The sequence below is a fragment of the Triticum aestivum genome, chromosome 4B, assembly GCF_018294505.1.
Source record: "Triticum aestivum cultivar Chinese Spring chromosome 4B, IWGSC CS RefSeq v2.1, whole genome shotgun sequence".
NCBI classification, from domain to species: domain Eukaryota; kingdom Viridiplantae; phylum Streptophyta; class Magnoliopsida; order Poales; family Poaceae; genus Triticum; species Triticum aestivum.
Genome location: NC_057804.1, coordinates 5743730 through 5814360, shown reverse-complemented (window position 1 = coordinate 5814360; position 70631 = coordinate 5743730). Strand labels below are relative to the sequence as shown.

The following is a 70631-nucleotide window of genomic DNA, read 5'->3' as shown; positions in this document are numbered from 1 at the left end:
TATCGACCTCACTTAGAGCAGTCGCGCTGACCGCCGGTTTCCTCACCGCCCCCTGTGCTACGCCGACGCGCTCCCGCCAGAGAAGACGCCCGTATCACCGACATATATACCCGCAAGCAAGAAGTACCTTTTTTTTCCTCTGAGAATGGAGATGCAAGCCTTTTTGGGAGAACAAGTTATATTATATGTTCGCTGCTGCGATGGAGAATGCTGTGCGTTGTGTGGAAGGCCACTTGAAATTTGAATTTCGTATGGGGGCGGCGCACTGTAGTAGCTGATCCTTTCTTGGAGCGGAGGTTGATGGAATGGACCAAAACGCAAAAAGGAAGCAAAAATTGATAAATCCGACGTAAATAAGCGCGTCTTAAGGGGTGTGATCGCAAAACGGCACGGAGCGGTGGTCTACTCATACCCTCCCCGTGCTCCACTTCTGCCTCGTCATCTCATTTCCAGAGAGAGAGGGGGGGTTCGAGAGTCTTCCAGAGAGTGGATCCAGAGAGTGCTAGGGTTTTCTCTCCCGGCGGCGAGGGCGGAGGAGATGTCGATGGCGAGGGCGGCGAGGGCGGCGGCGAGGGCCCCGGGCAGGGCGGCGGCGCGGTTCGTGCAGACCAGGCTCCGCTCCTCCGGCAAGGTGCTCAGCGAGGAGGAGAGGGCCGCCGAGAACGTCTACATCAAGGTATACCGCCCCCGTCCCCCGTCCCCTTCCCTCCCGCTCCGGCGCGAGATGGTTCCTCGTGGACCCCGTCTCGTCTCGTCGGCCCCGCGCGGGTTGGGCTAGGGTTCCCGGCATCGTCATGATCTCCATCGTCACCGGCATGACACCATGATCTCCATCATCTTGATCTATATCAATGTGTCGTCACATGGTCGTCTCGCCAACTATTGCTCTTGCAACTATTGCTATCGCATAGCGATGAAGTAAAACAATTATTTGGCACTTGCATCTTATGCAATAAAGAGACAACCATAAGGCTTCTGCCAGTTGCCGATAACTTCAACAAAACATGATCATCTCATACAATAACTTATATCTCATCATGTCTTGACCATATCACATCACAACAAGCCCTGCAAAAACAAGTTAGACGTCCTCTACTTTGTTGTTGCAAGTTTTACGTGGCTGCTACGGGCTTATCAAGAACCGTTCTTACCTACGCATCAAAAACCACAACGACTTTTCGTCAAGTATGTGTTGTTTTAACCTTCAACAAGGACCGTGCGTAGCTACACTCAATTCAACTAAAGTTGGAGAAACTGACACCCGCCAGTCACCTGTGTGCAAAGCACGTCGGTAGAACTAGTCTCGCGTAAGCGTACGCGTAATGTCGGTCCGGGCCGCTTCATCCAACAATACCGCCGAATCAAAGTATGACATGCTGATAAGCAGTATGACTATTATCGTCCACAACTCACTTGTGTTCTACTCGTGCATATAACATCTACGCATAAACCTGGCTCTGGTACCATTGTTGGGGAACGTGGTAATTTCAAAAAAATTCCTACGAACACGCAAGATCATGGTGATGCATAGTAACGAGAGGGGAGAGTGTTGTCCACGTACCATCGTAGATCGAAAGCGGAAGCGTTATGACAACGCGGTTGATGTAGTCGTACGTCTTTACGATCGACCGATCCTAGTACCGAACGTACGGCACCTCCGCGATCTGCACACGTTCAGCTCAGTGACGTCCCATGAACTCCGATCCAGCAAAGTGTCGAGGGAGAGTTTCGTCAGCACGACAGCGTGATGACCGTGATGATGATACTACCGACGCAGGACTTCGCCCAAGCACTGCACCGATATGACCGAGGTTGATTATGGTGCAGGGGGCATCGCACACGGCTAAGAGATCAATGATCAACTTGTGTGTTCTAGGATGCCCCCTTGCCCCTGTATATAACAGAGGGAGGGAGGAGGAGGCCGGCCCTCGTAGGGTGCGTCCAAAGTGTGGAGTCCTACTAGGACTCCCTAGTCCTAATAGGACTCCACCTCCCACATGGAGTAGGAAAAGGGGAAGGGAGAAGGAGAAGGAAGGAAGGGCCCCCCCTCCCTAGTCAAATTCGAACCAGTCCATGGGGAGGGGTGTGGCCACCCTTGAGGCCTTTTCTCTCCTTTCCCGTATGGCCCTTTAAGGCCCAATACGAATTCCCGTAACTCTCCGGTACCCCAAAAAATACCCAAATCACTCGGAACCTTTCCGATGTCCGAATATAGCCTTCCAATATATTGATCTTTACGGCTCGATCATTTCGAGACTCCTTGCCATGTCCCCAATCTCATCCGGGACTCCGAACAAACTTCGGTCATCAAATCACATAACTCATAATATAAATTGTCACCGAATGTTAAGTGTGCGGACCCTATGGGTTCGAGAACTATGTAGACATGACCGAGACACATCTTCGGTAAATAACCAATAGCGGAACCTGGATGCTCATATTGGCTCCTACATATTCTACGAAGATCTTTATCGGTCAAACCGCATAACAACATACGTTGTTCCCTTTGTCATCGGTATGTTACTTGACCAAGATTCGATCGTCGGTATCACCATACCTAGTTCAATCTCGTTACCAGCAAGTCTCTTTACTTGTTCCGTAATGCATCATCCCGCAACTAACTCATTAGTCACATTGCTTGCAAGGCTTATAGTGATGTGCATTACCAAGAGGGCCCAGAGATACCTCTCCGACAATCAGAGTGACAAATCCTAATCTCAATCTATGCCAACTCAACAAGTACCATCGGAGAAACCTGTAGAGCACCTTTATAATCACCCAGTTACGTTGTGATGTTTGGTAGCACACAAAGTGTTCCTTCGATATTCGGGAGTTGCATAATCTCATAGTCATAGGAACATGTATAAGTCATGAAGAAAGCAATATCAATATACTAAACGATCAAGTGCTAAGCTAACGGAATGGGTCAAGTCAATCACATCATTCTCCAATGATGTGACCCCGTTAATCAAATGACAACTCATGTCTATGGCTAGGAAACATAACCATCTTTGATTCAACGAGCTAGTCAAGTAGAGGCATACTAGTGACACTCTGTTTGTCTATGTATTCACACATCTACTAAGTTTCCGGTTAATACAATTCTAGCATGAATAATAAACATTTATCATGAAATAAGGAAATAAATAATAATTTTATTATTGCCTCTAGGGCATATTTCCTTCAATCTCTAGTTAGAACAACGTCCTGAAAGAGTTGTCACAGGAGAACTTGAATTTTAAGGGGGTTTTGGATTTCCAAATCCACTTATAGCTACAATCAGCTATGTTCCTCTCCAAATACTCATAGACTGATTTAGTTGTAAACCTTTTTATTTCCCAGGGTCCAGATCACTTGGTTTGGATCCTCGGAGAGCAACCAAGATTCTACCATAGGTTGTAGTTCTTTCCATTGTTCTATCAAAGGAGAGTGAAGTTGCCTTCTAAAGAAATCACCATCCACCCCCCTTTTTAAACCCAACCATCGTAATCTCTTGATCATTACAAATATTGTAGAGAACTTGATATTTAGAACATAGAGGCGGATTATTATTCAGGGAATCAATCCACATTCTAGCAATATTGCTGGAATTCAGGACCACTCCTCTCCTAGCCAAGTAGTGATCCTTGACTTTCAGGATAGCTTCCCAAATAGGAGAATCGCCAAAATTACATTTCGTTGTGCTTACAGTATATGTTCTAAGGTACTTGGCTTGTATCACCTCTTGCCACAAGCCCTGTTGTATCTCAAGCTTCCACCACCATTTCTCTAAGGTTATAGCATCTTTTCTAAGATACTTGGGTTTAGTTCATCCAATCTCGTGGTGTATCAACTATGTAATGATCATACTGCACATCAACACAATCAAGGGAGGCGTAGGGTTTTACCTCCTCGAGAGGGCTCGAACCTGGGTAAACGTTGTCCCTACGTTCCTTGTTGTCCATCGATCCTAGACCCACAGCTCGGGACCCCCTACCCAAGATCCGCCCGTTTCGACACCGACACTACATATAATAAAACAAAAGTTCCTGCCATGCTTCATTAGTAGCCATAAAGGATATGGTTCGCAAACAACATGTTACATTCTTGAGGTTCAAGAGTTACACACTATGGCTGCATAATCTTCACCTCTACTCTTATATAGATCCCGCCACCAATGACAAATGGACTTGCCTCACCGGTTAACTGAGCCTAAGAGCACTGGAACAAGTTGTAATTACCACATAATTTTTCACTATCAAATGTGGTGTGATTTTGCCCTTGGTAATGTAATCCTCAAAGAGCTTTTGCCTCATGGAAAATGCAATCTCAACATTTATTGATGGCCAGGTGAAAGGGTGAATAGCTAGAAACAAGCCAAGAGAAGTAGGGGACTTGGTAGCAGCATCAAATCTAGTAATTGCTTTCACAGTTAACCAAAACTATCAAATGGAAATATCTCTAAGTCAATAATATTCTTGCCAGGTACAGTCATCTGAAGATAGTCATGAAGACTAAGGTCCAAGTACACAACAACCCCAGGGAATGGATCAAGGTTGACAAACTTGACAGGCCTCACAAGATAAGTTCTGCTCTCATAATTCCATTATGGTTCTAGAGTATACGAGTTAATCGTCTTGTACTGCAGGGCACTTATAACTCTTTCGACTGTTGAAAGCATATTAGTAAGGTGAAAACCTGCAAACAGTCGTAAAGCTGGGACTAACATGTGCATAAATCTAATCAAACTCACCAGGTTTGAAGTGAAGACAATCCTGATCTCATTATAATCCCGGTATTTTCCTGAAATTTTTCGCATCTTACAAGTCCTAGTAATTAAGAGTCTACGAGCATTACCTGATTAGACTACGACTGTTTAATGGTCACTTGGACTCTCAAATGGAATCGACCATCGATAACATAAATGATGTCATCGTTAATCAATTGAGCCCATGGGATTAAGAGTAAGGTTCCCTATCCGAATGACATGCCACTTGCAAAACTCATATTTAACATTTCCAACAAGTACTAAGAGTGGTTATAATTTAAATTTATACTGAAACATTTTTACTTATTTACAATATATTTTATCAAACACATGGTCTTGACTAGAATGTTTATCATTTCCTAGTTAGTATAATTGACAACATAATGAAATTCTAAATTTAATCAACATACAAAGTTGTTGACTTTAAAATATTTATTTTCTCAATCACATGAGAAATAGTCTCTTTGCGTGTGCCCCTCTGTCTCTATGTGTGTATGTTGCACCCATTTAATATTATTAATTAATTTGGTAGAGAGCTCTAAAGTGTGTGATGTAGCAAAATATCTTGTTAGGGGGTTTCTAGTGTTTGACTGGATATAAGCAATTAGACGGATCTGCACGTATAAAGTGTTTACGAGGGGATTGTCAATTATTATTGACTTTAAAAAATAAAAATATAATAACAAGGTGGTACTAAGTACATCTAAGATATGTAACACCTTGGAGTCAAGACATGGTATTATATATTTTTAAACGTCGCATCCAAGTATCATGTCGAAGCGATCAATGACACACAGCAACAAAAGGACCAACCAACCACTGTCCTAGGCAGCACATTACCTACAATAAAGGTTATATGAAAACATGTTAATTGCTATTTACTGTGCGTGTCATGCCACCATGAGTTGTTCTTATTCTTGGTATTCCCTTAAACATTGTCACCTTTCCACCCGCCAAAAAAAAGTTGTCCAACCATGTGCTGTCAAAACAGAGAAGACATGTATGGAAATAATCTTCTTGAAGGAGCTACGCTCGTGTCGTTTGTTCGATGAAGAAGAGCAACTATCTAAAGAAGAAGAAGAAGAAGAATCAGAGGCGATCGAGGAGCCCAAAGATGAGGTTTTGTTTTTTACACAAGCATTGTGCTCCCAAGACTAATGGGGGGGGGGGGGGGTCAAGAGTTTGGACCCAAGCACCCATGGGACATATTGCACACTATGTCACTAGGAGGCCTAATTACATGGAATATATAGGAAATTGGGTAAGTACCCGCGCGAGGGGGTGGGTGAGGGAGTCCTGGATTAAAGGGTCCTCGGACGGCCGGACTATGTAGCGTGGGCCGGACTTTTGGGCCGTGAAGATACAAGATAGAAGACTCTCTCCCGTGTCCGGATGGGACTCTTCTTGGTGTGGAAGGCAATTTTGGCTCCCGGATATGAAGATTCCTTTCTCTGTAACCGACTTTGTACAACCCTAATCCCTTCCGATGTCTATATAAACCGGAGGGCTTAGTCCGTAGAGGCAATCATAATCATACAGGCTAGACTTCTGGGTTTTAGCCATCACGATCTCGTGGTAGATCAACTCTTGTAATACTCATATTCATCAAGATCAATCAAGCAGGAAGTAGGGTATTACCTCCATAGATAGGGCCCGAACCTGGGTAAACATCGTGTCCCCTGCCTCCTCTTACCATCAATCCTAGACGCACAGTTCGGGACCCCCTACCCGAGATCCGCCGATTTTGACACCGACAGTGGGGGCGGCGTTCTATGAGCATTGCCACAATATATAACATCCTTATGACCGTAACACAACTCACAAGAGGACAACCTCATCGGCATGGACCAAGTCTTGCTCACCTAAGACCGTCGGACCATGAGTTTTGGAGGATTGTAGGATTGCATCCACACAAGGAGATGCTCCTCCTCCACATCGACCACCAGCTTAGCTTACCATCCCAGCACCTCGAGGACGCAATACCCACGCAAAGAACCCATTGACCTCACCCCTCGCCGACCGTCCGCTCCCCCACCTCCCCGTGCCACGCCGGCACGCTCCCACCAGGGAAGACCCCTCATCGCCGACGTATACACCCGCAAGCAAGGTGTAAGCTTTTTTTTCTCCCTGCGAACGAAGATGCAGGCATTTTGGTACAACATGATACTACTATCTTTTTATGTACTTGTCGTCAGTTGTGAATTGTGATGGATAACGACGTGCGCTGCTGCGGGAGGCCATTTGAAATTTGAATTTCGTATCGGGGGTGACGAGTCTGGCGGAGCCTTTCTTGGGGCGGAGGTTGATGGAATGGACCAAAACGCAAAAAGGAAGCAGAAAACTGGTAAAGCCGGCGTAAATACGCGCGTCTTAAGGGGTGTGATCGCAAAATGGCACGGAGCGGTGGTCTACTCGTACCCACCCCGTGCTCCGCTTCCGCCTCGTCATCTCATTTCCAGAGAGAGGGAGAGAGAGGGTTCGAGAGTCTTCCAGAGAGCGGATCCATCCAGAGAGTGCTAGGGTTTTCTCTCCGGGCGGCGGCGATGTCGATGGCGGCGGCGGCGAGGGCGGCGGCGCGGGCCCCGGGCAGGGCGGCGGCGCGGTTCGTGCAGACCAGGCTCCGCTCCTCCGGCAAGGTGCTCAGCGAGGAGGAGAGGGCCGCCGAGAACGTCTACATCAAGGTATATCGCCCCCGCCCCCGTCCCCTTCCCCTTCCCCGCGCCTCCGCCTCCCTCCTCCCGCTCCGGCGCGAGATGGCTCCTCGTGGACGCGACGCGGCGCGGCCCCGTCTCGTCTGGCCTGCCCCGCGCGTCTTGTGCTAGGGTTCCCGGCGCGATCCGCGCGCCCGCCGGGGGATTTCCGCCGGTCGCGTGGTCGTTTTCATGTCGCGTAGTTGGTTGGCGATTTACGTACCCCGCGTTGGTTGGCGATTTGAAGCGCAGGGTCCAACGCCGCGCCAGCCAGCACCGGCTGTTTGGTTGGTGGTGCTGAGACCTGCGCGGGTTGGGGACGGTGATTTGAGGCGCCCCTGGTCGGGTGACAGAGCGTTCTCGGTTATGTCTCGGATTCATGGTTGGTTATGATGTCCGTTGACGCAGTATAGCTCGTCTGTTCCTGTGGATTTGGCCTTTGGGGGATCTTTGGCCACTGAAATTACTTTTATGTGTTAATCGAATTGGGTGGTTGCTCTGCTGTGTTAAGTTTCAGGTGGTTTGCTAGTGGGGATTGATTTGGGCAAGTGCAAATCGTACTAGTATGCACCGGCAACAACCTGTCAATATTAGCCTTTTTGTGATTATTATGTGAGTCTTGTAAGTGCGGGTTAGTTGCTTAGTTATGCCCATGGACATGATAGCTGCTCTGCTGGTGTAGTGGGGGAATTGGGGGTCTCTGCTAACCTACCTCTCAACTTATTTTATTTGCTCATCATGCTATTTTACTATTGGAGCTTCATTATATGATTGCTGTGGTGTCAAGTTATAGGGTGTTTGGAATTGGGGATTGATCACTGGTTGCACACATGCAAGTGCAATAATACTAGCACGCACTGGCAACTACAGTATGTGCCAATCTTGGCCTTCTGTGATTACGTGAACCTTCCGATGTAGGCTGGTTGCTCAGTTATGCCCACTGACACAATAGCTGTTCTGATGAGGATCTTTGCAAACTTGCCTCTGAACTGATTTTATATGTTCCATCATGCTTTTTCACTATTGAAGCTTCAGTTGGATGGTTGTTGTGATATGGGGTTTAGTTCTCTTGGAACTGGGGATTGATATTTGGATATACTGATAGGGATTGCAAATAACTATCAGTAGGCACTGGCTACCTGTAGGCACCGTGATATGTGTTGGTGCTATGTTTTTGAGGTTAAGTGAATCTTTTAATTCTCGTCACTGCATGACCTGTTCCCTGAACCTTTTTTCTTTCTTTCATTTTGTGGTCCAGTTGGGCTATAATTTTTGCCGTGGCTGTTGTGAACTCATCAGTTATGTTTATTGTTTTTATTGTTCATCGTGAGAATGTGTAATTGGATGATTATGTTATAGGTTAGGTTCGCGGTGAGTAGAAAAATTCTGCCACTATGCTAGTTGCTTGTTTTGTGTGTTTTCTGTTTAGTCTCCTGAGAACCATTGTTATTTCATTATTTCTGCAGAACACCAATAGAAACCATATGCTTGATACAACACCTCATTGTTTCAAATAATGCTTGTCTTACCTTGTTAGTAGTTAAATTGTTTATACTAAGCAGTGACATTGTTCGGAAAGTACGATGTCCATATTATATTATTATATAGTTATATACTCCCTCCGTTCCAAAATAGATGACCCAACTTTGTACTAAACTTAGTATAAAGTTGAGTCATCTATTTTGGAACGGAGGGAGTATATGCCATTGTATATCCTGTGTTGAGTTGACAAATGAAGCACTGGACTTATCAGAAGTAAAATTCAGCTAGGAATCCTTGATAACAGTTGTACGGGTAGACATAATTGTTACTTCTTTCTGCAGCACATTAATTAACCGTTGCTTGATGCACCCATTGCTTCAGATAATGCTTGTCTTACATATATAATCATAATCATTGAATTGGATCTCTTACCTTATTAGCTGCTTTCAGTTGCAGTCTTGAACAATAAAATGTTTATCTCAGTCCCTAGGATTCCTAGTTGTAGTCTTTCAGCTGTGATCATTATTGCTCATATATGTGTATATATCACTTTCTATATGGTGTTATGCCCTGTTATCTCTGTTAAGTTGACGAATGAAGCACTAGGCTCATCCATAGTACAAGTTCAACTATGAACACTTGAAATTAGTCAGGACATCCAGAGGCACCAGTTTTTCCGGTTTTAAACTCTGAATCTGATATAAGCCATACTGTTGGGACAAGTGGTCTTCTGTTTATGTGTTGGTGCTTTGTTAATATAAAGCTATAGTGTTGGCATAAGTGGGTGGTCTTTTGTATATGTGCTGATGCTTTGTTAATATAAAGCCACAATGTTGGCATAAGTGGTCTTCTGTGTATATGCTGATGCTTTGCTAATACTTAATAACATGCCTGATGACCTATTTCTGGCCTGTTTATGCAGAAAATGGAGCAAGAGAAGCGGGAGAAGCTCGCACGCAAGGTATGTGAACACACAATTGCTTGAACCTCTCAACTGGGCATTGGTTGTTGATGTTCTACTTCCATGATTCTTGTCTGCTCATGTTGCCATGTACAGCAAATTAGCATCCTTCTCTACAAAATTATATATGCCTAATGGATATGTATGTTTTAGCTTCCTAAGTTGAAATGCATTGCCATTTGTATGTGTTCCGTGTGGTTCATGGATCTGACTAGAGATTTAAAGGCTTGTGATGTCGTGCACAATTTATTAGCATCCTTATTAACAAAGTTATATATGTCCAATGGATACATGTGATTTAGCTTTCTAAGTTAAGATACACTACTGTATATGCTCTGTGTTGGTTGTGAAACTGACAAGAGATGTAAATAAGTCTTTTGATGTTGTGTACGGCAAATTAGCATACTTGCTGGCAAAGTTATATATGTGCAATGGGTCTATGTGTTAGCTTTCTAAGTTGAGATGCACTAGTTGTGTCTGTGTCATGAAGCTGACAAGAGATATGAATTCCTGCGTTGCTTTGCACAGCAAACTAGTATCCTTTTGGATTCTGCACAAAATTATATATCCAGTGGGTGTGTTTGATTTTGAAACTGTGCACTAGTGTATATATTCTGTGTGGTTGGTGAAACTTGCTGACAAGGGCATTAAATTCCAGCAGGGTCCCAGCACTGGAGAGCAAGCTCCGTCCACCCCAAGCGCTGGAGCGGGTGACGTGAACACCGCAGGCGCCGGTTCAACCACGTCGGCATCCGCAGCAGGCACGTCGACCGACAAGAACAGGAACTACGCCGTGCTGGCTGGCACCCTGGCCGGCCTGAGCGCCCTGGGCTGGTACCTCCTGTCGAAGCCCAAGAAGACGGAGGAGGTCGTCGACTGATCTGCCCGTCTCCGTCCCGCCCTGGTTTTTACTTCCTTACTGCACATGGACCTGCGCGATGATGATGATGATAATAAGTTTCCGACGTCGCCGAACAGCCTTGCCTTTGCCTTTTTAGCCGCTTCCACAGAATCCGATACTTGAGATGATGACGATGATGATGATGATCTGTAGCGCTAGATGTTTTGCTACCTGTTGTTGGTTTGACGGTGGTGGTTAACGAGAGAGGCGTCTTGGATGATGTGGTTTGGTCCTTTTGAAAGTATGCAATGCATGGTTTTTTCTGGTGAATTTCGTTGGAGTTGCTTACTTTGTTTGTTGCCTTTGCCAAATTATGCATGCAATGCATGGTTTCAAATGAGTGTGCTTGCAGTTTGGAGCAAGTCTTCACCGGGAATAAATAAATCAAAATACCAGACAAATATTCTGAAATGAAGGTTTTTTTTTGGTGTCACATCAAAGGTACAGCTCGGGAGTAGCTACGTAGCTTGGTTTTCAACTAGTGGTTGGGGCGCCACCTGGGGCGCAACTTGAGAGGAAGATACGCACATGTTTTTCTTTTAAAAAAAATACATAGAGTTCTTGCCTTTGTCTAAGAAAACATCCCAAAAAAAATCCTCACCTTCATCTTAAAAAAATTAAAAAGAAAAAATTTACCACCGCAGCCTACCAGCGAGTGCCGCTTTGCATAACCCTTCATATAAAAAATACCAGAGGTCCTTGGCTCCATCTAAAAAACATTTAAAAAATAATCCACACCTTCATCTAAAAAATTCTAAAAGATTTTTCACCGCGGCCAACTAGCTTGCGCCACGTGACATAGCTGGTTGGCCGCCCTTCACGTGTAGCTTAATTGTTTTAATTAGCCACCGTTTCTTCCGAACAAACGTTGACATTTCATTGATTAATTAAGTAATAAAGTCATACAAGGTCTTTCGGATATAATCTAGACATCCAGAGCAGTGTGCAAAACATAAAACATAGAATTCTTACAATAGTTGGCCAAAACATGGGCCACTAAATTGCATTATCGACGAACATGCTTGAAGACCGAAGATGTGAAAGCCAGGGCCACTTGTTTGATATCCATGAGACAGTCAGAGGTGAAAGTCACATGTGTGAAATGTTCATCTCTAGCAAGAATGACCGCACGGCGAAGCGCTAAGGCTTCCGCCATCTCTGGCTCGAAATCTCCAAAAATGGGCTCGGAACACGCGAGGTACACTGTCCCTCATGATCCAGCGCCACGGCACCCAAGCTAGCCTTGCTGAGATTAGCAAAGTCTCACGCCACATCTATAGCTATATCTAATCTAATAATAATAAAGTCATTAGTGCTTCTGCCCGTTCATCCTCAAATTATCCTTGAAGTTGCCAATTACCAACTATGCCACCCATAAGTGAGGAAAATGATTCACTTTTTCTTCTGAAGTCGCCATCGGATTCGTTTCTTATATCATGATACTCTCATATGCCACAATGGCTAAAACCACAGCCTCCCATGCTGGACACCCGGGTTCTTCATTTTTTTATGTGCTTTTTCTTTCTTTAGCAAGCGCCCTTCCCGCACATGTTCATGAGCCAGCCCATGTGCGAGCAGTGACACCCCCCGTTGTTTTCATTTCATTCTTTGCCTTTTATTTTCTCATTTCTGTATTTGTTTTTCTTTCTTAAAATTAGTTCAGAATTTTTAAAATTTCAAACAATGCGAGTTTTAAAACAAATAGAAATCATAAAATGTCTGTGATTTAAAAAAATGTTCCCATATTTAGCAAAATTCATGATTTCTAAAATAATGTTCATGAAGTAAAAAATGCTCATTACTTTTAAAATTACTGTGTATTCAAAACATATTAGGAAATTGGAACAAAATGTCCATGAAATTTTAGAAAATGTTCAAAGAAAAAATCAAACAGATCCGCAAATAACGAACAAAACAAACCATCACTTACGGAGAGGTTTTTTAGGGACTTGTAGAGTCGTTTTGTTATTTTCTTTAGTCATTGTGTGTCGGGTAAAAAAAAAAGCTTTATGTGTTTTGTACAGCGTGCGCTGAGCCCCAAAAAAACTGACACAACTTCATATGGGTTAGTTTGCCTTCATACACATTTATGTTTACTCTGGTACCACGGTTTTACTGCTCTGAAAAGCACCGCGATGCTAGGTCATGGAAAGACACACCATGACACTTCAGTTTTTGAAATGATTTTTTAAAAGCCCCTTATCTCAGCATGACATGATTCGGACGTAGTTTATGAAATGATATTTTAAAAGTACCTATCTCTTATTGGCTTCTTTTTATCTCTACCACATGTGCATAATTTTTTCCCCATCCTAATTCATAGACATAAGAGAGAGGGAATCATCGGTCATGTATGCATCTTATTCTACATGCAGCATGCAAGTTCAATGAGATGGAGGGTGCTACACTTCTTCAGGAGTCGAATTTGTGGAAATATTTCATTGGACAATTTCGTATGCACAAAACTCATGCCATCCACGCATAATCTACCTTGATTGATGAGATTTCAAAGCCCTCTGAATGAAAAGTGAGGGAGTACTAAGACTGATCGTAGTGGGGAGTATCATATACTAGTATCATGCATATGATACTAGTGTTTGATACAGCATCCGTCCCAAAATAAGTGTCTCTACTTTGTACTAACTCTAGTATAAAGTTGTATTAAGTTTGAGACACTTATTTTGGGACGGAGGGAGTACTACATATGTAGTGCATATTATCATATGTTGGTATCGATAGTTCATTCATTATCATGCAGACTCATATAGTAACACATTATTTAATATGATACTTTATTATGATATGATACTCAACCCTCTTTTTCTTCATTTAACTCATGCCACCTCATCGAAATTGCTTACTCCCTCCGTCTCAGTTCATTAGGCATCTAACGAAAAAAATCAGATAATCAAGACGCGAAATAGTACTAGTACGAGTTGCATGCATATTAGTTAGACTCCGTCTATTAATTGGAGCGATAATACGCACGGAGTTAAAGGACGAACTATTACGGACCCCCCTTGCGTGTTCTTTACTAATTGGCCCCCTGATTTTTAGGGGTGGGCCTGCCTTATTAGACCAAATTTCAACCAATCAACAATAATCACCCCGTTAAACCCCCGTAACTAGCCCGTGAGTCTAGCATCTCTCTAATTGGATGACCAATGCATGTAATTTCTGCGGCGCCCTATTGGGATTTCAAGAGGTGTTCTTATTAATAGCACGTTTTTAGTTTAGAAGAATGATGTGATTGACTTCATCCGTGATGCTATTTTTTTTCTAGTCCAATGTCTTCGCGCGTAGGTTGCGGTGCACCTTCTAAGAGCATCTCTAGCCGACCCCGCAAAATGCGAACCCGCATATTTGTTTTGCAGTTCGCGGAAAAGGGCCGGCGCGGCCGAGGATAGACTCAGACCCCGCAAAACGGACCCGTAAATACGCATATTCACAGAATATGCGTTTTTACGGATCGGCTATGCGGGGTCTGCTCAGACAGCGCCACGCTGACCCGCAAACCGAAAACCCCAATAAGCTAAAATGAGTTCAAATTCTGACAAATGAGTTCAAATTCAAACGCTAAAACATAGAACATAGTTCGCGCGCGAAATAAAACATAGTTTTGATAGGACAAACGCAAAAGGACTTGCAAAAGCGACGACCACGCCCGACATCATCTTGGTCGATTTTCACTCCGTGCCATCGAGTCCATGGAGATCATCGGAGCCACCGAATCCACCTCCGGCGCTTGTGCCAACGACGACAGCGAAATCATCGGCTGGTGCACTGAACGCATTGGTGACATTGGCTCCAAACACCCCACCGAATCCACCTCCCGCACTATAACACGCACTGGCCGACGCAGCCATTCTCCTCTTCAAGATTTCTCTTCTTGCCATATCATGCCATTCTTTGGTGAGGTCGTCCATGTCATTGCGGTTCATTGACATGATCTTGTTCTCTTCGGCGAGCAACATGGACGTGGCTTTGTTCTCAGCGGCATGTACTCTTCTCTTCTCAATGGCCACTTTGTGCAGCCCCTCTTCCTTGAGCAACTCCCATTTCTCATGCTTTCTCCCGTGCCTTCTTCTCGGCCAGTTCTTTCTTGATCTCCAACGACTTCAAAAGCATCATCTCATTTGATTGCACCATGGCATCAATCTTCTCCCTCAAACTCGCCGCTTCGTGCTCTCTCTTGGTCTTCTCCCTAGTCTTCTTGTCGCCATCGGGCTTGTTCAAGTTCCTTGGGCCATCATCATCCTCATCTTCATCCATGTTTGTAAGTGAACCTCTCTTCGGTGGGGACTCTTTCTCTATCAACGCCCACTTGTCGCAATTCTTGAGCAACTCCCAACAATGATCTAGTTCGAAGAATTTGACCTTCCGAAGCTTCCATGTCTTTGTACCTATGTTGGCCAATTTTGTCCTACACAATTTGAACAATGCAATGTTTCATATGATGCAATCATTTTGAATGATGCAATGTTATTTGTACAACTTGAACAAAGGTAAAATGAACTCACATAATCGGACTCCACGGTTTCACTTGGAGGTGCATTGCGTACTTGCTCCAAGCAAGCTGCCCAACGGCTGCAAATGGGCTCGATCACGTCCCAACACCCTTGGTGTTGGGGAACGCAGTAATTTCAAAAAATTTCCTACGCACACGCAAGATCATGGTGATGCATAGCAACGAGAGGGGAGAGTGTTGTCCACGTACCCTCGTAGACCGTAAGCGGAAGCGTTATGACAACGCGGTTGATGTAGTCATACATCTTCACGATCCGACCGATCCAAGCACCGAACGTACGGCACCTCCGTGTTCAGCACACGTTCAGCTCGATGACGTTCCCCGGGCTCCAATCCAGCAAAGCGTCGGGGATGATTTCCGTCAGCACGACGGCGTGGTGACGGTGATGATGTTCTACCGGCGCAAGGCTTTGCCTAAACTCCGCGATGATATGACCGAGGTGGAATATGGTGGAGGGGGGCACCGCACACGGCTAAGGAACAATCCGTAGATCAACTTGTGTCTCTTAGGGGTGCCCCCCTCCCCCGTATATAAAGGGGGAGAGGAGGAGGGGGCCGGCCAAGGGGAGAGGCGCGCCCTAGGGGGGGCAATCCTACTCCAAGTAGGTTTGGCCCCCTTTCCTATTAGGAGTAGGAGAGGGAAGGAAGAGAGGGGATGGAAGAAGGAAAGGGGGGGCCGGCCCCCCTCCCAATTCGGATTGGGCTTGGGGGGGGGGGCGCCCCCTCCTTTGCTCCTTCTCCCTCCTTTCCACTAAGGCCCAATAAGGCCCATATACTTACCGGGGGGTTCCGGTAACCTCCCGGAGCTCCGGTATAGTCCCAATCTCATCTGGAACCTTTCCGATATCCAAATATATCCGTCCAATATATCAATCTTTATGTCTCAACCATTTCGAGACTCCTCGTCATGTCCGTGATCACATCCGGGACTCTGAACAAACTTCGGTACATCAAAACTTATAAACTCATAATAAAAATGTCATCGTAACGTTAAGCGTGCGGACCCTACGGGTTCAAGAACTATGTAGACATGACCTAGAACTGTTTCCGATCAATAACCAATAGTGGAACCTGGATGTTCATATTGGTTCCTACATATTCTACGAAGATCTTTATCGGTCAAACCGCATAACAACATACGTTGTTCCCTTTGTCATCGATATGTTACTTGCCCGAGATTCGATCGTCGGTATCCAATACCTAGTTCAATCTCGTTACCGGCAAGTCTCTTTACTCGTTCCGTAATACATCATTTCATAACTAACTCATTAGTTACAATGCTTGCAAGGCTTAAGTGACGTGTATTACCGAGAGGGCCCAGAGATACCTCTCCGACAATCGGAGTGACAAAACCTAATCTCGAATTATGCCAACTCAACATGTACCTTTGGAGACACCTGTAGAGTACCTTTATAATCACCCAGTTATGTTGTGACGTTTGGTAGCACACAAAGTGTTCCTCCGGTAAACGGGAGTTGCATAATCTCATAGTTGTAGGAACTTTGCATAAGTCATGAAGAAAGCAATAGCAACATACTAAACGATCAAGTGCTAGGCTAACAGAATGGGTCAAGTCAATCACATCATTCTCCTAATGATGTGATCTCGTTAATCAAATGACAACACATGTCTATGGTTAGGAAACATAACCATATTTGATTAATGAGCTAGTCAAGTAGAGGCATACTAGTGACATTATGTTTGTCTATGTATTCACACATGCATCATGTTTCCGGATAATACAATTCTAGCATGAATGATAAACATTTATCATGATATGAGGAAATAAATAATAACTTTATTATTGCCTCTAGGGCATATTTCCTTTAGTCTCCCACTTGCACTAGAGTCAATAATCTAGATTACATAGTAATGATTCTAACACCCATGGAGTCTTGGTGCTGATCATGTTTTGCTCGTGAGAGATGCTTAGTCAACGGGTCTGCAACATTCAGATCCGTATGTATCTTGCAAATTTCTATGTCTCCCACTTGGACTTGGTCCCGGATGGAATTGAAGCGTCTCTTGATGTGCTTGGTCCTCTTGTGAAATCTGGATTCCTTTGCCAAGGCAATTGCACCAGTATTGTCACAGAAGATCTTCATTGGTCCCGATGCACTAGGTATAACACCTAGATCGGAAATGAACTCCTTCATCCAGACTCCTTCATTTGCTGCTTCCGAAGCAGCTATGTACTCCGCTTCACATGTAGATCCCGCCACGACGCTTTGTTTAGAACTACACCAACTTACAGCTCCACCGTTTAATAAAAATACGTATCCGGTTTGCGATTTAGAATCGTCCGGATCAGTGTCAAAGCTTGCATCGACGTAACCATTTACGACTAGCTCTTTGTCACCTCCATATACGAGAAACATATCCTTAGTCCTTTTCAGGTATTTCAGGATGTTCTTGACCGCTGTCCAGTGATCCACTCCTGGATTACTTTGGTACCTTCCTGCCTAACTAATAGCAAGACACACATCAGGTCTGGTACACAACATTGCATACATGATAGAGCCTATGGCTGAAGCATAGGGAACTCCTTTTATTTTCTCTCTATCTTCTGCAGTGGTCGGGCATTGAGTCTGACTCAATTTTATACCTTGTAATACAGGCAAGAACCCTTTCTTTGCCTGATCCATATTGAACCTTTTCAACACTTTATCAAGGTACGTGCATTGTGAAAGTCCAATCAAGCGTCTTGATCTATCTTTATAGATCTTAATGCCCAATATGTAAGCAGCTTCACCGAGGTCTTTCATTGAAAAACTTTTATTCAAGTATCTTTTTATGCTATGCAGAAATTCTATACCATTTCCAATCAACAATATGTCGTCCACATATAATATTAGAAATGCTACAGAGCTCCCACTCACTTTCTTGTAAATACAGGCTTCTCCAAAAGTCTGTATAAAACATATGCCTTGATCACACTATCAAAGCGTTTATTCCAACTCCGAGAGGCTTGCACCAGACCATAGATTGATCGCTGGAGCTTGCACACTTTGTTAGCTCCTTTAGGATCGACAAAACCTTCCGGTTGCATCATATACAACTCTTCTTCCAGAAATCCATTCAGGAATGCAGTTTTGACATCCATCTGCCAAATTTTATAATCATAAAATGCGGAAATCGCTAACATAATTCGGACAGAGTTAAGCATCGCTACGGGTGAGAAGGTCTCATCGTAGTCAACCCCTTGAACTTGTCGAAAACCTTTCGCAACAAGTCGAGCTTTATAGACAGTTACATTACCGTTACCGTCAGTCTTCTTCTTAAAGATCCATTTATTCTCAATGGCTTGCCGATCATCGGGCAAGTCAACCAAAGTCCATACTTTGTTCTCATACATGGATCCCATCTCAGATTCCATGGCTTCTAGCCATTTTGCGGAATCTGGGCTCATCATCGCTTCCTCATAGTTCGTAGGTTCATCATGGTCAAGTAACATGACTTTCAGAATAGGATTACTGTACCACTCTGGTGCGGATGTTACTCTGGTAGACCTACGAGGTTCAGTAGAAACTTGATCTGAAGTTTCATGATCAATATCATTAACTTCCTCACTAATTGGTGTAGGTGTCACAGGAACCGATTTCTGTGATGAACTACTTTCCAATAAGGGAGCTGGTATAGTTACCTCATCAAGTTCTACTTTCCTCCCACTCACTTCTTTCGAGAGAAACTCCTTCTCTAGAAAGGATCCATTCTTAGCAACGAATGTTTTGCCTTCGGATCTGTGATAGAAGGTGTACCCAATAGTCTCTTTTGGGTATCCTATGAAGACACATTTCTCCGATTTAGGTTCGAGCTTATCTGGTTGAAGTTTCTTCACATAAGCATCGCAGCCCCAAACTTTAAGAAACGATAACTTTGGTTTCTTGCCAAACCACAGTTCATAAGGCGTCGTCTCAACGGATTTTGATGGTGCCCTATTCAACGTGAATGCGACCGTCTCTAAAGCATAACCCCAGAACGATAGCGGTAAATCGGTAAGAGACATCATAGATCACACCATATCTAGTAAAGTACGATTACGACGCTCGGACACACCATTTCGTTGTGGTGTTCCGGGTGGCGTGAGTTGCGAAACTATTCCACATTGTTTCAAATGTAAACCAAACTCGAAACTCAAATATTCTCCTCCACGATCAGATCGTAGAAACTTTATTTTCTTGTTACGATGATTTTCCACTTCACTCTGAAATTCTTTGAACTTTTCAAATGTTTCAGACTTGTGTTTCATTAAGTAGATATACCCATATCTTCTCAAATCATCTGTGAAGGTGAGAAAATAACGATATCCGCCACGAGCTTCAATATTCATCGGACCACATACATCTGTATGTATGATTTCCAACAAATCTGTTGCTCTCTCCATAGTACTGGAGAACGGTGTTTTAGTCATCTTGCCCATGAGGCACGGTTCGCAAGTACCAAGTGATTCATAATCAAGTGATTCATAATCAAGTGATTCATAATCAAGTGATTCCAAAAGTCCATCGGTATGGAGCTTTCTTCATGCGCTTTACACCGATATGACCTAAACGGCAGTGCCACAAATAAGTTGCACTATCATTATCAACTCTGCATCTTTTGGCTTCGACATTATGAATATGTGTATCACTACTATCGAGATTCAATAAAAATAGACCACTCTTCAAGGGTGCATGACCATAAAAGATATTACTCATATCAATAGAACAACCATTATTCTCTGATTTAAATGAATAACCGTCTCGTATCAAACAAGATCCAGATATAATGTTCATGCTCAACGCTGGCACCAAATAACAATTATTCAGGTCTAAAACTAATCCCGAAGGTAGATGTAGAGGTAGCGTGCCGACCGCGATCACATCGACTTTGAAACCGTTTCCCACGCGCATCGTGACCTCGTCCTTGGCCAGTGCTCGCTTATTCCATAGTCCCTGTTTCGAGTTGCAAATATTAGCAACAGAACCAGTATCAAATACCCAGGTGCTACTACGAGCTCTAGTAAGGTACACATCAATAACATGTATATCACATATACCTTTGTTCACCTTGCCATCCTTCTTATCCGCCAAATACTTGGGGCAGTTCCGCTTCCAGTGACCAGTTTGCTTGCAGTAGAAGCACTCAGTTTCAGGCTTAGGTCCAGACTTGGATTTCTTATCTTGAGCAGCAACTTGCTTGCTGTTCTTCTTGAAGTTCCCCTTCTTCTTCCCTTTGCCCTTTTTCTTGAAACTAGTGGTCTTGTTTACCATCAACACTTGATGCTCCTTCTTGATTTCTACCTCCGTAGACTTTAGCATTGCGAAGAGCTCGGGAATTGTCTTGTTCATCCCTTGCATATTATAGTTCATCACGAAGCTCTTGTAGCTTGGTGGCAGTGATTGGAGAATTCTGTCAATGACGCTATCATCCGAAACTCCCAGTTTAATCAAGTGATTATTATACTCAGACATTTTGAGTATATGCTCACTGACAGAACTATTCTTCTCCACCTTGCAGCTGTAGAACTTATTGGAGACTTCATATCTCTCAATCCGGGCATTTGCTTGAAATATCTGATCAAGGGAATATTCCTATCGGAAGAACAATCAGAAAATAAGGAGATAGTCAGTTGGCACTTTTCACACAAGAACCGCTTTTCGTATTAAGCACGGGAGTCGTAAGGAAAGACCTCTGCGTAGCTATCAGAACGAATTAATGAACGAAATAAACGAATTCCGGTGAAACCAAGGCGAATTTCTGAGCCAGCAGTGGGAAAAAGATGCCAAGTATTGAGATGCAACATTATGAATGGTGCGATCCGAAGTCTTACTATTTACTCAAAATTGACTCAAATGGTTGACTGAACTTCACAGAGGACTAAAGCCGGGAACTTAAACTAATGGTTTTACGTCGTTGAAGACCCGGTTCTAAGCCGTAAAGCATGGCACACTGAACTATAGAGTAGTCATCAGCTTTGCTCTGCCAGACGTTCACAACATCTGGTGTTTCTCCTGCAGCAGGCCTGGCACCCAGCGGTGCTTCCAGGACGTAATTCTTCTGTGCAGCAATGAGGAGAATCCTCAAGTTACGGACCCAATCCGTGTAATTGCTACCATCATCTTTCAACTTTGCTTTCTCAAGGAACGCATTAAAATTCAACGGAACAACAACACGAGCCATCTATCTACAACAAACATAGACAAGCAAAATACTATCAGGTACTAAGTTCATGATAAATTTTAGTTCAATTAATCATATTACTTAAGAACTCCCACTTAGATAGACATCTCTCTAGTCATCTAAGTGATCACGTGATCCAAATCAACTAAACCATAACCGATCATTACGTGAGATGGAGTAGTTTTCAATGGTGAACATCACTATGTTGATCATATCTACTATATGATTCACGCTTGACCTTTCGGTCTCCGTGTTCCGAGGCCATATCTGCATATGCTAGGCTCGTCAAGTTTAACCTGAGTATTCTGCGTGTGCAAAACTAGCTTGCACCCGTTGTAGATGGACGTAGAGCTTATCACACCTGATCATCACGTGGTGTCTGGGCACGACGAACTTTGGCAACGGTGCATACTCAGGGAGAACACTTCTTGATAATTTTTTTAGTGAGAGATCATCTTAAAATGCTACCGTCAATCAAAGCAAAATAAGATGTATAAAGGATAAACATCACATGCAATCAATATAAGTGATATGATACGGCCATCATCATCTTGTGCTTGTGATCTCCATCTCCGAAGCACCGTCGTGATCACCATCGTCACCGGCGCGACACCTTGATCTCCATCATAGCATCGTTGTCGTTTATGCCATCCATTGCTTCTACGACTATCGCTACCGCTTAGTGATAAAGTAAAGCAATTACAGGGCATTTGCATTTCATACAATAAAGAGACAACCATATGGCTCCTGCCAGTTGCCGATAACTTCGGTTACAAAACATGATCATCTCATACAATAAAATATAGCATCACGTCTTGACCATATCACATCACAACATGCCCTGCAAAAACAAGTTAGACGTCCTCTACTTTGTTGTTGCAAGTTTTACGTGACTGCTACGGGCTTAGCAAGAACCGTTCTTACCTACGCATCAAAACCACAACGATAGTTCGTCAAGTTAATGATGTTTTAACCTTCACAAGGACCGGCGTAGCCACACTCGGTTCAACTAAAGTTGGAGAAACTGACACCCGCTAGCCACCTGTGTGCAAAGCACGTCGGTAGAACCAGTCTCACATAAGCGTACGCCTAATGTCGATCCGGGCCGCTTCATCCAACAATACCGCCGAACCAAAGTATGACATGCTGGTAAGCAGTATGACTTCTATCGCCCATAACTCACTTGTGTTCTACTCGTGCATATAACATCAACGCATAAAACCTGGCTCTGATGCCACTGTTGGGGAACACAGTAATTTCAAAAAAATTCCTACACACACGCAAGATCATGGTGATGCATAGAAACGAGAGGGGAGAGTGTTGTCCACGTACCCTCGTAGTCCGTAAGTGGAAGCGTTATGACAACGCGGTTGATGTAGTCGTACGTCTTCACGATCCGACCAATCCAAGCACCGAACGTACGGCACCTCCGTGTTCAGCACATGTTCAGCTCGATGACGTTCCCCGGGCTCCAATCCAGCAAAGCGTCCGGGATGAGTTCCGTCAGCACGACGGCGTGGTGACGGTGATGATTTTCTACCGGCGCAGGGCTTCGCCTAAACTCCGCGATGATATGACCGAGGTGGAATATGGTGGAGGGGGCACCGCACACGACTAAGGAACAATCCGTAGATCAACTTGTGTCTCTTAGGGGTGCCCCCTCCCCCGTATATAAAGGGGGAGAGGAGGAGGGGGCCGGCCAAGGGGAGAGGCGCGCCCTAGGGGGGGCAATCCTACTCCAAGTAGGTTTGGCCCCCCTTTCCTATTAGGAGTAGGAGAGGGAAGGAAGAGAGGGGAGGGAAGAAGGGAAGGGGGGCCGCCCCCCTCCCAATTCGGATTGGGCTTGGGGGGGGGGCGCCCCCTCCTTTGCTCCTTCTCCCTCCTTTCCACTAAGGCCCAATAAGGCCCATATACTTACCGGGGGGTTCCGGTAACCTCCCGGAGCTCCGGTATAGTCCCAATCTCATCCGGAACCTTTCTGGTATCCAAATATATCCGTCCAATATATCAATCTTTATGTCTTGACCATTTAGAGACTCCTCGTCATGTCCGTGATCACATCCGGGACTCCGAACAAACTTCGGTACATCAAAACTTATAAACTCATAATAAAACTGTCATCGTAACGTTAAGCGTGCGGACCCTACGGGTTCGAGAACTATGTAGACATGACTTAGAACTGTTTCCGATCAATAACCAATAGTGGAACCTGGATGTTCATATTGGTACCTACATATTCTACGAAGATCTTTATCGGTCAAACCGCATAACAACATACGTTGTTCCCTTTGTCATCGATATATTACTTGCCCGAGATTCGATCGTCGGTATCCAATACCTAGTTCAATCTCGTTACCGGCAAGTCTCTTTACTCGTCCCGCAATACATCATTTCATAACTAACTCATTAGTTACAATGCTTGCAAGGCTTAAGTGACGTGTATTACCGAGAGGGCCCAGAGATACCTCTCCGACAATCAGAGTGACAAAACCTAATCTCGAATTATGCCAACTCAACATGTACCTTTGGAGACACCTGTAGAGTACCTTTATAATCACCCAGTTACGTTATGACGTTTGGTAGCACACAAAGTGTTCCTCCGGTAAACGAGAGTTGCATAATCTCATAGTTGTAGGAACTTTGTATAAGTCATGAAGAAAGCAATAGCAACATACTAAACGATCAAGTGCTAGGCTAACAGAATTGGTCAAGTCAATCACATCATTCTCCTAATGATGTGATCTCGTTAATCAAATGACAACACATGTCTATGGTTAGGAAACATAACCATCTTTGATTAATGAGCTAGTCAAGTAGAGACATACTAGTGACATTATGTTTGTCTATGTATTCACACATGCATCATGTTTCCGGATAATACAATTCTAGCATGAATGATAAACATTTACCATGATATGAGGAAATAAATAATAACTTTATTATTGCCTCTAGGGCATATTTCCTTCACTTGGAGAGACCGAAAGGTGCGTGGAGTCCTATTGGGATACTTTGCCATCATGCGGAAGTATTAATCTTCGATCCTTTGCCAATACCTCTTGGCGGTTTGAGAAGTACCCGTGCATGCATCAAGAGATACCACACTCCATGCCTTGATCAAGATTTGGTCTTCCAAGATCGTGCAGTTCTTTGATCTTTGGCCTTTTCCACTCTTTACTTGCGATTTCTCATACGCCAACTCATCAATCTCCTCCAATTCATCTTCACCTCCATGATCATCCACGCCGCCCTCTGTTTCATTGTACTCAAATGCGGCGAATAGGGCCTCATCGATGTCAACGGCGTTGGTGTCCAACAAGTTCACGAACTCGGCGTTCGAACCACCGCCATAGCGAACGACAACAAGTCACGAACTAATCGCGAAAGCAAAGATTATTTCCATGACCGAAGAGTAAACGGATGACCGAGCCATACCTTGCGCCCATTTCGTCGAACACATCGGCTACGGTGGGAGCAGCACCGTTGAGCGGGATCGCAGGGGAACCCATTTCATCGCCGGAGGGAGTGGATGAAGTAGCTGACCGCCTTGTAGCCAGAATCTTCCTCCGCTTTGCACCCGGGACCTTGGCGACCTTTGCCGCCGCTGGCCGGGATCGCGCAGCCGCGTTGGCGCCCGGAGTGCGGGCCCTGCCGACGGGGGCAGCCGGGTTCCCGCCCTGCACGAGCACGCTGCCCTGACGCTTGCGGGCAGCCGCGGTGGCGCCTTGGGCGACGGCGGGGCCAACATGGCCGGCGACGAGATCTGCCCAAGGGGATTGATCGTGCGCGACCTTGGCGGAGACAGGGGATGGCAAGGTGTCATCCATGACGGCAACTGAACGCCGGGAAGGATGAACGGGAGCGGGAGGTGGCGGGAGCAATGGTGGTCGGGGGTGGGAGGAGCGGGAATGGCCGCTCAGAAATGTCCCTCCCGCCAAATCCCGCTGCAGATAGGGGTCGAGCTCGGGTTGTGCTCCCGCCCCGTGAAACTAGAGGTCGGAGGAGATCTTTTGCCGCGTCCCGCAAAAAATTTTCCGGGTCGGACGCGGATGCGGTGTCTGTTCGAGCGGGATTTTCCGCGCTTGCCCGTATTTTGGCGGTTATTTTGCGGGTCAGAGCCTTTTGCGGGGTCTGCTAGAGTTGCTCTAAGATGGCTAATGCTCCTAGACGGAGGGAGTATATGACATGCATGATACTCTTTATAATCACGGGCAACATTACAAGAGAAACATCAGAGTCAGCACTAAATTGTGTGTCAACAAACACATTAAATCCTCATAAATCGATCCAAGTAGCCACGATCGAGTATGATACACATGCATGCACAAGTCGGAGGAGACGTACGTGGAGGCCGCGCATCCACGCAAACCAACTACTCCCGTCTGTTTTGCTGCATATAAAATTCATTCAGGTGCCTGCCTGATGAGTGATCAGCTCAACTTTCCTTTCCATCTCTGCTTCATTCGTTGTGCGGCCGCGCGAGAGTTTGCTAACGAAATGGTGTGTCATAGAAATAGTCCCATGAACGGCAGGCGTGGAGGACTCATGGCAGGTGCTCGTTTTGTGCAGGTGCAGGGGCCGAGCCCGGTGGTGAAGCTGGGGGCGTGGGGCAGCGACGGCGGGGCCGCCCACGACATCGACGTCACCGCGGCGCCGCCGCACCGGCTGGAGAGCATCGCCCTCCGCTGGGGCAAGGTCATCGACTCCCTCGCCTTCACCTACACCGACAAGGACGGGCAGCCGCACGCCGCCGGGCCCTGGGGCGGCGCCGGAGGCGTGTCGGAAGACCTGGTGGGCCTTTTCTTTCAAATTCAAATTCAAATTTAATTGTTTATTTATCTCTTATTCCAAAACTCCTCAGAATATTGTTTTTTGCGGAATTCCCGGAAAATCCTTGATATATATACTTGTATGCACAGATCACCCTGGCCCCCTCGGAGTACGTGACGGAGGTCGGCTGGACCGTGGGCCCGTTCAAGCTCAAGGAGATAAAGGCCTGCGTCACCTCGCTCAAGTTCGTGACCAACCTGGGGACCACCTACGGCCCCTTCGGCAACGGGGACGGCACGCACCACAGCCTGCCCGTGCTCGACGCCGGCAGCGTCGTCGGCATGTTCTGCCGCGCCGACGACTACCTCCATGCCATCGGCTTCTACGTCCGACCCTTGGCCATCGTCAAATCCACCACGGCCTCGCCAGCCAAGCCTCAAGGGGAGAGTTTGCCTGCCCTAGCCACCGAGGGATAGGAAAGGGAAATATAAAATAAAAGGCCATTTGAATGTTTGCGATGTCGAGTATATGAATTACATTACATGCACATGATGTGCATGTATCTATCTCTGCGCTAGCTCCTCATGTCATTACACTATCACTTCCTGTGTAAAGAAATGTAAGATCCTATGGAATCACAGAGAGATATTTTGCTGTTGATTGCTGCAATTATACCGGATCATAGCCAACTGTTTTGATGCAAAATAATAATAATAAAATATCTATCATTGTCACGGCTCTTAATTCATACACCATGAGAAGTTTCAACCACACCAACTAATACCCAGGGAAATTAGATATACTCAACTCAGAGCAGGCAGCCTGGCTGTCTAAGCAATAAGCATCTTCTTCTTTCTTTTTTTGTGAGAGAAATTTTCGATCTATCCATAATCAATCATGCCCAGTACAACAAATACCAGAGATAATACAAATTACAATCAGGTCCATGGACCACCTAGCGATGGCTACAAACAGTGACCTAATAAATTTTCAAGCATAAGAGAATTGATAGACCCTCCTCCTGCACCCAGAGCAGGCCTGTCCAAGCAGTAAGCATCTTTTCGCCTCTGCTGCCGCCTTTTCGCGTCGCTCTTCCGCGTAGAAATTATCCCATGCACGGCGACTTCTTCCACAAATCTCGGTCACTGTCCAAGCCGGCATCTCCGTGTCAATCCAAGGATAGTACATGCACAGAGGTGGGGGAGACCACAACAAGAACAAGAATGTTAATACATAATCAACCAAAAACCAATAGTATGTCAATTCATGATGGTTAAAGCACATCGGAGGCTTGTCATACGGTGAACTAGCTATGGGTGGATCTTCCTCATAATTGACGCACATGAAAAACTTCACGCCCAACCATTGTTAAAAATCCGTCACCTTGCAAATATCGCCACACCAACACCGCAGGATTGCCATCCCCGGAGGGCAAACTCGCATTCTTCATTTTCCTCGGCCTAATGCTTTGATCCGAGCAAGGCGAACTCATACCGGCTAAATAAAGCGTGACACACTTAGCGCAGTGGCGATTTCAAGGGTGGCTGGACGATGAATGAAGAGAGGTTCAATGCCTCGTTTTATAGGCTAAGATGACAAATTTGATGGCGAAAAAATAGGGCGAATGGAAGAAATTTTAGGCGGGAAATACGCGTGATCCAAAACACTGCAATCGGTGTCGGCAGAAACGTCAAACACCACCAACCGTCAGCTCCAGCAGTGTCGCGCCGCGCGCCGCAACAACAGCATTGCCGCCTCGTCTGGTGGCGGCAGGGCCACCGACAGGGCTTTGTTCCGTCGCGGTGCGGGAATCCTGTGGTCTGCAGCCTGCTGCCTGGCCGCCTGGCGGCGGGGGCTGCTGCCTCACACTGTGGTGGCAGGTGCCACGTGTCAGCTGGCGTGCCTGCCGCCATGGCCCTGTGGGTCCTTTTTGCTAATATGTTTCAGAGGTGATCTTTTATTGTCAATTTCGTTGGCCAGGTGGTCCTTTTGGACAAAAATTCTAGTTTTTTTTCCTTCAAAAATCACCCAGGACTATATTAAAGAACAACAGTAATACAAGACAACTCACAGAACAAGAAAATTACAATCGGGCCCCTACGAAGCCCGACCAACCACAACACCACCATGAAGTGAAGGCGCACCGTCATTGCTGCTCCCTCAGAGCCTGCCCGACCTTGAATCTGGAGACGGATTTACCGGAGACGGGAAGTCTTCGAAGTTGCGGTCCACATAGACCAGCACGTCGGTGAGGAAGTAGATCAAACCACCGCCATCGAAAAACATCAGAGTCGGCACTAAATTCTGTGTCCAACAAACAAATTAAATCCTCATAATTCCAAGTAGCCACGATCGAGTAGGAGGAGACGTGGAGGCTGCGCATCCACCCAAACCAACTACTCTCCTCTCGTGTGTTTTTGCTGCATATAAAATTCATTCAAGTGCCTGCCTGATCAACTTTCATTTCCACCGGTGCTTCATTCGTTGTGCGGCCGCGCGAGAGTTCGTCAACGAAATGGTCTGCCCAAGTCCTAGCATGCATGATGTGCTGTGCCATCTTCTTCACAGGAGGAGGGCTCATGGCGGCTGGTTGTGTCTGTGTGCGCGTGCAGGTGCAGAGCCCGAGCCCGGTGGTGAAGCTGGGGGCATGGGGCAGTGACGCCGGGGCCGCCCACGACATCGACGTCAGGGCTGCGGCGCCGCACCGGCTGGAGAGCATCGTCGTCCGCAGGGGCAAGGTCATCGACTCCGTCGCCTTCACCTACACCGACGAGGGCGGGCAGCTGCACACCGCCGGGCCCTGGGGCGGCACCGGAGGCGTAGAGGAAGACACGGTCAGCTCTCTTCTTTCAAATTCAAATTCAAATTCAATTGTTTATCTATCTATCTATCTCTTATTCCAAAATTCGCAGATCACCCTTGGGCCCACGGAGTACGTAACCCAAGTCGCCTGGTCGGTGGGCCCGTTCGAGTTCAAGGAGATCGATGACTGCGTCACCTCACTCAAGTTTGTGACCAACCAGGGGGCCACCTATGGCCCCTTCGGCCGAGGGGACGGCGCGCACCACAGCCTGCCGGTGCTCGACGGTGGCAGCCTCGTCGGCATGTTCTGCCGCGCTGGAGACTTCCTCCACGCCATCGGCTTCTACGTCCGACCCTTGGCCATCGTCGAACCGACAGCCTCGCCGGCCAAGCCTGAGGGGGAGAGTTTGCTTGCCGTAGCCATCGAGGGATAGGAGAGGGAAAGATAAAATAAAAGGTCGTTTGAACATTTGTGATATCGAGTCTCTGAGTTACTACATTACATGCACAACATGTATCTATCTATGCGCTAGCTCCTCATGTCATCGTACTATTACTTGTTTAGCCCAATCAAATTTTGTCACATATCAAGTTCGAGAAATAAAAAAAAGGCTTTATGTTCAATATTTTGGATACTGGTCATGAAAACAAACCGAATTCTAAAATCAAATGAATTTCACCGTCTTATGTGTGTGCTTGAACACGATTTTTTCCTACTCATATATGCTTAGTTGAAAGAAACCAAGCTCTAAGTTGCCTTGCCACCAGCCAATTGTTTTAATGCGAAGTAATAAAAACAAATCTGTCATTGTCTCGGCTCTTGTTTCATACTACTAGTTCATACACCATGAGAAAGTTCAACCACACCAACCAATGCCCAACCAAACTAGATTCAACTCAGAGCAGGCAGCCTGCCTGTCTAAGCAATAAGCATCTTCCCATTTCTTTTTACCGAGAGAAATTTTTGATCTATTCATAATCAATGATACCAATACAATAAACACCAAAGATAATAAAGATTACAATCAGGTTCATTGACCACCTAGTAATGATTACAAGCACTAGAGCGGGCCGAAGGCGAGGCGCGCCATCAGCATCGGCCGGGCAAACCTTGTTGTGCTAGACAGTCGGAAAGTTGTGGTGCTATGTCCACAAAGGACCAGCGCAACCATCAGCGATGAAGAGAGTCGTAGATCGGAAGGATCGAACGTGCAACCATACAGACGAAAACTGGATCCAAATAGATCCATCGAAGACAAGCACCGACCAAATCTCGTGAGATCCGATGGAGACACCTCTACACGCTCTTCGACGACACTAGACGAACCATCAGGACGGGGATTGGACATGGGACACATTCCTACTGATGGACATTCCACGGTCTAGTCCCAACCAAGACACCGAGCCTATTAAAAAAGAGAGCGGGGTCCATCCCGTCATCGGCGGGGGGCCAAGATCCTCCGCACCACGGCGGCCCAAAGGCCATCAGAGGCGCCGGCGGGAGGAGGAAGAAGACTTTTCTTGGGGAGGAGGAAAGACATGTGCTGTTGTTAACACCTACTACAATTATGTGAAACAAGATCACACGCAACTAGCATACATAGCCTAAAAACCCATAATAAACTCGTCATCTACTACTTTGATCTAAGCTCCCGAACAGAATTAATCGACCAAATCAAAGTGAATATTGGGCAACAGAACTGGCATGGCAATGGCATGATGATTTTTCAAGCATAAGGGAATTAATCAAAGGCCCTGCTGCATCAAGTTGTAGATAACTTCACACTGCAATCGGTCAGAACCTTGAACGAATACAATTTTAAGCAGCGCCCTCTGATGCAGAGACGACCTAAAAGATAACGTTAACTGAAAGATTACCAGTTCTGACCTGTCGCCGTAATTTTGGGTCGGACATGGCCCGTTCCTGGGCCCACCCGTCTGTGAGATGCTGCTAAACAAGAAACGATGATATACCCTTACCTGCCAGGGGTTGCTGATTGAACTTGTTGATCAATCAGCCTTTGTGTTTCCTGAGAAATGCGCCCACTTTGTTATATTACCTGCAAAAATATGTACGGCTCATCGCCCTTGCGCCATGAGAAAGTTCAACTTACAGTGCAGATCCAGATTCTGCCTGTCTAAGCAATGCAAGTATCTTCTTAAACACGTACTACAATTATCTTAAACAAAGATCACATGCTCAATCAGTGATAGGACAGACATGCAGAGAGGGGGAAATCAATACTCCGGTTGACTGGACTAGAGCACATTGTTTGCTTCCCACGTTACGCTTTATCTCGCAGCACGCAAGAGGAGTTTCCTTACCACCAGTTGCTCGATCTGCATGCAGCATTGCCACCACAAAACTCGTGCGTGTTTAGCTTATCCAGCTACCATTGTCAACCCCTACTCCTCTGGGCTAGCTAGAATCCAAGGATATCGCTTTGCTTGCAACTCAAGCCCGGTCGATTTCCTTCCTGTCGACGAAGGTAGCATGCATTATCTATGTATTCCCTCCGTCCGGAAATACTTGTCATAGAAATGGATACAAATGGATGTATTTAAAACTAAAATACATCCAGATACATCCATTCCTCGGACAAGTATTTCCGGACGGAGGGAGTATCTATTGGAGCACTCTGAATTGTAAAAACGGCTACACTTTGCTTCGCTGCTACTCCGTCCGTAGCTGCTAGGTCTGACCAAGTCTCTCTCTATCTCTCTCTATCTCGCTTTGCTGCTACTCCGGGGTGTTCATCCTTTTTACCCGTCAAACTAACACACTGCCCAGCTGGTCTTGATGGTTCTTGGGTTCAAGTAGCTTTATTTTGTTGGTGTAGGTTGATTCTCTACTTAATTTAGCTCGCTCAGTAATTGAAGTAACAACAAATTGTAAGTTGGAAGACACAAAAGTGAGACAGTTTGAAAGATAAGTGTATGCTACATAAATTATTAGCTCAATTAAACTGAAGATCAAGTCTTAATTATCACATTAAAGAAAGGCGAATCTGGATGTAAAAGAGTTTGCTACTGTCAAGTGTATGCTACCTTAAGTACCAGGCTCATGCATTAGTGAGCGTCATGCATGTTACCACAAGAAATTTTAAAGCGTTCCACTATATATCCACTGAGATGAATACTCCATGGCCAAACATTTTTTTTCTCCTAAGATGATGAATGTCCCCGGCTAATATTAACATGATATTTCTTGTGACAGTATTGTTATGTGTAGTATACTTGTTAACTTGTCAATCAAAATGTATGAAATCTCCAATCCATTTCTTTTTCAATGAACACCCATTTAATTCATTTTTCAGAGGAAAGAAAGCTAGAAAGATCTTTAACTTGACGATGTGTGTCCATGAGACCTTTCAATAATTGGGAGGGTATGGTTTAGTTGCCTGATGAAGGATCTGATTTTGGATATTTACATCTATTGTTATGTGTAGTGTCGTTGTTAAATTGTCAACCAAAATGTATGAGATCTCCAATCCATTTTTTTCCCGATGAACTGGCATTAAATTCATTTTTCAGAGGAAAGAAAGCTAGAAAGATCTTTAACTTGGCGATGTGTGTCCATGAGACCTTTCAGTAGTTGGGAAGGTATGGTTTAGTTGCTCGATGAAGAATTTGATTTTGGATATATACATCCATTATTCAGATTATGACCATCTTTATAGCATGTGCCAAAACCATTCAGCGACCAATAGTGATGGTCGCAAGTTGACATGTTTCTTGTAGTGCCTTTGGCTTGTGGCAACATCAGAATTTCACTTTCAGTAGAATATGCATACAGGATACAACTATCCTGAGGTCAATGTGTGATTTTCCCAGTACAGCCACTATAAAAGCATGCCAGTTGCTCGCATGCATGGGCACTCTGCTCACCAGTTAACCTAATTAGGCATCACTAATGGGGTGTCTCACAGACAAACACCAATCCACCATGAAGTCCTCCAACACTAGCCCAAGCCGTCTCACGAGGAAGGTGCTCTACCTCACCCCTCCCATCCTGCTCACTGTCTTCTTCTACCTCCACCTGGAGACCCTCACCCTCTTCTTCACCGTACAATGCGCCAGCAGGCTCGGCAATGGCGTCGACGACCGCCTCCGTGCGTCGGCCACCTTCCTCCCGCTCAAGGACACCCGTGAGGGCGCCGACACGTGGTTCATCAGCACCCTGAACGACACCTCCGAGCCTCCGGGCGAGGCGAGGAACCTTCAGTTTCCGTCCGCTGCCTCCGCGGGCCGCCTCCTCTGCCTGGCGGCCCCCTCGCGCCGCGACGGCACGAAGAACGCCTACGCGCTGGCGTGGCCGGGGGCGCTACCCCGCGGCGCGGAGTTCCGGCCGGGCCTTGCTCTCCTGTCCGAGACCTTCTACGACCACTCCAACCTGTGGCACGGGCTCACGTCGCTGGTGCCGTTGGTGTCGTGGCACGCAAGGCGCGGGTGCGGTCCCGCCCCCGCGAAGTGGGCCTTCTTCCACCATGGCGAGGTCAGGTCCGGGATGAGTGGGTGGCTGATGTCACTGGCCGAGGCGGCTACCGGTGCGCCGGTGGCTGCGGAGGAGTTTGGAACTGTCCCGGTGTGCTTCGAAGAGGCCGTCGTCTTCAGGAGAAACCTGGCCGGTTTGAGCACGGAGAGGCTCCTGGAGGCGTTCGACTTCATCCGGTGCAAGGCCAGGGCCAAGTGTGGCGTCGTCGACACGTCCGGTGCCGGCAATGAAACTACAAACCTACGCGTCACCATTCTCTTCCGCACGGGCGGCCGGTCCTTCAAGGACGAGGCGGCTGTCGAGCGGGTGTTCCAGAAGGAGTGCACGCGCGTGGCCGGGCCAAGCTGCGTGCTCACCGTCGCGCATTCCGACAACCTGACCTTCTGCGACCAGGTACCTAATTTTACTGATTCAAAACATCACATATACAACCGCATGGTTTTCTGACCTCTTGTTAATTTGGTATGGTGAAAACAAAGGTGAGGTTGCTGAGCAGGACGGACGTGTTCATCTCGGCGCACGGGGCGCAGATGACGAACCTGCTCTTCATGGACCGGAACAGCAGCATCATGGAGTTCTACCCGATGGGGTGGAGGCAGCGGGCGGCGGGCGGGCAGTTCGTGTTCCGGTGGATGGCGAGCCGCGCGGGGATGCGGCATGAGGGCTCGTGGTGGGACCCTGCCGGTGACCCGTGCCCCGATGGCAACCCGGACATCTTCAGCTGCTACAAGAACCGGCGGATTGGGATGGACGAGGCCGCCTTCTCCGAGTTCGCGGCCAAGGTCTTCACCGCTAACAAGGAGCGCAAGTCGGCAAAGGCGCGACAAGGACAAGAAGCAAGAACTAATTGTAAATGCAGCTAGGCCAGCCCTCTCTATTTTGGTGGTAATTAAGAACAGGAAGAGTGGAAATAACTAAATGTGCACAGCTAGCCAGCCACAAATTAAAATTTGTTAAGAGACCAAGTCTGGTTAATTAGAGGGGTAACTAACCAGGCGCATGCATGATACTCCAAATACATAAAAACCTCAAGCAATTGCAACGATCTTCATTCTGTAAATTCTTCAGATGTTTAGTTCTGGCATATTTTTATATGTATGCACGTTTGTATGTTATCATGTTATGAGATATATTCATCCATCCATGCTCCACATCTGGGCCGAAGCACTGAATCTGCATGCCTAAATTGATCTACCAAGAATTTTATCAATCCACCGACGGGAATAACATACGAACTAACATTAGTGTCAGACCATAATTAGGATGTAACTACGTTAATCCTTAAGTAAGAGCTAACATTAGTGTCAGAACCAACCTAGTCACAGACAGATCAGATCCTATTAGGCCTAATATATGTTATCTAACTAATCGATAGGCCTGATTGCTTCTGGTTGGTTGATATAGTAATAAGATAAGATGCCGATCACCATAAGTTCTTGGTAATCACGTTCCGGCTAGTGCGAATCGCCTCGTTTATCCCTACATTGTGTTTCGTTGACGATCAATGTAAAGTCCTAATCAAGTTTCCATAACTCGTTTCATCAATCATGACACAATGTAGGTGATTTCTTTCAAAATCTCCAATCTCCGAAACCCTAATGAAAATTTGCACATTTTACGAATCCCCAATCTCCGAAACCCTACACCATTTCCCAAACTGAAAATTCAGAGGAAGAGGGTTGGGGGAACTTACCTGAAGGCGTCACATGGCCTCCATTTCGTGCGGGCCACCTCTCTCGTCCGTGGCCTCGGGCTCGCCGGGCACGGCGCCGTCGATCCCCAGCCGGGACCAGCGCATCCTCCCCGCTAGCCTTGTGACCATGTCGCCACGCGGTCGGCGAGTTTGACCGGGCCACGCGCATTGAGCCATCGAGGCACGCGCGCCCCGGCGAACAGGCCAGCCGTGCCGCCATGGTTGCCGGCGAGCCGTCGTCGCCTCGCACGCCACAGGTGCCGGGAGAATCGGGGCCAGAGGAAAGAATGGGCTCCACTTGCCGGCTGGCCAGCCCAGGTTGCCTCGTGGGCCAAGGCCTGCTTTTAGAGCAGACTGTAATTTTGGTTGTTTGTTCGACTCTCAGTGCATTGTCTCTATTTCATTAGATTGACTGTTCTACATTCAGTAAAAGTATATTCTATGTACAAAATAATCATATATAATGCTGTGAACGTTCTAGTGGGCTTCGAGCCAAAATGTGTCTTTTGGGGCCTTTCTGAATTTTAAACAGCTTTCTCCGCTTTAAAAGGTTTTTGCTATGATAATGTTTTTATGCACTTTTAGCCAGAAAATGGCCAAAAATATATGACTAACGATGTTTAAGTTTTCTGGATAAAATATACATTTTATTTAGTGACTTCTAGTGTGGTATCAATATTGGTGTCGTTTCTTAACGATTATCTCGATCCACATTAGTATTATATTAATGTTGTAAAATGATGGAAATTTTGATAGTACATTTTGGAATTATAATCCTTGAATTTTAAGAGCATCCTGTTTGAAATATTTTCATCATGGGTCGAGGTCATGTATTTTGGTGAGTTTTTGTGGTCACACATTTTGATTTTCTACCCTGCTCTGCACGACCGATAATATTGTGCCATTATGAAACAAAAAATTTGGCGGTGCATTTGGCTTTTATATTGATATTTTTGTAAGTCGTGATGTAGGAATTATTGATTATTTAAGTTTTTTGGATAAAATATACATTTTATTTAGGGATTTGAAGTGTGTTGTCCTTATTGGTGTCATCTGTTAACGATTGTCTTGATCCATTTCAGTATCATATTAATGCTATAAACTGATGTTAATCTTGAGAATAATTTTGGAAATGATGAGTCCTAAAGCCAAAGGCCTTGGCGGTAGGATGTGTTACCCTATAGCCAAAGACAACGGCGGTAGAAAAAGGGTCAAATTGTGAATTTTTTCCAAAGTGGGGTTAGATCGTGCTTAAGTTATGGAAAAGGGCCAGGATGGTGATTTTTGCCACCTAAATGCGTCGCGTGGCCTCCTTGTCATGCGTGCCACCTCTCCCGCATGCTCCTGGCCAGTGCCCTATCGTCTGTGGCGTCAGGGATGCCGTGCGCCACGCCGTCGATCCTTTGTACAAGGCCGGCATCGATGCATCCTTCCCGCCACCCGTGGGACCATGGTCGTGACGTGGTCGGGAGAGTTCGACGGAGCCGCGCGCATCTCTGCACGCGTGCCCCGGCGAACAAGCCAGCTGTGTCCTCATGGTTTCGGCTAGCCGTCGTCGCCTCTCACGCCACTGATCCCAGGAGAATTGTGGGCAGAGGCGAGAATGGGCTCGGCTTTGATAGGCTCGCAATCTAAGCCGGGTCTTTTTCTCCTCATGGCCAAGGCCTGCTTTTGGACCAGAATGATTTTTTTAATTTCACTACATTTTCTCTATTTAGAGTATTTTGCTATTTTATGGACATTGTTCCAAATTTAGTAAATAATTCCCTAACTATGTACAGAAAACAATTAGCTCAAAAATGTACAGAAAACAATAATATAACGATGTGAATGTCTCTAAGCCAAAATGTGTCTTTTAGTTTCAAATAGTTTTCTCTGCTTTCAAAGGTTTTGACCTTTAGACAAGAAATGCCCAAAATTCTGTGACTAATGATATTAATTTTTTGGATAAGGAAAATCAGTTTTTGTAGAATTTTTTTAACGTAGTATGAATATTGGTGTCATTTGTTAATGATCTAATTTTCAGTATTATATCTATGTTGTAAAATGATGTTAATCTCAAGAATATTTGTGGAAATTATGATCCGTGAATTTTGTGAGCATTATGCTTGAAATGTTTTCATAATGGGTCGAGATCGTATATTTTGGTGAGTTTTGGTGGTGACGAATTTTTATCTCCGCACCACTCTGCATGGCCGATAATGTTAGGGCAGTGACATTTTCATGTCCACACCGCTCTGCATGGCTCATAGTGTTGGGCCGTAGTGAAACAATTGTTTTTGGCAATGCACCTATGTCGATGTTTCATAAAAAATAGTGCACTGCTTACATAGGACTTATTGCCCAAAACATTTTTTATAAAATCATGACCAGTTTTCAGAACAAATCATTTTTTCCTGAATTTTTTTTGTAATACTAAAATATACCAATGTTGCAGATGTCATGTTCGAAAGATTATTTTGGATCAGCTTGATGCCAAAACGGAAGCACACCATATAGTTGTTCTAAGTCTAGCCTCGAGTCAAGTCCAAACATATCACTCACTAGTTCGGCACGGCAGTGTATTTTTCAGTGGAAAATCAAACAAAGACAGTGTATTTTTCAGTAGAAAATCAACCAGATGACTTTTCATCAGACCTCGGCGCACGTCCCCTCTCTCTCGCGCCGTTCAACTTGACGCGCCGTTTACCAGTCCAAAATATCCACCCCATATGAAGATTTTTATACGTGGACACAGTTAGTTCTTGAAAAATCAGCCGTCCAGAAGTAATAGAATTTCCACGTACATATGCATGGACGGTACGAGAGCCCAGCCCTTCACGGCATACATCAGTCCGGGCAATACCATTCCACGGATGGAATCTCGTCGTCTTCGTCTTCTTCCTCCGACGACTCCATGAAAGTGCTAGTCTCCGGCCGCACGCGGAGCTTTCTCTCGCCTCAGGCCCCACAGGTACGCCAATAGAGATCAACCTCTATAAGAAGAGACTCTCCATGGAGTTCCAGCGGAACAAAACCATGCTACTAGCCATGGCGACCTCCCCTCACCTAAAGCTCGTCTTGCTCGCTATCCTGCTAGCCTCGTTTCGGCAAGCCATGGCGGCACCACCTCCCTCCCTCCTGGAAGAACAGGCAGGAGCCCTCCTCGCCTGGAAAGCCACCATCCAAAGCCCTCCAGCCCAGCTCCAGTCCTGGGGAAACACCACAACACGGCCATGCGGCTGGTACGGCATCAAGTGCGGCCAGCATCGAGCGAGGCGCCAAGAGGTGGTGATCACCGAGATCTTTCTCCGGGGGTTGCGGCTGAGAGCGAGGCTGGACGCCCTCAACTTCACGGTGTTGCATACTCTCACGAGTATCCGGCTCCCCTTCAACCAGATAAGGGGCCCCTTTCCACCCGCTTTAGCATCATCCCTGCCAAACCTGCGGCACCTACTGCTCCAGGGAAATAAAATCTCCGGTGAAATACCATGGCAAATAAAACACCTCGAGAGTCTAGTGGGGTTGGTTTTGTCAGAAAACCACTTCTTTGGTCACATCCCCATTGAAGTAGGCTACCTAAAGAAGCTGATCAGGCTAGATTTTTCCAGCAGCAACCTCACAGGCACCATTCCAAGGAGCCTAGGGAATTGCACTAAACTCACTATCTTGTACCTTGATGGTAACCAGTTATCCGGATTACTTCCTCAAGAACTAGGTTACCTAGTGAGATTACAAGAATTAGCTCTTAGCAGCAACAAACTCATGGGTTCCATCCCCAATACACTTGAGAGTTTGATTAACCTCATTCGGTTGTACCTATGGGATAACCAACTCTCCGGACATATTCCTCGAGAACTAGGTTCCCTTGTGAGTCTACAAAAATTGGAACTTAGTGGAAACAAACTCATAGGCCCCATCCCCAATACCTTCGGAAATTTGACAAAGCTCACTACCTTGCACCTATTTGATAACCAACTCTCAGGACATGTTCCTCGAGAACTAGGTTACATGGTGAATCTGGAAGAGTTGGAGCTTAGTGAAAACAAACTCATGGGTTCCATCCCTAATACCTTTGGAAATTTGACCAATCTCATTACCTTGTACTTATCTTATAACCAACTCTCCATGCTTGTTCCTCGAGAACTAGGTTCCATGGTAAATATAGAATCGTTGGACCTTAGCGACAACAAACTCATGGGATCTATCCCCAATAGCTTTGGAAATTTGACCAAGCTCATTGTCTTATACCTCGGTGGTAATCAATTCTCTGGACATGTTCCACCAGAAATTGGTAGCTTAATGGATCTCATAGATCTTCAATTTTATAGTAACAATCTCTTCGGTGCCTTGCCACCTAACTTGTGTGTTGGTGGCATGCTCGAGACATTAGCTGCATTTGACAACAATCTCAATGGACCTCTGCCATCAAGTTTGGCAAGCTGCAGAAGCCTAGTTAGAGTTCGCCTTCAAAGGAATCAAATAGAAGGAGATATTTCTGAGATGGGGCTTTATCCAAATCTGGTCTATATGGATATGAGCTCAAATAAACTATTTGGTCAATTATCTTATCACTGGGGGGGATGTCATAACCTTACGATGCTACGCATCTCAAACAACAACCTTACGGGGGAAATACCTGCAAGTATGGGGAAACTATCTCAACTAGGGCTACTTGATCTTTCATCAAACAAGCTTGAAGGAGAGCTTCCGAGTGCACTAGGCAATCTAAGAAAATTGTTCAACCTGAGCCTCACGGACAATTTGCTCCATGGAAGCATTCCACGGGAATTTGGAGAAATGTCAAGTCTGGAGTTGCTGGATTTGTCATCAAATAACCTAAGTGGTTCAATAAAAGACTCAATTGAGCATTGTTTGAAGCTTCGTCTTTTGAAGTTAAATCACAATAATTTCAAAGGAAACATCCCTTCTGAACTAGGGTTATTAGGCAACTTACAAGACCTATTGGATTTAAGTGATAATTCATTTAGTGGGGCAATACCAAGACAACTTAGTGGTCTTGTCGTGCTAGACACCCTGAATCTTTCACACAATGAACTTAATAGCTCCATCCCGTCATCATTTCAGAGTATGAAAAGCTTGACATCCATTGATGCATCTTACAATGAATTGGAAGGGCCAGTCCCGGAGAGTAAGCTCTTCCAAGGAGCTTCAATCCAATTGTTCATGCATAATAAAATGTTGTGTGGTGTGGTGAAAGGATTGCCCCCATGTAGTAGTGCAACTCATAGCAGAAGGGAAACGAAGGGAAACAAAATACTTGTATTAGTCATCGTTCCTGCTATGATATCTCTTGTTCTTGTCACGGTGACATTGATGTTCCGACATGAAAGGAAGAAAACCAAGGAAACTATGATCGATAAAGTAACACAAGAAAAAGTCTTCTCTATTTGGAGTTTTGATGGAGCAAATGTGTTCAAACAAATCGTTGAAGCAACAAACAATTTTAGCGAAATGCATTGCGTAGGAACCGGGGGATATGGATCTGTCTACAAAGCTAGACTCGCATCATGCGAAGTATTTGCAGTGAAGAAGATACACATGGTAGAAGATGAGTGTTGCGTGAACGAGCAGGTGTTCAATCGTGAAATCGAGGCATTGGTGCAAATTCGTCATCGAAACATTGTAAAACTTTTTGGGTATTGTTCCTCTGGCCAAGGCAGGTTCCTTATCTATGAATATATTGAGAGAGGAGACTTGGCAGAAACACCGAAGGACAACGAAAAGGCAATTGAATTGGATTGGAGAAGACGGATACATATTGGGTTGGATGTGGTTCATGCTTTGGCATATATGCATCATGATTGTTCGTCACCTATAGTCCATAGGGATATAACAAGCAACAATATTTTGCTTGATCTAGAATTTAGAGCTTGCATCTCTGACTTCGGTATGGCTAAAATTCTCAATATTTATGGCGAGAATCTCACAAGGCTTGCTGGGACGAAAGGCTATCTTGCCCCAGGTAAAAAAAAAAAACCTCAATTACTAGTCTTGCAGTTTTGGCAGTAATGTAGATGATGTAATATCTGTTTACTTTTGACATATATGCTAATTAATTTGTATTAATTGCAGAGCTAGCATATACAGAAAACATGACGGAGAAATGCGATGTATACAACTTTGGAGTGCTTGTTTTGGAGCTATTTATGGGATCTCATCCAGGTGATCTGCTCTCATCCTTCTCATTGGCCACCAAGAACAATGTTGTGTGCCTGCAAGATCTGCTGGACTCCAGGCTCGCGCTCCCAGATGCTGAAACTACTAGGGAAATATACTGCATTCTCAGTGTTGCAGCTCAGTGTCTGGAGTCACGTCCATCACACAGGCCAACGGCACGACGTGCCAGTGATGAGCTATCTACGGTTAAAGTTCATGAAGATCATGTTGATTATTTGCAGGCTGGCATCACCTTTCCTATTCTGTAGTGCCTAGCTATGGCTATGGATAGTGAATTTGTATCATGTGGTTTCTGCGTACCTATTTGCTTAAAAAATGTTTTTCTTCTGGAAGCTTAAAAATGTTGTTTTCTATGTATGTGTCTGCTATATTTGAAACTAACAAACGTGTACTAATGCATCATTATTAACCGCTTTGATTTAATTTGTAACATTGTACAAAGGGTTGATAATTTACTGTTGCAAAACAACGCTGAAAATGACGGGCCAAAACAAGCTCCACTGACGGGTTTCTGTAGTGGTGCAGAAACATACCACGTGGCCATGCCCTTGCAAGGCTTCTTCCTCCGTAACCACTTCTACAAGCATACTGTTAGTTTCTAACTCCTGCGTATCACTGAACCCAAATTGCTCTGTCAAGAATTTCATCCATCCACCGATGGGTATAGTCATACCCAAAAGGCCAAAAGGTCTATTCAGCTTCTGGTAGTGCAGAACACATTAACACCTGGATATCTTAACTTTTAGGTGTTCTGGACCACGATTAGGGCATTTCTAACCGATCCCCTAAAAGGCCATAAGGAGTAAAAATTATGTTTTACTCCCTTACGGCGCACTGTCTTACTCCATCCCGCCGCGGCCGAGTAAAAGTGGCGCCTCTCCCTTTCGCCGCACTGTCTCCCGCAGGCGCAACCGCCACAACCCTCCACCGCCACAGATGACCGTCGGGCCGGCCGAAATGGATAGCACGGCCCCTTCCCTCACCCCGCCGGACACCAGTGTTGGCTTTTCGCCGACGGAAATCACCCACGCGGCGACGCTGGCACTGAAGAAGAGTTTGATATCAAGAAGACCCACCGCATCCAAGCTCCTCCTCCAACCGCTCCAATGGTCTCCAGGGTGGCCACTGAAGGAAATATGCCCTAGAGGCAATAATAAAGTCATTATTTATTTCCTTATATCATGCTAAATGTTTATTATTCATGCTAGAATTGTATTAACCGGAAACATAATACATGTGTGAATACATAGACAAACAGATTGTCACTAGTATGCCTCTACTTGACTAGCTCGTTGATCAAAGATGGTTATGTTTCCTAGCCATAGACATGAGTTGTCATTTGATTAACGGGATCACATCATTAGAAGAATGATGTGATTGACTTAACCCATTCCGTTAGCTTAGCACACGATCGTTTAGTATTCTGCTATTGCTTTCTTCATGACTTATAGATGTTCCTATGACTATGAGATTATGCAACTCCTGTTTACCGGAGGAACACTTTGTGTGCTACCAAACGTCATAACGTAACTGGGTGATTATAAAGGTGCTCTACAGGTGTCTCCGAAGGTACTTGTTGGGTTGGTGTATTTCGAGATTAGGATTTGTCACTCCGATCGTCGGAGAGGTATCTCTGGGCCCACTCAGTAATGCACATCATTATAAGCCTTGCAAGCATTGTAACTAATGAGTTAGTTGCGGGATGATGTATTACGGAACGAGTAAAGAGACTTGCCTGTAACGAGATTGAACTAGGTATTGAGATACCGACGATCGAATCTCGGGCAAGTAACATACCGATGACAAAGGGAACAACGTATGTTGTTATGCGGTTTGACCGATAAAGATCTTCGTAGAATATGTGGGAGCCAATATGAGCATCCAGGTTCCGCTATTGGTTATTGATCGAAAACGTGTTTCGGTCATGTCTACATTGTTCTCGAACCCGTAGGGTCCGCACGCTTAAGGTTTCGATGGCAGTTATATTATGAGTTTATATGTTTTGAAGTATCGAAGGAGTTCGGAGTCCCGGATGAGATAGGGGACATGACGAGGAGTCTCGAAATGGTCGAGACATAAAGATTCATATATTGGATGATATGGTTAGGCCAAGGGGTCAAGCCCATGAGGCTTTAGGTCGGTGCAAAAGGAGTTTTGCGGAGGCCAGGGGGCCAAACGCCGGAGACCCTGGCGTCTGGCCCTGGGCAGACGCCGAGGCCCATGGCGTCTGGGCCAGACGCCAAGGATTGTGGCGTTTGCTCCTAGAGTCCGAGTTGGACTCTTGCCTTTCGGGAAAAACCGACTTTGAGGAGGCTTTTGCTCCAAGTTTCGACCCCGGGGCTCAACATATAAATAGAGGGGTAGGGCTAGCACCAAAGACACAACAATTGATCCCTTGGATCTCTTAGCCGTGTGTGGTGCCCCCCTCCACCATAGTCCACCTCGATAATATCGTAGTGGTGCTTAGGCGAAGCCCTGCGATGGTAGAACATCAAGATCGTCACCACGCCGTCGTGCTGACAGAACTCTCCCTCGACACTCGGCTGGACCGGAGTTTGAGGGACGTCATCGAGCTGAACGTGCGCTAGAACTCGGAGGTGCCGTAGTTTCGGTGCTTGATCGGTCGGGCCGTGAAGACGTACGACTACATCAACCGCGTTGTGCTAACGCTTCCGCTTACGGTCTACAAGGGTAATGTAGACAACACTTTCCCCTCTCGTTGATATGCATCACCATGATCTTGCGTGTGCGTAGGATTTTTTTTAAATTACTACGTTCCCTAACAGTGGCATCCGAGCCTGGTTTTATGCGTAGATGTCATATGCACGAGTAGAACACAAGTGAGATGTGGGTGATATAAGTCATACTGCTTACCAGCATGCCATACTTTGGTTCAGCTTGTGAGATGAAGCGGCCCGGACCGACATTACGCGTACGCTTACGCGAGACTGGTTTCACCGCCACGAGCACTAGTTGCTTAAAGGTGACCGGCGGATGTCTGTCTCTCTCACTTTAGTTGAACCGAGTGTGGCTACGCCCGGTCCTTGCGAAGGTTAAAACAGCACCAACTTGACAAACTATCATTGTGGTTTTGATGCGTAGGTAAGAACAGTTTTTGCTCAGCCCGTAGCAGCCACGTAAAATTTGCAACAACAAAGTAGAGGATATCTAACTTGTTTTTGCAGGGCATGTTGTGATGTGATATGGTCAAGACATGATGCTAAATTTTATTGTATAAGATGATCATGTTTTGTAACCGAGTTATCGGCAACTGGCAGGAGCCATATGGTTGTCGCTTTATTGTATGCAATGCAATCGCCCTGTAATGCTTTACTTTATCACTAAGCGGTAGCGATAGTCGTAGAAGCATAAGATTGGCGAGACGACAACGATGCTACGATGGAGATCAAGGTGTCGCTCCGGTGACAATGGTGATCATGACGGTGCTTCGAAGATGGAGATCACAAGCACAAGATGATGATGGCCATATCATATCACTTATATTGATTGCATGTGATGTTTATGTTTTATGCATCTTATCTTACTTTGATTGACGGTAGCCTTATAAGATGATCCCTCACTAAATTATCATAGTAAAAGTGTTCTCCCTGAGTATGCACCGTTGCGAAAGTTCTTCGTGCTGAGACACCACGTGATGATCGGGTGTGATAGGCTCTACGTTCAAATACAACGGGTGCAAAACAGTTGCACACGCGGAATACTCAGGTTAAACTTGATGAGCCTAGCATATAACAGATATGGCCTCGGAACACGGAGACCGAAAGGTCGAGCGTGAATCATATAGAAGATATGATCAACATATTGATGTTCACCGTTGAAACTACTCCAGCTCACGTGATGATCGGACATGGGGTAGTTGATATGGATCACATAATCACTTAGAGGATTAGAGGGATGTCTATCTAAGTGGGAGTTCTTAAGTAATATGGTTAATTGAACTTAAATTTATCATGAACTTAGTCCTGGTAGTATTTTGCAAATTATGTTGTAGATCAATAGCTCGCGTTGTTGCTTTCATATGTTTATTTTGATATGTTCCTACAGAAAACTGTGTTGAAAAATGTTAGTAGCAATGATGCGGATTGGATCCGTGATCTGAGGATTGTCCTCATTGTTGCACAGAAGAATTATGTCCTTGATGCACCGGTAGGTGACGGACCTATTGCAGGAGCAGATGCAGACGTTATGAATGTTTGGCTAGCTCAAAATGATGACTACTTGATAGTTTAGTGCACCATGCTTAACGGCTTAGAATCGGGACTTCAAAGACGTTTTGAATGTCATGGACCATATGAGATGTTCCAGGAGTTGAAATTAATATTTCAAGCAAATACCCGAGTTGAGAGAATATGAAATCTTCAACAAGTTCTATAGATAAAAGATGGAGGAGAATTGCTCAACTAGTGAGCAAGTGCTAAGATTGTCTGAGTACTAACAATCGCTTGAATCAAGTGGGAGTTAATCTTCCAGATAATATAGTGATTGGCAGAGTTCTCTAGTCACCATCACCAAGTTACTGGAACTTCGTGATGAACTATAGTATGCAAGGGATGACGTAAACGATTCCCGAGCTCTTCATGATATTGAAATCGACGAAGGTAGAAATCAAGAAAAGAGCATCAAGTGTTGATGATTGATAAGATCACTAGTTTCAAGAAAAGGGCAAAGGGAAAGAAAGGGAACTTCAAGCAGAATGGCAAGCAAGTTGTCACTCCCGTGAAGGAGCCCAAAGTTGGACCAAAGCCTGAAACTGAGTGCTTCTACTGCAAAAGAAATGGTCACTAGAAACAGAAATACCCTGAATATTTGGTGGATAAGAAGGATGGCACAGTGAACAAGGGTATATTTGATATACAGGTTATTGATGTGTACCTTACTAGTGTTTAGAGTAGCCCCTGAGTATTTGATACTTGTTCGGTTGCCAAAAAATTAGTGACTCGAAACAGGAGTTACAGAATAAACAGAGACTAGTTGAGGGTGAAGTGACGATGTGTATTGGAAGTGGTTCCAAGATTGATATGATCATCATCGCACACTCCCTATACTTTCGGGATTAGTGTTAAACCTAAATAAATGTTATTTGGCGTTTGCGTTGAGCATAAATATGATTTCATCATGTTTATTGCAATACAGTTATTCATTTAAAGTCAGAGAATAATTATTGTTCTGTTTACATGAATAAAACCTTTGATGGTCATGCACCCAATGAAAATAGTTTATTGGATCTCGATCGTAGTGATACACATAATCATAATATTGATGCCAAAAGATGCAAAGTTGATAATGATAGTGCAACTTATTTGTGGCACTGCCATTTGGGTCATATCGGTGTAAAGCGCGTGAAGAAACTCCATGCTGATGGGTTTTTGGAATCACTTAATTATGAATCATTTGATGCTTGCGAACCGTGCCTTTTGGGCAAGATGACTGAAACTCCGTTCTCTGGAACAATGGAACGAGCTACTGACTTATTGAAAATAATACATACCGATGTATGCGATCCAATAAGTGTTGATGCTCGTGGCAAGTATCGTTATTTTCTAACCTTCACAGATGATTTGAGCAGATATGGGTATATCTACTTAATGAAACACAAGTCTGAAACATTTGAAATGTTCAAAGAAATTCAGAGTGAAGTGAAGAATCATCGTAACAAGAAAATAAAGTTTCTACGATCTGATCGTGGATAAGAATATTAGTTACGAGTTTGGCCTTCATATAAAACAATGTGGAATAGTTTCACAGTTCACACCACCTGTGAAAGGACATGCGGTGCCCCCATGTGTGGTTTTGGTAATTGATGACATTTTTTATGGACTAATGGTTGCATTGAGTTATATTTGAAGGATTTGTCCATAGGCATTTCTTGAAGCCCATGTGTTGGTTTCAAGGAGTTTATGAGTTGACCAAGGTGCTAGTAAGGAATTATCCAAAGATTGGTCACGTGAGTGTTGAGCTTATTGCAAGCATGTCTTGAAGAATAAGATTGTGTGATCATTCATGTCCACCTTCAAGACATCATCCAAATGAAGAGAGTTGGAAAGATTCAACACACAAAGCGCACAAGATGTACCGAGGGATCAAGTGATCCCATGGTATGGTAAGCATTGTCCATTATGCTTTGTGTGCTAACCCATGGTCTTCGTGAGAGTTCTTTGTGAGGTTAGGTTACGGTGTGCAAGTTCAAGTGATGTATCACAAAGAGATCAAGTGCTTGAAGCTTGCCGTCCATTGTGGTGACAATGGACTTGTGAAGATGAGCAGAAGAGTGGCTCACCCATAGTGGAGTATGGGGGAGCAATCAACTAGTCTTCATCGAGCCAACACAATCAAGAAAGGTGGTCCATCTTGAGGAGGAGTAGATCGTCATCATCTAGCTCAAGTGGACCCTGTGCAAGGCAAAGGTTTGCCCTTGATAGGTTTTCTATTTTACCGGTCTCATGGTAGTTGTGGGAGACCGGGTTATAGGATCGACTGCCGTACTATCAAGGGGGGCTCTCGATGAGTTGCTTGATCGTTTCGTTCGTAGAGAGCTCAAACCATTGCATCCTTGCATCATCTTTATTGGTTCTTGTTTGGTTCTTCTCCTTGCGAGATTTGGAGCTTTTGGTCATTTTCATGACAAGCTCGAGTTCATCGAAAACGGAGTTCACATGCATCTTCTATGATGTTTTCGATGTTGGAGGTTCTGCCGGTTCTTCTCTGTTTTGATGCTACTCGTTGTCTTGTATCCAACAAGCTTGAGTTTGCTCAATTCAGAGCTCATTTGCAGAAGTTATGGCAGTTCTGGTTTTATTGTTACCCTCTGTTGTCTTCTCTGCAAAATGAAGGACTCCTAGTGTTGCTGATCTGGGGCATGCGGTAGTACTGCTCTCCGGAGCGGTAGTACCGCAGGCCCTTGCGGTAGTACCGCTCTGTGGGAGCGGTAGTACCCTCCGGCCAGGCGCAGCTGCTCGAGCGGTAGTAGGGGCGGATGTAATTTTTTACATCCGCGCCCTACGCAGTAGTACCGCGCCGCGAGCGCGGTAGTACCGTGGGCTCTGGCCTGGCTTAGCAGCATGAGCGGAAGTAGGGGCGGATGTAATTTTTTACATCCGCGCCCTACGCGGTAGTACCGCTCCTAGTGTGCGGTAGTACCGTGCCGGAGTTTTGCGCAGGTCCTCCCTCAGCGGAAGTAGGTATGGAAGTAATTTTTAACATCCGTGTTTTCTCTGCGCCTAGTGTTGCCTGCCTTACGGTAGTACCGTAGGGGCGCGCGGTAGTACCGCTCCGACGGTTCTACCGTTCATTGCCCTGTGCAACAGGCCTTCATCTGGCCAGAGCTGCACGTGCGGTAGTACCGCAACCTGCAGCGGTAGTACCGCAGCCAACCGCGGTAGTACCGCAGCCAACCGCGGTAGTACCGCAGCTCCCTGTGGTAGTACCGTGTCGTGCGGGCTGAGTGAGGGGATAACGGTTGGTTTTTCTCACCACCTATAAAAGGGGGTCTTCTTCCCCATTGAGTCTTATCCTTTGAGCTCGTGTTCTTCCCCCATTGTTGACCTTCTTCGAGCTTGCTAACTCTCAATCCATCCATGGATTCTTGCTAGTTTTTGAGGGAAAAGAGAGAGGAGATCTAGATCCACATTTCCACCAATCACTTTCTCCTCTATGTGAGGGGAACCCCTTGGATCTAGTTCTTGGAGTTCTTGGTGTTCTCCTTCTTGTTCTTCCTCTCATTTTCCTCCCTAGCATTAGTTGCTTCGGTGGGATTTGAGAGAGAAGGACTTGGGCACTCCGTGTGCCCTTGCCATTGCATTTGGTGCATCGGTTTGAGTTCTCCACGGTGATACGTGGAAGTTACAAGTTGAGAAGCTTATTACTCTTGGGTGCTTGGTGCCCTTGAGCTTGTTCCTCTTGGGTGCTTGGGCGTACTAGACGGTTGGTGGTGTTCAGAGCTCAATCATTGTGGTGTAAAGCTCCGGGCAAGCGTCGGGGTCTCCAATTAGGTTGTGGAGATCGCCCCGAGCAATTTGACGGGTTCCGGTGACCGCCCCCAAGGGTTGCCAAAGTGTACGGGTTCGGTGACCGCCCCCAAGGGTTGCCATTTGTACGGGTTCGGTGACCGCCCTCAAGGGTCCCTTAGTGGATTCACGGCATCTTGCATTGTGCGAGGGCGTGAGGAGATTACGGTGGCCCTAGTGGCTTCTTGGGGAGCATTGTGCCTCCACACCGCTCCAAACGGAGATTAGCATCCGCAAGGGTGTGAACTTCGGGATACATCGTCGTCTCCGCGTGCCTTGGTTATCTCTTACCCGAGCCCTTTACTTATGCACTTTACTTTGTGATAGTCATATTGTTCTTGTCATATATCTTGCTATCACATAGTTGCTTATCTTGCTTAGCATAAGTTGTTGGTGCACATAGGTGAGCCTAGTCATTGTAGGTTTTGTGCTTGACAAATTAACCATTAGGTTTATTCCGCATTTGTTCAAGCCTAAATCGTAAATATTTTAAAACGCCTATTCAACCCCCCTCTAGGCGACATCCTCGATCTTTCAACCTGGAACACTATAGCGTTATGGTGTGTCCGAACATCGTAACCGCACTTTATTGAATATTGTGCAATTTATGATCTCTCTTATCGGTTTACCACTATCGTTTTGGGGTTATGCATTAGAGACAACTGCATCCACGTTAAATAGGGCAACATCAAAATCCGTTGAGGCGACGCCTTATGAACTATGGTTTGGCAAGAAACCAAAGTTGTCGTTTCTTAAAGTTTGGGACTGCGATGCTTATGTGGAAAATCTTCGACCTGATAAGCTCGAACCCAAATCGGAGAAGTGCGTCTTCATAGAATACCCAAAGGAAACTATTGAGTACACCTTCTATCACAGATCCGAAAGCAAGATATTTGTTGCTAAGATGGATCCTTTCTAGAGAAGGAGTTTCTCTCGAAAGAAGTGAGTGGGAGAAAGTAGAACTTGATAAGGTAAAAGTACCTTCTCCTGAATTGGAAAATAGTTCATCACTCAAATCAGTTCCAGTGATTCCTACACCAATTAGTGAGGAAGCTAATGATGATGATCATGAAACTTCAGAACAAGTTACTACAGAACCTCGTAGGTCTTCCAGAGTAAGATCCGCACCAGAATGGTATGGTAATCATGTTCTAGAAGTCATGTTACTAGACCATGATGAAACTACGAACTATGAGGAAGCGATGATGAGCCCAGATTCCACGAAATGGCTTGAGGCCATAAAATCTGAGATATGATCCATGTATGAGAACAAAGTATGAAATTTGATTGACTTGCTTGATGATCAGCAAGCCATCTAAAATAAATGGATCTTCAAGAGGAAGACAGACACTGATAGTAGTGTTACTATCTACAAAGCTCGACTTGTCGCAAAAGGTTTTTCGACAAGATCAAGGTGTTGAATACAATGAGATTTTCTCACTCGTATCGATGCTTAAAGTCTGTCCAAATCTTGTTAGCAATTGCCACATTTTATGAAATCTGGCAAATGGATGTCAAAACTGCATTCCTTAATGGATTTTTTAAAGAAGAGTTGTATATGATGCAACCAGAAGGTTTTGTTAATCCTAAAGGTGCTAACAATGTGCAAGCTCCACCGATCCATCAATGGACTGGTGCAAGCATCTCGGAGTTGGAATATACGCTTTGATGAGTTGATCAAAGCATATGTTTTATACAGACTTTTGGAGAAGCCTGTATTTATAAGAAAGTGAGTGGGAGCTCTACAACATCTTTGATAAGTATATGTGAATGACATATTGTTGATCGGAAATAATGTAGAATTATTCTGCAAAGCATAAAGGAGTGTTTGAAAGGAGTTTTTCAAAGAAAGACCTCGGTGAAGCTGCTTACACATTGAGCATCAAGATCTATAGAGATAGATCAAGACGCTTGATAAGATTTTTCAATGAGTACATACCTTGACAAGATTTTGAAGTAGTTCAAAATGAAACAGTCAAAGAAAGAGTTCTTCCCTGTGTTGCAAGGTGTGAAGTTGAGTAAGACTCAAAACCCGACCATGGCAGAAGATAGAAAGAGAATGAAAAGTCATTCCCTATGCCTCGGCCATAGGTTATATAAAGTATGCCATGCTGTGTACCAGATCTATTGTATACCCTACATTGTTTTTGGCAAAGGAATACAATTTTGATCTAGGAGTAGATCACAGGACAACGGTCAAAATTATCCTTAGTGGAATAAGGATATGTTTCTCGATTATGGAAGTGACAAAAGCTTCGTCGTAAAGGGTTACGTTGATGCAAGTTTTGACACTAATCTAGATGACTCTAAATCTCGGTCTAGATACATATTGAAAGTGGGAGCAATTAGCTAGAGTAGCTCCGTGCAGAGCACTGTAGACATAGAATATTTGCAAAGTACATACGGCTCTGAATGTGACAGACCCGTTGACTAAACTTCTCTCATGAGAAAAACATGATCATACCTTAGTACTCTTTGGGTGTTAATCACATAGCGATGTGAACTAGATTATTGACTCTAGTAAACCCTTTGGTTGTTGATCACATGACGATGTGAACTATGGGTATTAATCACATACAAATGTGAATATTCGTGTTAAATCACATGGTGATGTGAACTAGATTATTGACTCTAGTGCAAGTGGGAGACTAAAGGAAATATGCCCTAGAGGCAATAATAAAGTTATTATTTATTTCCTTATATCATGATAAATGTTTATTATTCATGCTAGAATTGTATTACCGGAAACATAATACATGTGTGAATACATAGACAAACAGATTGTCACTAGTATGCCTCTACTTGACTAGCTCGTTGATCAAAGATGGTTATGTTTCCTAGCCATAGACATGAGTTGTCATTTGATTAACGGGATCACATCATTAGAACAATGATGTGATTGACTTGACCCATTATGTTAGCTTAGCACACGATCGTTTAGTATTCTGCTATTGCTTTCTTCATGACTTATACATGTTCCTATGACTATGAGATTATGCAACTCCCGTTTACCGGGGGAACACTTTGTGTGCTACCAAACGTCACAAGTAACTGGGTGATTATAAATGTGCTCTACAGGTGTCTCCGAAGGTACTTGTTGGGTTGGCGTATTTCGAGATTAGGATTTGTCACTCCGATCGTCGGAGAGGTATCTCTGGGCCCACTCAGTAATGCACATCATTATAAGCCTTGCAAGCATTGTAACTAATGAGTTAGTTGCGGGATGATGTATTACGGAACGAGTAAAGAGACTTGCCTGTAACAAGATTGAACTAGGTATTGAGATACCGACGATCGAATCTCGGGCATGTAACATACCGATGACAAAGGGAACAACGTATGTTGTTATGCGGTTTGACCGATAAAGATATTCGTAGAATATGTGGGAGCCAATATGAGCATCCAGGTTCCGCTATTGGTTATTGACCGGAAACGTGTTTCGGTCATGTCTACATTGTTCTCGAACCCGTAGGGTCCGCACGCTTAAGGTTTCGATGACAGTTATATTATGAGTTTATGTGTTTTGATGTACCGAAGGAGTTCAGAGTCCCGGATGAGTTCGGGGACATGACGAGGAGTCTCGAAATGATCGAGACGTAAAGATTCATATATTGGATGATATGGTTAGGCCAAGGGGTCAAGCCCATGAGGCTTTAGGTCGGTGCAAAAGGAGTTTTGCGGAGGCCAGGGGGCCAAACGCCGGAGACCCTGGCGTCTGGCCCTGGGCCAGACGCCGAGGCCCATGGCGTCTGGGACAGACGCCAAGGATTGTGGCGTTTGTTCCTAGAGTCCAAGTGGGACTCTTGCCTTTCGGGCAAAACCGACTTTGAGGAGGCTTTTGCTCCAAGTTTTGACCCCGGGGCTCAACATATAAATAGAGGGGCAGGGCTAGCATCAAAGACACAACAATTGATCCCTTGGATCACTTAGCCGTGTGCGGTGCCCCCCTCCACCATAGTCCACCTCGATAATATCGTAGTGGTGCTTAGGCGAAGCCCTGCGATGGTAGAACATCAAGATCGTCACCACGCCATCGTGCTGACGGAACTCTCCCTCGACACTTGGCTGGATCGGAGTTTGAGGGACGTCATCGAGCTGAACGTGTGCTAGAACTCGGAGGTGCCATAGTTTCGGTGCTTGATCGGTCGGGCCGTGAAGACGTATGACTACATCAACCGCGTTGTGCTAACGCTTCCGCTTACGGTCTACAAGGGTATGTAGACAACACTCTCCCTTCTCGTTGCTATGCATCACCATGATCTTGTGTGTGCGTAGGAATTTTTTTTTAAATTACTACGTTCCCCAATAGACACCGCCTCCCCGGCAATGGCACGCCGCCCTTCGACTGCACCTACCAGAGGAAAACGGTCTCGAAAGCCGACGATGGTGGTGTCAGCGCTCGCCGAGGCAGGCGCGAAGAAGAAGAGATGAAGAAGACCAAGGCGGTGCCTCGTCCTAGGCCGACACCTCAAGCTGCTACTGCGGCGGACCCTCCGGCGATTGCTCCGGCGCGAGCGGTGGTCGGAGCCGACAACAAGAAACACGGCCGCCAAGTGCTCGATAAAATGCCAACAAGGTAAAAATAAAAACATCGCGTTTTGTTGGTATCCGATAGTGATTGTCCTTCTGATGTCGGCAATCCGATTCGCCAATGGATGTGCATATGCTTGTTTCTCACAGTGACAGCCAAGTTGGAGCTGGGTGCGTTGCGCAACGATGACTCCATGAGGGTGGTTCAGCGGATGGCGCTCTCTAAAGGTTGCGCTGGACTAGGTCACTGCGAGGCTTGCAATTTTCTCATGTGAAGCGCTTCAACAAAATCGGAGCTGCCTGTCCTTGACATCGGCAGCCGATTGTTTGGCTTTGGACTTTGAGGTTCTCGTGTGTCATTTGTTTGGCGAGGTCTTGACGGGTCGTCCATGGTAAAGTCGGAATAGCATGCTCGGGGAGAGGTGACGACAATGACATTGCGGGTAACCTCGACGGTGTGTAGGGTCTTGCGGGTGTCAGTTCGGCCGCGTGCCCTTTTGTGGGTGTGTTGTAACGGTTTCTGCCTGGGTTTTCACTAATTAATGGGGTAACTCCCTTCTATTTTTTTAATGAATAAGGCCCCAAGTGACCATGTTTCAAAAACAATATGCCCTAAAAAGTTGGTTGAACGATGCCGGCCCTAGACATTGATTACGATGCAGGCCTTGTAGAAAATGTGTTAGAGGTTCAGACTTGGGAGTAATATTAATCAAACAAACATGCTAACTCCATCTGGCACCATCTGCACTAGAGGTTCAGACTTGGGAGTAATATAGTGCTCTACTTCCAATTATATATGCACATGGACGGACACCAATCTGCGCGCAGACGACTCCATCTGGCACCATCTGCACTGCACTGGTCTTCTTCCTGGGACGGCCGACGGACTCCATCTCCATGCACCTGCTATATAATTAAGAAAACTCCATGGAGTTATTTCACACGCACAAACCAAGAACCTACTACCGCCATGCCAACAGCCATGGACACCTCTCCTCACCTAAAGCTCATCTGTCTCGCTCTCCTGCTAGCTTCGATTCCCTACGCCATGGCAGCGCTACCTCCTTCCCTCCTAGAAGAACAGGCCAGAGCCCTCCTAGCCTGGAAAGCCACCATACAGAACCCCCCAGCCCAGCTCCAATCCTGGGGAAACACCACAACACGGCCATGCGGCTGGTACGGCATCTGGTGTGGCGAGCATCAAGCAAGCATCACCGAGATCTCTCTCGGGGGGCTGCGGCTGAGAGCGATGCTGGAGGCCCTTAACTTCACGGCGTTGCATACTCTCACGAGTATCCGACTACCCTACAATCAGATAAGGGGCTCATTTCCACCCGTTTTAGCATCATCCTTGCCAAACCTGCGGCACCTGCTGCTCCAGGGAAATGAACTCTCGGGTGAAATACCGAGGCAAATAAAACAATTAGAGAGTCTCGTTGGGTTGGATTTGTCAGACAACCACTTGTCCGGTCCTATACCCGCTGAACTAGGTCACCTGAAGAAGCTGACCAGGTTAGATTTTTCCACCAACAACCTAACAGGTCCTGTTCCAAGAAGTCTATGGAATTGCACTAAGCTCACTATCTTGTACCTTACTCACAATCTGTTATCCGGAAATGTTCCCCGAGAAGTAGGTTACTTGGTGAATCTGGAACACTTGCACCTTAGTCAAAACAAACTCATGGGTTTCATCCCTTATACCTTTGGAAATTTGACCAAGCTCACTACCTTGTGCCTATGAGATAACCAACTCTCCGGAGATGTTCCTCGAGAATTAGGTTCCCTGGTGAACCTAAAGAACTTGAAACTTGGCAAAAACCAACTCATGGGTTCCATCCCCAATGCCTTTCGAAATTTGACCAAGCTCACTACCTTGTACCTATGGGGTAACCAACTTTCTCGGCGTATTCCTCGAGAACTAGGTTACCTGGTGAATCTGAAAGACTTGCAACTTGGTGAAAACAAACTCATGGGTTCCATCCCTGATACCTTTGGAAATTTGACCAAGCTCACTACCTTGTACCTATGGGGTAACCAACTTTCTCAGCGTATTCCTCGAGAACTAGGTTACCTGGTGAATCTGAAAGACTTGCAACTTGGTGAAAACAAACTCATGGGTTCCATCCCTGATATCTTTGGAAATTTGACCAAGCTCACTACCTTAGACCTTTGTTTTAACCAACTCTCCGGAGATGTTCCTCGAGAACTAGGTTCCCTCGCGAGTCTAGAATACTTGGGACTTTACAACAACACATTCATGGGTCCCATCCCCAATACCTTTGGAAATTTGACCAAGCTCACTACCCTGAAACTATTTGACAATCAACTCTCTGGACATGTTCCACGAGAAATTGGCACCTTGATGGATCTCGAAGATCTACAATTTGATCGTAACAATCTCTCTGGTCCCTTGCCACCTGACTTGTGCGTTGGTGGCATGCTCAAGATATTAACTGCATCTGACAACAATCTCAATGGACCTCTACCATCAAGTTTGGTAAACTGCAGAAGCCTAGTCAGACTTCGTCTTGAAAGGAATCAAATAGAAGGAGATATTTCTAAGATGGGTGTTTATCCAAATTTGGTGTATATGGATATGAACTCAAATAAACTATTTGGTCAATTATCCTATCAGTGGGGAGGATGTCATAATCTTACAATGCTACGCTTCTCAAAAAACAACCTTACAGGGGGGATACCCGCAAGTATGGGGAACCTATCTCAGCTAGGGATACTTGATCTTTCTTCAAACAAGCTTGAAGGAGAGATTCCGGGTGCACTAGGCAATTTACAGAAAATGTTTAACCTCAACCTCGCAGAAAATTTGCTCCATGGAAGCATTCCAGAAGAAATTGGATTGCTATCCAATCTAGAGTTTTTGGATTTGTCATCAAATAACCTAAATGGTTTGGTACAAGATTCAATCGAGCATTGTTTGAACCTTCGCTTTTTGAAGCTGAATGGCAATAACTTTAAAGAAAACATCCCCGCCAAGCTAGGGTTATTGCGCAACTTACATGACCAATTGGATATAAGTGACAATTCATTTACTGGGGCAATACCAAGCCAACTTAGTGGTCTAATCATGCTAGCTAATCTAAATCTTTCACACAATGAACTTAATGGCTCCATCCCATCATCATTTCAAAGTATGGAAAGCTTGATATCCATTGATGTATCTTACAACAAATTGGAAGGGCAGGTCCCGGACAGTAAGGTCTTCCGACAAGCTCCAATCCAGCAGTTCATGCATAATAAGAAGCTATGTGGTGTTGTGAAAGGATTGCCCCCTTGTAGTAGTGCAACTCAAAGCAGAGGCAAGAGGAAAGGATACAAAATACATGTACTAACCACTATTCCTGCTCTGCTATTTCTTGTTCTTATTGCGGTGATATTGATGTTCTGGCATAAAAGAAGGAAAACCAAGGCAACTAACACCGATAAAGTAATACAAGCAAACGTCTTTTCTATTTGGAGTTTTGATGGAAAAATTGTCTTCAAGGAAATCGTTGAAGCAACCAACGATTTTAGTGAGATGCATTGCATTGGTATCGGGGGACATGGATCAGTCTACAAAGCTAGACTTGCAACATGCGAAATATTTGCAGTGAAGAAGATACACATGATAGAAGATGATTGTCGCGTGAACGAACTTGTGTTCATTCGTGAAATCGAGGCATTGGTGCAGATTCGTCACCGAAACGTCGTAAAACTTTTTGGGTATTGTTCCTCTAGCCAAGGCAGCTTCCTTATCTATGAATATATGGAGAGAGGAGACTTGGCAAAAACACTAAAGGACAATGAAAGGGCAATTGAATTGGATTGGAGAAGGCGGATTTGTATTGTGTTGGGTGTGGTTCATGCTTTGGCCTACATGCATCATGATTGTTCGTCACCAATAGTCCATAGAGACATAACAAGCAACAACATTTTGCTTGATCAAGAATTTAGAGCTTGCATCTCTGACTTCGGTACGGCTAAAGTTCTCAATATTTACGGCGAGAATTTCACAAGGCTTGCTGGGACGAAAGGCTATCTTGCCCCAGGTAAACAAAAATATAAGCTCGGTTACTAGTTTTAGCAGTGTACGTAGATGATGTAATCTAATAACTATGATGGAATTCGAGCTGTTTTAATTGCAACATATACACTAATTATTTTGTATTAATTGCAGAGCTAGCATATACAGAAAATGTGACGGAGAAATGTGACGTATACAGCTTCGGAGTGCTTGTTTTGGAGCTATTTATGGGATCTCATCCAGGCGATTTCCTCTCATCCCTGTCATTGGCCACCAAGAACAATGTCGTGTGCCTGCTAGATCTACTGGACCCCAGGCTTATGATTCCAGATGCTGAGACTGCTAGAGAAATATACCGCATTCTCAGTGTTGCAGTTCAGTGCCTAGAGCCGAATCCATCACATAGGCCAACGGCACGACGCGCGAGCGACGAGCTATCTACGATTAAAGGTGGTGAAGGTCAGGTTGATTTTTTGCAGGCTGGCATCACCTTTCCTGCGCTGTAGTGCCTATGGCTATGAGGATGAAATAGTATCATGTGGTTTCGTCTCTACTACCTACCTAGCTACTTGGTGAAAAAGTGTTGTTTTACCTGTAACTGATAAGAAATGTAACATCTGATGGTGTATATGGAACTAGCAAACATGTACTCTAGTATCGTTAGAAACCGCTTTGGTTTGCTTTCAACATTGTACGAAGAGATAATTCACTGCTGCAAAACAACTCTACACTGACGGGTCCATAAGTAATTTGGTCGTGAATAAATCAGTTATCTCCATGGTTATTTTCCTCCTTCGGTGCTAGCGAATATGAGTTCCTTGGCCTTTGGCCAGAATTACTACTGAAAACCTAAATAAAGGAGATTGGGGACTTACATAAAGGAGTTGGGTCTTCCTGTCATGTGCGTCGCCATTGCCGCCTCATGCTCGGCGCCCCATCCCTCCCTCACACTCCCACCCAGTGCGCACCATGGCTGCGACGTGGCTGGGCGAGTTTGACGGTCAATATTGGCTATCATTTGAAGCAATGTTGTCAATGGTCATTGTTTAAATTCAAGTTAATTCAACCAACATGAAGTTTTGATTAGGGAATTAATAAGAATACGTTCTTGTGTCATACGGCGATATTCTGAACAACACTGCTGCTTATTTGTCTATAGTGTAATTTTAAAAAGGTTCATCGACAAAAAATTGTGTACAGTGAAACAACGGATTAGAAAAATAACTAGGCATGTCTTTAATCCGACAATTGCAAGCATAATTAATGCCTAATACTTTTTTTAAGATGCTCATGAACTTGCCATCTCTTTTCAGCAATGAACACCAATGTGCATCAGAAACCTGCATTTCTCCAACACGCTCTTCTCGTTTCCCAAGCGGTTGAGCCGAGGCAGACAACACTAACAAGGCATGCAAGATCTAATCGGACTCAGCCAGGACATGATGGAAAGAAAGGAAGGAGAAGACGAAGAACCAACGACTACCATCGAGCGAGAAACAAAGTGCACTTTAGGAAATATGAAATTCTTGCACGCATCTATGAGTTTGATCATTGATTATCCAGTCATATACTCCCTCCGTCCGAAAATACTTGTCATCAAAATGGATAAAAAGAGATGTATTTAGAATTAAAATACGTCTAGATACAATACAACCCCTTTTATCCATTTTGATGACAAGTATTTCGGGACGGAGGGAGTATCATATATCGATTCTTTTCCTCCTTGAGCAGTCTCATTCATGCGTGTGCATAAAAATCCTGAATCTCTCCAACACGTTCTTCTCATTTCCATGCAAGCAAAATTAAGCTGAACTAGATCGACCACTACCAAATTAAGTAATTAGTTACCTTCTTCAACTTTGCCAATCCTCCTACAAATCTGCCACGCACCCTCTTCTCATCGTCAAGACACAGACCTATCATCCACGGCAGCAGCAGAGATGGCGACGATGGACAAGTCCGGCACCTCGGTGTTCGAGCCGGGGAAGCATGCAGTTGAGGACATCGAGGTGGACGCCAACGACGCGGCACCGGCACCGCCGGTTCCGGTGCTGATCGTGGCGCCCAAGGACGCGGGGACGTACCCGGTCGTCATGCTCCTGCACGGCTTCCTCCTCCGCAACCACTACTACCAGCACCTCCTCCGGCACGTCGCGTCCCACGGCTACATCACGGTCGCACCACAGTTCAGCGTCAGCAACAGCCTGCTGCCGCCGTTGGGCGACGGCGAGGACATCGCGGCGGCGGCCAGGGTCGCGGACTGGCTCCCGGGCGGCCTCCCCTCCGTGCTCCCCGACGGCGTCGATCCGGAGCTCCCGAGGCTTGCTCTTGCCGGCCACAGCCGGGGCGGCCACACGGCCTTCGCGCTGGCGCTAGGGTACGGCGACACCCGCCTGGAGGTCAGCTTCTCGGCTCTGATCGGCCTCGACCCCGTCGCCGGCGCCGGGAGGAACGCCCAGCTCCCGCCCGAGATCCTCACCTACGAGCCGTCCTCCTTCGACACGTTGACGGCGGGGATGCCCGTGCTGGTCGTCGGCACCGGGCTCGGCGAGGAGGGGAAGGGCGGGCTCCTCCCGGCCTGCGCGCCCGCGGAGGTGGGCCGCGCCGAGTTCTACCGCAAGTGCCGGCCGCCGTGCTACCACGTCGTGGCCAGGGACTACGGGCACCTGGACCTGCTGGACGACGACGCACCCGCGCTCATCACCGGGCTCGTCTGCGAGAGCGGCGACGGGCCCAGGGACGCCATGAGGCGGTGCGTCGCCGGGATCATGGTGGCGTTCCTGAACGCCGCGTTGGGGGCCGAAGATGGGGATCTCCAGGCCATAGTGAGAGACCCGGCCGTCTCGCCGGCGGTGCTTGATCCGGTGGACCACCGCCTGCAGTGAAATGCCGGGGGCTGATGTCATGCCGAAGTAGACCCACCAATTGTAAATAAATGGTGTTGTGGACTTGCCGTACTAATTAAGGACAATCATGGTAAATAAATCATGTAAAAAACACTAGAAAAAATAGCGCGTCAATGTGTTGGCAAGAAAGTCATAGGCGTCGCTAATAGCACTTTAGTGTCCTCAGAATTGTCTCGCTAAATAAATCAATGTGGTGGCCAATGTGTTGGCAAGAAAGTCATAGGCCTCCCAAACTATTGTTTGGATGTCAGAGCTTTCGGATTTCTTTGTGGACGTTTCATCAAAAGGTGTATTCTTATTTTTGCATGAAATATAAACCACCATCATTGCTTTCCCTAAAAATATACAATGGCTCGCTAATAGCGTATTATATATAAGGTCGACGCTATTTAACTATAGCACGCTATTTTGTTACTTGCTAAAAAAACTGGTTCTATTGTTATATATGTTGAACATTAGCGGATTATCTCGACCAATACATTTATGCAAAGAAAAAAAAACTTGTGTATATAAATAAAACAAACAAGTCTACATAATTTTATTTGGGGGGGGGGGGGGGGGGGAGGAGAGACAGGTCTATAACGGCAAATCTAGTGATCCCTTATAAATGGTTGACTCCTCAAAAAAATTTGAGGGATTAACACACCTAGCCCATCCCCTATCCCGTTAACTCCTGGCAATTGTGAGGAGTTAACTCTCAAAACCTTGCCCCCTCTCTTATTTTTAAGCAGCACACACATTTCTTAGGAACAACTATTCCCCTGCCAACTCCCGCCCTCGGCGCCACCTCTTCCTGCCTCAGTCGTCGAATGTCATCGCTACCACCACCACCGGTCCTGATTTTGATGGAAATGGAACCGAAGGCCGCCACCTCAGCCGTGCCGACCACTCCCGTTGGCGCTATGCTATAGGAGTCGACCCCACGTGCCGCCTCTCGGACCAAGGAAGCACCTCGGGGTGAAGAGCCTGGTGTGTACCGCCATGATCTCAACAATGACCGGTAACAAGGCCATACCGGGCTTGAAGAATCTCAGCCGCCCTCCGCTTGCTCCGGCCGATGGCAAGCCGCCAATGGCGGCCGAAAAGGCCCACAAAGAGGCGGCGACAAAGTAAAGAAAGAAGGCATCCACGCCGACGCCTGCTTCCCATTTGGTTCCTCACATCCCTTCCCCGAACACTTCATCACCCCCTCACCCGGCACATTCGGCCATCGCAATCGAGGTCCATGCCACCAGGTGTTCGGTGATATGCTCGAGAGGTAAAAATTTCTTCTTATTCTCCTCTATAGATATTGACGATGGGTTGGACAATGATCTAGTGACGTGTGATAAGTGTATTTGTTCACTCATTTCTACCCTTGTTTAAACGGGATAATCTTATATTTCCTAAGATAATCACTTCGATATGATCACTAATGACTAATAAATGTGAAAGATCACAAATTCATTTGTTTATTTTGTTCCTTCCAGTAATGGGCCATCTTAGGAGAGAAATGAAGTCAAATATGAAAGATACGGAGCTAGGCAATGAAGACCAATCAACCAGAAAAGACAACGCCTGGTATGGGCGCGAGTGCTCTTACCAGCTCTCGTACCGCATCTTGTTGGATCCCTAATGTCAGCAACAAACTTTGTAAAAGCTCTGTGGTCCAATTATCATCGCGCAATCGTAGAAATCCTATTCCACACTCCAAAACTATAAGGGGGGGGGGATCCCTTCACTAGCTAGCGACGACAAGGAGAAGAGTAGATCAGCCACCACACCACCATTCATATTAGTCTTTACATTAATTTTTCAAATTCAGGAACATTTTTGAATTGGCAACCATGTATTTCAAGTTCATTGACATTTTTTAAATCATGAATATTTTTTAAGACTCACCAACAGTTTTTAATTCATGGACATTTTCCAAATTTATGAACATATTTTTATTTACGGACATTTTTCAAATACAAAAGGAAAAATAAAAAACTTGAACATTTTTCTAAAATCACAAACTTTTCTTTGAATTCATGTTTTTTTCGAATTCAAGAAAACAAAGTACACACGAATATTTTTTTCATATCTGCAAACATTTGTTTCATTTCGTTTAAAGGGAGAATGGAAAGACAAAAACGAAAAAAATGAAGAAAAATGGCCAATCCTATGTGACCTGGGTCATATTGGCGCAGCTTCGCTGAAGCGAGGAGCAAGATAGACCGGCCCATTCGACGGGCGTGCAATGTTTTCTGGCTTCGCTTTTTCCTTTTTTATTTTTATATTGCGTTTTATATTTATTATCCTTTAGTTATTTTGTTGATATTTATCATTTTGCAAGATATGATGTATATTTTTCCTAAATACAGGTTGATATTTTTGGTATCTCATGAACGTTTTTGAAAACTAAACACTAGAAATTTTGATATATACGATGAAACTTCTCCTTATAAACGTTTAACATTTCATAAGTATATGTGAAACTTTTTGTAGCTATATGACGATCATTTTTGTTAGTACACACTGAAAATTTTAATGCATTTTATAGAATAATTTTATTTGTTTAATAAATATTGAAGAAACTACTCCATCTGTAAATTAATATAAGAGTGTTTAGATCACTACTTTAGTGATCTAAAGACTCTTATATTTGTTTACGAGGGAGTAGCTGCTAAAAACAACAACCTGTTTTTTTTCCTGAAAAACTGACTAAACTCCAAGGAAACAAAATATAGAGAAAACAATCACGGGGACGATTGGGCCAGCCGCGAAGCCAGGTCGGAGGGCCAGCACAATTGGATCAAGGGACCTCATATTGCGTGCCTCCAGCGCCGCGCAAGGAAAGTGGTACCCACAACAACGGCTGGATGGGCCGGCCCACGATCGCGCACTACAGAAAAAGACCACCAAAAGTAGCTATCGGCCGGTATTCGATCTCACGCCCTCGCGCTGCCACACGACAAGGCTAAGAGCATCTCCAGCCGTTGGCCTTCCCAGGAGGCATTTTTCTCGCCGCCTGGGGGGCTGCCGGCGAGAATTTTACTCCGGGGCTCAAATCTCTTCCAGTCGTTGCCCCCCCCCCCCACACACAGGCAGACCGCGGAGCCACCACAGGAGACCGTGGCCATGCCCGTGGCCGCGCGCGCCTGTGGCCGCGCCCTCCCGTGGCCGCGCCCGTGCCCGCCCGTGGCCTGGCCGCTGCTGCTCGCGCCAGCTGCTCGCACTTGGGGAGCAGTCGGAGGAGCTCCCCATCCAGGAACTCGATGAGGCGACCAGAAGGACGTCCGACCACGGCAAGAACTGCCGCCGCACGCGAGAAGACCGGCCAGATCCGAAAGCCACCCGCGTCGGCGTGCCCCACCTCCGGCCGCTCCGTGCCGCTCCACCTCTGCCCCGGCCACGCGCGCTCTTCCTCCGCCCCGGCCTTGCCTGCTCCGGCCTCGCCAGCCCCGGCCTCGCCCATCCCGGCCTTGCCTGCTCCGGCCTCGCCAGCCCCGGCCTCGCCCATCCCAGCCTTGCCTGCTCCGGCCACGGCCCCGCCTCGCCAGCTCCGGCCAGCGCCCGCCCCGGCCTCGCCAGCCCCGGCCACGCACGGCGAGCTCCGGCCTCGCCCGCGGTAGTACATGGAGAGTAGAAGTCGCCAGAGAGAGAGGGAGTGTGGGCACAGAGAGGAGGGAGGGAGTGTGTTGCACGTGGGTGGGCCTGGAGAAGAGAAAGGGGGGAGAGAGAGGCTGGCAAGTGGGGCAGCGCCTGCAAAAATCTAATGTCGGCGTCCCCAGCTGCCCCCTGACGGGTTGCGTGCGGGGTAGGCGTGCCGGCGCTAACTTTTGCAAAATCCGGCGCAAAACAACATCTTGGGGGCCTGACTGGGACGTTTTTTACCCGCTGGTGCTAAAAAAAGGTGCCTGGGGGGCGTCCTGGGGGCCCTAGTGGAGATGCTCTAAGAGCATCTCCACTAGGCTCCCCAAGAGGCCCTTTTCTCTAACTTTTTCATCGCCAGCAGTGAAAAAAGTCTCCACTCACGCCCCCAGGATCGCTTTTTTCGCCGGTTTCGTGCAATTTTAGCGTTGGCAGACTCACCCGAAACCCAGTCCCCCGGGAGGCATATGAGAGCGTTGGCGGTTTGTTTATGCATGCAAAGGCCCACCTGCAGCCACATCTCCCCCCCCCCCCATGTTCTCTCCCCCGTCGCTTTTAGCCCGGCCCCCACCTTCTCTCTCCCCATCCGCTTCTCTCTCCCCGCAGCGTCGCCTCCCGCGACTGGTGCCTCCCCGCGCCAACTTCGCCCGAGTCCCGGCCCGCAGCGTCGCCTCTGCGGCCGCGCGGCCGCGTCGGGCCGCCGCGCCGCCGTCCCGCAGCCGCGCGCCCTCGCCACGCCAAGCTCCGGCTGGTGCGCACCTCCTCCCTCGCCGCCATGCGCTCGCTCCCCACCGAGACCAAGGAGGAGCGGTCGCGCTTGCGGCGGGCACCACCCGTCAAGAGCGTGGTGTTTGACCTCGCCGGCGACGCGACAGAGCTGTCACTGGGCACGGCGAGGGTGGCGGCGGCCGTGAGGACCTCACCAGCTCTCAGCCCCGGGGTGGACCGCCGCGCCTTCACGCCCGACGAGGACCGCCTCATCTTCGAGCTCCACAGCAAGCACAACAACAAGTGGGCCGGAGGCGAGGCAGCCAGCGGGCGCCCCCGCCGTGCGCGGTCGTCGTCTTCTCCGTGCATGCGCGGGCGTTCGCCGGTTGGGTGGGGGGCGGTTGGAAATTTTGTCATTCGCAGAACAAAAAATCCGCCGGTGCCTCCCCAGGAGGCGGAAAAACGCCTCCTGGGGGGCACAACGGCTGGAGATGCTATAATACAAATGAAGTTCATGAACATGCAAAAAAAGTTCGTGTATTCAACAAATAGTTAGTCAAATAAAAAACGTAAAATCACGAATACAAAAGAAGTTCATCGATTTTCCAAAAAAGTTCATCGAACAATGTAAATAGTTCATCAAATTTGAAACATTCATTGATTTTGAAAAGGTTCATTGAATTTTGAAAAAGTTCATCTAAATTGAAAAGGTTCATTGATTTTTTTTAAGTTCATCGATTTTGAAAAAATAAGTTCATCGATTTTGAGAAAAAGTTCAAATTTTTGAAAAATAACTTCAAGGATTTTGAAAAGAAGTTCATCTATTTGAAGAAAATAATTATGAATTGGGAAAAAGAAAGAAGAAAAGGACAGAAGAAAAAGGGAAAAGAGAAATGAAGAAATGGATGAAAAACATGTATGTCATCACACCTAGTGAAGTGGTCGGGTTGGTTACGACTAGGAGATCTAATGCTAGCCCAACTAGGTTCCATATATCGTTCCTGTTTTTGGGTAGTACCTTTTAAGCAAACTATTGGACGTGCCCATTTTACAAGTTCAATTATGTCCACTACAGGATTACCTTAAGAGCAGCTTGCAGCTTATGTTGCAGCAAAATATTATAGAAAGTGGTGTCTCACGTTCTGAATTTTTAGCTGACGCACTTGTGTGTTTTCACTTGTTGCACCTCTGTTTTTGTTGACCTTTCATTCGTGTATGTAAATTCTATTAAATTGTATCAGAAGATACCTGAAGTCTATGGTTGATGTAAGATATTGATATCGATGTTTCTATGTTCTGAATATTCTGAGCAATGAAACAACTATTTGTAAAACTATTAAGAATATATTTTTTTTGTTCATTGGTTTCTTAGTTTTCCTGATGGTTATGATTATAAGGATATAGAATTTCAATGGTATGTTAAACTGATACTCCCTCCGTTCCAAAATAGATGACTTAACTTTGTACTAACTTTAGTACAAAGTTGGGTCATCTATTTTGGAACGGAGGGAGTACCTACTTAACCCTGTGGGGCCAAACCGTCAAATAAACAAGGAAACCCAACAAGAATAAATTTCCTGTCGGCCAGCTAACAGGCATACTTCACTTTTCTATAAAGATATGCTCGACAACTAACCTAGACGGTTGACCGGCAGGAATAATATTCCTGTCGGTATACCCTATTTTCCCGTCAGTTTTGGTCACACTGAAAAATTCCAGTTTTTGGTAGTGATATGTGCACCCCATGACACCTACAATATTCTGGCACTAAATGTTCTTCTGTAGAATGGCCGAACCAAAATGTTTGGTCGGATCATCATGTGGGAAATTTTTGCTTCTTTCAAAACTTTCCCCGTTTTTTTCCCATAGTGTAGTACGTCATTAATGTGGTTGTCGGCCATAAATAGTAGCTGTGATTTGTGACTGATATTCTCCCAATTGATTCCAGCATTCATTCTTCTCCTAATTGATGATTTATTGGGGGGGGGGGGGGGGGGTCCTCAAGACTTAGCAAGCTATTTTCATCATTAACCCCCCATGCACATCATACCTGTTTAAAGCAAGTGGTTTAGACTCCAAGATAATACTTCCTCCTTTAGGCTGGTCATAGTGGGGAGTAACTTAGACTAGTGTCATGCATATGACACTAGTCTTTGTTATTACCTTCATAGTGCAAAGTAACATACAAGTAGTATCATAGGTGATTGCATTTATTACATTATGGACTCATTTTGCTTTGGGTTGCGTTATGTTACAGTAACATACTCCCTCCGTCCATGTGCATAGGGCACCTAAGAAGGTGCAGCGCGATCTAGGCGTGTATGGATTGGACTAGTCAAAATTAATTAGCGCGGCTTTATATGTGTATTTAGTGGGGAGGTGCACTTGGCCATCCAACCATGGTGCGTGGCCGTTTGCATGCACGTCCAGCAATTATGTGTTGGGACTTGCATGCAATGGCCGTTCGTAATGACTAGCCGTATGTACCTTGTTACCCGGTTTGGACTCACAAAATTAATAATTCCACACCGCGCTAGCTAATTGCAGTGCCTTACGTTATAGGAATTCCTGGATTTCGTTAGGTGCCTAATGCACCTGGACAAAGGGACTATTATGTTACTCCAAACACCTCTCTCTTCATTAACTATATGTCACATAAGCAAACTTGTCTTGGAATGCGCTATGTTACTTGCTAAGTTACTCCCACTATGACCAGCCTTATGTTCAAACCAGCACAATACTAAATTAGTACCACTAAGTACAAAATTAAATATATTTTCATGTTATTTAGCATTTTAGTTGTTGATAACTTATCCTACATAATTAGTTAAACTTTGCACCGTTCCGACTTCAGCAAAATTTATAAATAAAAAAATTCATCAGCATGAAGATATTACCTTGTTTCTTGGTTTTTACATATTTATAATAGTACATATTTCTAACCACATGTTTTAGATCATGTGTGTTTTGCCTATTTTGGTGGTTCTGATGTGTTTTCTCTATCTGTAAAAAATATATAATAATCCATATTACTAGTCACTCAAAATGATGTAGCTAGACGTATTTTGGTGCTAGACATATCCTTTTGAGTGAAAACTAATGTGGATCGAAGGTACGTATTACTAACCACACGGTCAAGTAAAATTTCATAAATTAACAAATATTTCTTAAAATCCGAGATATGATACTATAAGAAATAACTCCAATATTTTGTCTATGTAGTTGGGTAATTTTTCTCTAACAAAAACAAATAGGGTGTATATGCCAAAGTTAATATGAGAAATTGAGATGCCGAATAGATTGTGATGATTATATTTTATAGATATTGTTCCTATTTCTTGGTAGTACCTTTTAAGCAAACTATTGAACTTGTACATTTTACAAATTCAATTATGTCCACTGCAGGATTACCTTGAAGATTGCAGCTTATGTTGCAAGAAAACATTATAGAAAGTGGTGTCTCGCGTTGTGAATATTTAGTTGATGCGCCTGTGTGTTTTCACATGTTGCACCTCTGTTTTTGTTGACCTTTCATTCATGTATGTAAATTCTATTAAATTGTATCAGAAGATACGTGAAGTCTATGGTTGATGTAAGATATTGAAATCGATGTTTCTATGTTCTGAATATTCTGAGCAATGAAACAACTATGTGTAAAACTATTAATTTTTCTGTTCATTAGTTTCTTGTTTTTCCCGACGGTTATGTATGGTAGGGATATAAAATTTCAAATGTTTGTTAAACCTGACACCTACATAACCCTGTGGGGCCAAACCGTCAGAGAAACAAGGAAACCCACATGAATAAATTTTCTTCGGCCAGCTGACAGGCATACTTCATTTTCCCTATCAAGCTATGCCTGACGGCTAACCCAAATAGTTGACCGATAAGATATACTATTCCTGTCGATACCCTGTATTTTCCTGTCTGTTTTTGGCACAAAGAAAAATTCCAGTTTCTGGCAGTGATATGGGCACCCATGATGTGGATACAACACTAGTTGAAAACCCCTTATAGGAATAATGATCATGAATTCAAAAAATGTTTGCTAATTTAAATAATGTTCCAAAATTTGAAAATAATCATAAATATATAAAATGTTTGTGAATTGTAGAAAACTTTTCCAAATCCTAAAAAAGTTATTTGAAACCTTCTTTGTAAATTATAGACTTTCTAAATACATCTTTAAAATGTTGACAAATTTTACAACTGTTCAAAATAAAAAAAACTTTAATTGAAAAATGTTCGGTAATTTTAAGGTTGTTTCTTGAATTTAAAGTTATTGCCATTTTTTCCTAAAATGTTAATGTATTTTATTAATATTCATTAATTATTAAATGGTTATGTATGACAGGGATATAGAATTTCAATGGTTTGTTAAATCAGACACCTACATAACCCTATGGGTAGTTCTAAAAAAACATAACCCTGCGGGGCCAAACCATCAAATAAAGAAGAAGAACATATCGAACACGATCACCAGCATGCTGGCGCCCAGGCTAAGGCCACAGATACTCGGCATTGTGGCCAGTCTCCATGGCAGCCTCGCCTTCGATCACCGTCCAAAATCCTTCGTACTGGTCTTGAGTGTAGGTGTTGAAGTGGAACTCCGGCGTCATAGGGTTCGGCTACACGTCGTGACGCATTTCGGACACAACGGCCGTGGCGAGCACGGTCTGTCCCGGCGGCGCTAGCTTGCGCCGCACATCCAACGCATGGACCACAAATAGCACGGCGCCCAGTAGCTCAAGCTCGCGCCGCACGTTCGACGGACCGGCCGCGGAGACCGCGGCGCCGGTGGCCCTAGGTCGATGCGCACATAGGACGTATTGGCCATGGCGAGCGTGGCGCCCGACGGTGCTTGGTCGCTGAGATCAACCATGGACTGCACAGGGCGGCGGAAGATGGTCCCCTGGCATCGACAATGCACACGTTGCGGCAGCTCGTAAGGCCCATCCCAGTGCTCCACCTTGTACAGGTGCTAAGGCTGCCATGTAGGCAAAAAGTCTGATGTGGCAAGGTAATTAAGAGGAGAGAGATGAGTGTGCTGACCCCAGGAAAAAAACAATGCCAAGCACAAGAACCTAGGCAAAACACTTAAATTGGAAGGATCCCACCAATGCATGAACAACTTTAGTTGCAAAATCATTAAATGAAGGATGCTTAACACCAACAAGTTAAGCATCTATGCATTGGGGCTTTAATTGCTAAAAAATTTATGTTCTTAGCACCTCATATAAGCATCAATGCATTGGAACTAGCCTAAGGCAGCAACCCGTTGCGCGCGGCGTTGCGCACCTGCCGTTTGAGCATAGTCGGTCATGGCTTGTCATCGTCACCGTTGTTCATAGTGCGCCACGCCTCGAACTATGTGTACCCATGGATGGGGTATTTGCCGGCGCGGCCGCAGGGCGGCATGG

General features: G+C 45.5%; 7 protein-coding genes across 8 annotated transcripts; all 7 read left to right on the top strand.

The window, feature by feature from the left end:
• Positions 1-7142: 7142 nt before the first annotated feature.
• Positions 7143-11051, top strand: LOC123090514 (uncharacterized protein At2g27730, mitochondrial). Of its 2 annotated transcripts, none has more exons than XM_044511817.1 (3): positions 7143-7428; positions 9842-9880; positions 10542-11051. In XM_044511817.1, exons 1-3 carry the CDS (start codon positions 7291-7293, stop codon positions 10758-10760), a joined length of 396 nt encoding a protein of 131 aa, XP_044367752.1. In that variant the 5' UTR covers positions 7143-7290; the 3' UTR covers positions 10761-11051. The 2 variants fall into 2 exon arrangements, with proteins under 2 accessions (XP_044367752.1, XP_044367751.1); XM_044511816.1 differs by having other exon boundaries at positions 7173-7428; positions 10539-11051.
• Positions 11052-25842: 14791 nt separating this feature from the next.
• Positions 25843-26897, top strand: LOC123094160 (horcolin). The gene is made up of 3 exons (XM_044516217.1): positions 25843-25967; positions 26037-26258; positions 26387-26897. The coding sequence occupies exons 1-3, from the start codon at positions 25890-25892 to the stop codon at positions 26711-26713; spliced, it is 627 nt and encodes a 208-aa protein (XP_044372152.1). The 5' UTR covers positions 25843-25889; the 3' UTR covers positions 26714-26897.
• A 1677-nt stretch (positions 26898-28574) lies between these two features.
• On the top strand, positions 28575-29663 carry LOC123094159 (horcolin). Its single transcript, XM_044516216.1, has 3 exons — positions 28575-28755; positions 28850-29071; positions 29150-29663. The coding sequence occupies exons 1-3, from the start codon at positions 28753-28755 to the stop codon at positions 29471-29473; spliced, it is 549 nt and encodes a 182-aa protein (XP_044372151.1). The 5' UTR covers positions 28575-28752; the 3' UTR covers positions 29474-29663.
• Positions 29664-32775: 3112 nt separating this feature from the next.
• On the top strand, positions 32776-34671 carry LOC123094158 (uncharacterized). The gene is made up of 2 exons (XM_044516215.1): positions 32776-33927; positions 34014-34671. The coding sequence occupies exons 1-2, from the start codon at positions 32953-32955 to the stop codon at positions 34395-34397; spliced, it is 1359 nt and encodes a 452-aa protein (XP_044372150.1). The 5' UTR covers positions 32776-32952; the 3' UTR covers positions 34398-34671.
• A 3543-nt stretch (positions 34672-38214) lies between these two features.
• Positions 38215-41766, top strand: LOC123090512 (MDIS1-interacting receptor like kinase 2). Its single transcript, XM_044511814.1, has 2 exons — positions 38215-41192; positions 41303-41766. The coding sequence occupies exons 1-2, from the start codon at positions 38222-38224 to the stop codon at positions 41653-41655; spliced, it is 3324 nt and encodes a 1107-aa protein (XP_044367749.1). The 5' UTR covers positions 38215-38221; the 3' UTR covers positions 41656-41766.
• Positions 41767-54943: 13177 nt separating this feature from the next.
• Positions 54944-58592, top strand: LOC123090513 (MDIS1-interacting receptor like kinase 2-like). Its single transcript, XM_044511815.1, has 3 exons — positions 54944-55649; positions 56226-58007; positions 58136-58592. Exons 1-3 carry the CDS (start codon positions 54944-54946, stop codon positions 58486-58488), a joined length of 2841 nt encoding a protein of 946 aa, XP_044367750.1. The 3' UTR covers positions 58489-58592.
• A 359-nt stretch (positions 58593-58951) lies between these two features.
• LOC123094110 (chlorophyllase-1-like) lies at positions 58952-61194 on the top strand. Its single transcript, XM_044516179.1, has 2 exons — positions 58952-58982; positions 59897-61194. Exons 1-2 carry the CDS (start codon positions 58952-58954, stop codon positions 60865-60867), a joined length of 1002 nt encoding a protein of 333 aa, XP_044372114.1. The 3' UTR covers positions 60868-61194.
• Positions 61195-70631: the final 9437 nt, after the last annotated feature.

Excerpts from the sequence above, each read along its gene's own strand:
- LOC123090514 (XM_044511816.1), top strand. The coding sequence starts at position 7,291 with ATGTCGATGGCGGCGGCGGCGAGGGCGGCGGCGCGGGCCCCGGGCAGG. Across the intron at positions 7,429-9,841 it reads CCGAGAACGTCTACATCAAG|AAAATGGAGCAAGAGAAGCG; the intron begins GTATATCGCCCC and ends CTGTTTATGCAG. Across the intron at positions 9,881-10,538 it reads GGGAGAAGCTCGCACGCAAG|CAGGGTCCCAGCACTGGAGA; the intron begins GTATGTGAACAC and ends ATTAAATTCCAG.
- LOC123094160 (XM_044516217.1), top strand. The coding sequence starts at position 25,890 with ATGAGTGATCAGCTCAACTTTCCTTTCCATCTCTGCTTCATTCGTTGT. Across the intron at positions 25,968-26,036 it reads GAGAGTTTGCTAACGAAATG|GTGCAGGGGCCGAGCCCGGT; the intron begins GTGTGTCATAGA and ends CGTTTTGTGCAG. Across the intron at positions 26,259-26,386 it reads GAGGCGTGTCGGAAGACCTG|ATCACCCTGGCCCCCTCGGA; the intron begins GTGGGCCTTTTC and ends TTGTATGCACAG.
- LOC123094159 (XM_044516216.1), top strand. Across the intron at positions 29,072-29,149 it reads GAGGCGTAGAGGAAGACACG|ATCACCCTTGGGCCCACGGA; the intron begins GTCAGCTCTCTT and ends CAAAATTCGCAG.
- LOC123094158 (XM_044516215.1), top strand. The coding sequence starts at position 32,953 with ATGGGGTGTCTCACAGACAAACACCAATCCACCATGAAGTCCTCCAAC. Across the intron at positions 33,928-34,013 it reads ACCTGACCTTCTGCGACCAG|GTGAGGTTGCTGAGCAGGAC; the intron begins GTACCTAATTTT and ends GTGAAAACAAAG.
- LOC123090512 (XM_044511814.1), top strand. The coding sequence starts at position 38,222 with ATGGAGTTCCAGCGGAACAAAACCATGCTACTAGCCATGGCGACCTCC. Across the intron at positions 41,193-41,302 it reads GAAAGGCTATCTTGCCCCAG|AGCTAGCATATACAGAAAAC; the intron begins GTAAAAAAAAAA and ends TATTAATTGCAG.
- LOC123090513 (XM_044511815.1), top strand. The coding sequence starts at position 54,944 with ATGGACACCTCTCCTCACCTAAAGCTCATCTGTCTCGCTCTCCTGCTA. Across the intron at positions 55,650-56,225 it reads TCAAAACAAACTCATGGGTT|CCATCCCCAATACCTTTGGA; the intron begins TCATCCCTTATA and ends CATTCATGGGTC. Across the intron at positions 58,008-58,135 it reads GAAAGGCTATCTTGCCCCAG|AGCTAGCATATACAGAAAAT; the intron begins GTAAACAAAAAT and ends TATTAATTGCAG.
- LOC123094110 (XM_044516179.1), top strand. The coding sequence starts at position 58,952 with ATGGCTGCGACGTGGCTGGGCGAGTTTGACG. Across the intron at positions 58,983-59,896 it reads GTGGCTGGGCGAGTTTGACG|ACCTATCATCCACGGCAGCA; the intron begins GTCAATATTGGC and ends GTCAAGACACAG.